Source organism: Erigeron canadensis, chromosome 8 (genome assembly GCF_010389155.1).
Source record: "Erigeron canadensis isolate Cc75 chromosome 8, C_canadensis_v1, whole genome shotgun sequence".
Classification (NCBI taxonomy): Eukaryota; Viridiplantae; Streptophyta; class Magnoliopsida; order Asterales; family Asteraceae; genus Erigeron; species Erigeron canadensis.
In genome coordinates this window covers 32,676,000-32,746,549 of record NC_057768.1, presented here as the reverse complement: position 1 = coordinate 32,746,549, position 70,550 = coordinate 32,676,000, and the positions used below count along the sequence as shown (strand labels likewise).

Below are 70,550 nucleotides of genomic sequence, written 5' to 3'. Positions count from 1 at the left end.
TTTTTTTGTCTTTTTTGCCAACAATTATTGCATAAGATATATATTAAATGAATGAGAAATTAAAAAATAAAAGATGAAGATAGATGAAGTGATAAGCATCCAATCCTAGGTGGGAGGGAGTGGTCATCCTTCTTTCTCCAACACTAACCAATCAAATTTTGACACCTCACTTTTCCCCAATCTTCCTCCATTTTCCTCAAATCATTGGCGCCACTTTCCTCCATCTCCACCTCATCATTTCTTTCATTTCTTTTTTATTTATTTTTAATACTACATTACATAAAGAGTTAATTTCAAAAATCGTCCTTGTGGTTTTACCAAAAAATCATGTTTCATTCTTTAAACTTCAAAATGACATTGGTAGTCCTTTATAATCGGATAATGGTCATGTTTCGTCCTTTAGTCGACCGTATAAAGGACGAAACGTGCCATCATCCGATAGATTAAAGGACGAAACTTGATCATAATACATTAGATTAAAGGACGAAACGTGACCATTATCCGCGTATAAAGGACTACTAGTGTCATTTTGAAGTTTAAAGGATGAAACGTGATTTTTTGGTAAAACCACAAGGACGATTTGTGAAATTAACTCTTATATAAACTAAAACAATTTTATTTCTAAATACAATCAAGAAAAAAAGTTCAAAACATACATATTTGATTACAGGGGGACTGAAATGCAACTAAAAATATACTACAGAGACTAAAACGCAAGTAAAACATTTTTATATATAAACGACAGGGACTGAAATGCAATTAACAAAAAATAAAAATATAAACTAAAAAGATCAGATCTGTGTGTATGCTTCTTCTTCTTCATAGTTCACATATATACATATATAGGTTTTAGGTAAAATAAAACAAGTATTAAAGTAAAACAAATAAAACAATAGGTTTCCCTTTAATGAAAATCACTGTGCATCATGAAAATCATCGCACATCAATTGCTTCGTGAATCTTCGTGCATCAAATTAACCATGATCTAAGGGTCAAGATCTTGTCTTATTTGTTTTACTTTAATACATGTTTTACAATACCCAACCCCTACATATATATATTTATCTAATTATTAAAACAGTAGAAATCTTAGCCTTCTAAATCCCTCATCAATTTAAAGTTATTCTTAAAATTTGCCACATAGGTTTTATCCTATGTGGCATCTCTATATTTTTTAACAATATTTTTATCTTTTTTATATATATCTCTTTTACAAAATTCAAAAACAAAAATTAAAAAATCATAAACCGTATAACCTTACAATCTATTTTTAAAATTGAAAAATATCTACTTTTCAAAATATTTATATTATATCCTACGTATACTATAAACTCTAACTAATAACAATATATCACATTGATCATTGAACATGTAAAAACAATTTTCTTTAGTTTTTATTAAAAAGGGTTTTTTCTTCTTAATCATTTATTTCTTCCTTGACATGACTATATTTTATAAACATGGAGGACTTTTGTCTTTAGTTGTTATATTTGTTTTTATTATTATGATTAGGGTTGAAGAAAATGTTCATTAACTTAGTTGGTAAAAGCCTCTATAATGCCCAATGATATTGATACAATAAACTTGAATATTTTTAAGATAATAAATGAATAAATGATGTTGTTTAAAAAAAGCAAAAATTAAAAATTTAAAAAAATTGATATTAAAATACTTATAAACATTGAAGAAGTTTTTAGCTTTTATCCTATATATACATGTTTAAATGACAAAGTATTTATAATTGTTAAAAGTTATTATTAATACTCATATAACTAAGCAACATAAACAACATTTTTAGACAGCCGCACATGGTGCGGGTAAAAGACCTAGTATATATATATAAAACTTCCATGAATTTTTTTTTATAAAAAATTGCAACAACCGTTAGTGGGCCCTCCTCTCTTTCTTCTCCACCAATCACCACTCTCCTCTCTCTTGCCCTTTTTTCTCTCTTCTCTTCCCCCCATCGGGGTACTTCACCGCAAATTCCTTTCTCTCTCCTGCGGGTAACCGCCGGCGGCGGTGTGCCCGCGCGGCCCCACATGCCCGCATCGCCTTCCCTGCGACCACTCCCTCCCCCTTTAGATTTAAAAGGTCATTGGTTTAAATCTTAACACCACCTACGTTATTTTTTTTCCTTCTTACTTTCTAAAATTACATAAAGCCCTCTGTTTTTTTGGAGAATGTTAGCAACAACCCCCCCTTTTTTTTTTAGACTCTTAAAGTTAATATCTCATGGAATAATATGTATTTTGTAACTTAATTCAATATTTGTACCACAAGTTTTATACTTTATAAAAATGACATTAAATTGTAACTTATGTTTTCTTTCACATTTATTTTATTCATTTAGTTTTTTTATATAACTTTTGTTTAATTTTTTGGTTTTTTGGCTTGTATTTTATAGTTTTTATTTTTTATACTTTGTAACATTATAGTTTTTGTAGCATTTTTTTTATAATATTATGTTTAATTTAATATTTCATTTGTATATTTACAGTTTAAAATTTTTTGTTTTCTATAATTTTTTTAATAAAGTTTTAGCTATTTTTTGTAAAATTTTGTTTTACATATATGTTATTCAATTTTCTTTTTGTTGTTATTTCTTTATTCTCTTTTGACTTTTGAGTTTTTCTTAAAGTTATTTTACAAATGAATAATATTTGATATGTGACAACTTTATTTCTTTTACCTATTGTTTTCAATATTGAATTAAATGAACATTATATGATCTTTTGAAAAAGTTTGTGTTTCTATTTTTTACCCATAAACATAAACGAGTCTAAAACTGATGCTGCCCAACGGCTCGGGCTACCTAGTTACCATTAAACAAAAACGTTTTCATTTTCTTAGGCAAAAGACATTTCAAAAACCTCCATCCAAACGTCAACCAAGTTTATCTAGTAAGTTTTGTATAGTCCCAAAAATATCAACTTGTTTGTGTAGATAATAACGAGTGTGGAATATGCGACATGTTCATTGTATCTTATTAGTTATAAATTTCTCTGAGTTAGCAACTTGTTTTTCTACTTAACTATATAAGGGGGGAGAGAGCCAGAGAGCTCAACCCTCTCAACCCTCAATTTTATCCAATCAAATTACTCCACCTCATTTCAATCCTCCAACCTTTTTTTAACCTTTTTTTAGTGGCATCCGAAACTCCCAACCTTTTCTTCACATTTTAATAATTTATCCTTAACTTTATAAACTTTACATAACTAACCCTTTTTAATTTATAACTTTTATTAATAGCAAAATATTACATAACACTTAAAAACATTACATTTTAAAAGTAAAAACACACACGTACGTAATAAAAACACACAATGTATAACTTAAAAAAAAACATAACTACTCTTGATTCTCATCATCGTTGATTGACATATTTCCTAATCCACGGTACGCGTGTTCGTTGAGCCACCACTTGTCGTGTTCCGGGCATTTGACTTCATCCGTTGTTTTGTCTTCCCCGCAATTGTCGTGGTACGATTCGACCCAAGTGCATTGGTCACCCAACGTGTGACCCGCCTGAAAAACATCATTGACCACCCCCTTCACCCTCTTGATCTCATCCTGCAGAAACAAAGAATATGTCTCTTCGTGCTTTGAAACTTTGCGGCCTGGTGCTTCTATAATAGCAACATGTTGCTCGCATTGTCGTCTTTTCTTGCGTAGGTAACCTAGGACCCTGGAGAGATCAGTTTGAAGGAGGGTGTCCTCTTTGATATCGGCCATGATGCGTGTTTTCATCTCATCTTCGGTCAGATGAGGTCGGTGACCATTGTGTTTTGATGATGAGGACGCCATTTGGTTAGAATGAGTGAGTGACTTTGTAAAAGAATGAAATTTAGAGTTGATGATGAATCTAAATTGTGCTGTAAGTTTCCATTTATAGAGTGACAATCCAGGTAGCCGTTCAGGGACTATAAGTGTAAATGTTTTTGAATTTTTGGTCGTTTAAGGGGCTAAAAGTGTAAATATTATGAATTCAAACGTTAGAGGGACTGAAAGTGTAAATATTTTGAATTTTGAACGTTGGAGGAGCGTCTTTGAAATCTACCTATAAATACTGGGACCTTATAAAAGATTTCAGATCAAAACTCAAACTTCTATATATCTGAAATGGCTTCTTCATCAAATGCCCCTAACCGAAAACCACCAATGACTGTCGATCAAGTGAATGACAGTATCATGGCTGATATCCTCGACCATCGAATGTTCAAAGAGAAACTTGTTGCCGTTGGTCGAAAACTAAAGGCGAAGAGGCAATGTTGTAAAAACCTAATCGATTATATACAAACCGGACATTGTACTAATCTTGAGTGTCAATATTTTACTTATTTGCAAGGTAAGATCGACAAGATTGAAAAAACTATGGAATAACTTGCTGATGCGGTCATCAACTTGAACCATTTGATCATAAATGCTGAAACAGTTTACGAACAAAAAAAATAAGTGTTCAATATGTTGTAATGTTAAGTACTTTTAATTATGTTGTAATGTACTCTTTTAAATAATAAAATGTCATTTTAAGAATTTATATGAAATGTGTGTTGTGTTTTTGGAAGTTTAAATTGGTAAAATATATAAGAATATAAAAAAAATAAAGAACTTTCATATACTTGCCACTTCTGGCCCCTGGCTTCCTCTTTCTTCCCCTCCTAGTCCTCCAACGGTCAAAAGAAGTTTCACCAACTTGTCACTTCTGGCCCCTTTCTTCTCCAACTCTCGGCGAGCTCCCATCTCGCCCGACCCAGCTCGCGCTCAACTCGTCGGACTTGCAGCTGAAGCTCTTCAGCTCTCTCGCAACTTGCCCCCATCTCCCTCAACCCTCTCCTTCGGCTCCCTCTCCCCTAAGACGTGACTGGATAAATAGTACTTTTATTTTATTTTTCATTTTCTCTAACGAGCTTAATACCCGTGCGTTGTAGCGAAATTTCGTTTTAGGAGTGACAACTTGTTATAAGAGTAGATATGGTAATTTAATGTTGTAGTGTGTGGAGGGGCATTGTAAAAACCATATAAATGCTGAAAAAGATTTTTTGGACTAAAATAATATGTTTAATTTCTTAAAACATATCATAAATAAAATTCAAAATGATTTAAAAGATAGTAAAGATTAGCAACTTGTTTTTGTACTTGGTTATATATATAAGCGGTGTTGATTGCGGTGGTCTTCGTCGTTTTAGTAGAGGCCCAATGCAAACTTATTGATATTTATTTATTATGATCAATTGATGCTCATCGTAGGTCCTTCGTTTTCTTTCATATTTAAGATGATGAAAACGATATCTATTTCAAACGTTTCAACATTTTGGCAATTATTACAAGATTAGATGTACGGTTCTAATTTTATTAATTTACTTATAGAACTAGGAATACATATCCACCCAATTGTAACAAAACAATATTTAAAGTGTTGGGTGTTAGAATTTTTTAAAATCGCATTCAACTTGGTGATTTTCGGTTTTTTACTTATCAAATGTCCTGAAGAAGCATGATTAATACAACCTAATTTACACTGAATGACATTCACCTTGTATGGTGAGCTAGAGTTGTGATTTAAAACATGTTTTTTAATAAAAATAATATATCATAACAAAATTTCAGCCAATTATTATATATTCAATTGCTATAGTAATATAATAAAATATATACATCACTTAATTCTAATATGAAATTTTCTATAAAAAAAAAAGGAATGACATGCACCAAGTGGTATAATTAGACTTAAAATGTATGAGAGGAACCACTTTTAAAGTGTAAACAATGTGTATATCGTGTCAACAACATTTGAATTTTTATTATTTTTTATTTTTAAATGGAATTTTGTAGCGCTCGTTTTGCAACGTGCTGGGTCATCTCGATAGTTTAGACTAAAAGCTCTTCGATCAATCGATATTGTTGTTGTAACTACAATATTGTTTTTTTTATTTTTACAGGTGCATATCAAATATCACAACGGGAGATCTAGACTATGTTGTCTTAACGAATCCATGCTAGACAAACCTCTTACTCAATACCTGGTAGGAGGAAAAATCCCCTAATATTTCGCCTGAATACACTACTATTAATCAAGATATACCTTGCCCCCTTAGGTTGCCGGTCTCCCGGAATCCCAAGCTTCATTGTAAAAAATTCTCTTTGCCACTGGGCTTTTAACCAAATGACTATTGTAACTTGTATATAGTAATTGTTATTTACAGAACAAAAGAAAGTTCGTTAATTATAGATTTATAGCCTTCAATTCATCCTTTTATCTTTTGGTTCGCTTAGCTGCCAGTTGAAGTCAAAAACATGAATAGCTTCGTGGGGTTGTTTTTTGGATTGAGTAACATCATCAAACCGGGGATCTGAATAAAGAACCCATCACCAACCCAATATATGGGCCTACCTTTGATATATTTTAAAATTCTTCTTAAATTCGGCCCGAATATGTTTATATCATATTTCTGCTTTTGATTCAGTACGTGCTTATAAACATTGCTCCCTACACTTGATGTTTTACAATACAGTCAATAAGTAGAGCATATATATGTGTAATATGGTAAATTAATGATCATAATTTAATTGATAAAACACGAAAACCTGGTTCTAGCCGCCTAAACGAGCCAATGTGGAGAAATGTATTTCACTTCATACTTCCGAAGGCGACTGTTGGGTTATATAACTATTATCAAATCAAATCACAAAGCACGCAGCGAAATAAAAATTCTATGTAGTTAATTAATTAACCAAGATGAGAAACGTGTACCTTAAATAGGAGAGAATAAAGCAAGAAACCTTTATAAGAAGGTTTGAATTAAACCTCTCTACGATTGCACACACAACGTTGGAATGTATGTATGTTAGTACTTGATCACGAACCGAACAACCCTTTGCTTAAAACCCGAAAACCTAGCTTAAACCGAAAACCCTTTTCCTAGCTAAGAACCGAAAATTAAAAACCCTTTGGGGTTTGAGTTTCGGCCGAGAGAGAGCAAGAGAGGAGGGAAAAAAAACCTTTTCTTTTTAATTGTATATTAAACAACTAAGAATAGGTTTGTATTTATAGGATTAGGAAACTTAATGACCAAGCAAAGGGTTTGTGAAACCCTTCACACGACCGGCCCCCTCCAGAACAATCTAGAGGGTTTCCTAATTGTTTCCTAATTACAACTCTCCTTTGTTAAATCCGTTAGTTAAGTACCGTTAACTATTAACCCTTTTAACGGACCATCGTTAGTTTTTTGTGATCAAATTAATTAATAAATTACATTTAATATATTAATTAATTATAATAACATTCATGTTGAGGTGTGACCCCGTAGGCTTAAATACTTTTCGGACATACGTTCATTTTACGTGATCATATTTTAACAGCTCCCACTTGAGCTCGTAATGAATGAAGGTAATAACATTGGTTAGCGTCTAGCAACACGCCAATGCTCCCGAAAAAATTTAAGTATAGTTTCTTGTAACATCCCAAACTTTTCAAGATTGACTTATTGACTTGGCCGTTAGTCAACATTAAGTTTCGTCAAGTTTATATGCCTTAATTGGTTTATGTGTGATGAAGGTTTTATAGGTGTAAGGCTTTAATGCCTTAATGGTTGATGTGAATAAGTGTTAAAGGTATAGTTTAATGCCTTTAGAGGTGTTTAAAGTGTTTAATGAGTTGTAAGTATTCCCAAAGGGAGTTTTGAGCTAAATATGAGCTCTATAGAAGTTCAGGGACGAGTTTTGACATAGGGTGAAACTTAAAAACGGGATTAGGGGTTAAGTAGACCCTAATTAGCATCACAAGTCAGTCTCTTCTCCTTCTTATTCAAACCCTAGCCGCTCCCTTGTTCTCTTGAGCAATCCTAGTGCGTTTATTGCGATTTCGGGTGGATTTATGATCAATCGATGCACGTATTCGATCCGTTAATCATCCTCCAAGGTATAGATGGTAATCCTTGCTTATTATCACTCATTTTCATTCATACAATTCGTTCATAGCTGGATCTATTGAGTAATGGTTGATTTCAATCGTTTTGTGGTTAGATTTGACAATTTCGGGTGAATTGGTGATTGTTATTGCAATCATTTAGTATCTAGAGATTTCCTAAAGGTATGAAATCATTGTTAATGTTATTTGAATGTTCAAATATGACCAACATAGGGTTCATACCTGGTCTAGAGGCTTGATTTGGATTTGATTATGTTTGTGAGTCAATTTAGGTCAAAAACGGGTGTCAAATCAATTGTCGGATGTGTTTAATGAATCCATATATGATTTCATAGTGTCAAACGATTCATATTTTGGTATATATGAACTGTAGAGGTCGTGGGTATCAGCCAGGTATGTTTGATGATCGAAATTGCTTTCAAAACGATAAGGATTTTAAGGCCTGATTCTGTTGTCATATTGCAAAAATCATATCTTTTTGATATGAATGAGATAAGAGATGAATCTTTTATTTTTGAAAAGGTCTATGTGTCCCCTAAATTCGTTATGAACAAAGTTTCCTGTGATTTTTCCCAGAGATATGCGAAAAAATGTCAATTTCTAGAAGTGGTCAGGTTTTGGACGAATTCTGCAGACCTGTCTTGCAAACGTCATAAATCATTCATTCGAAAACTTCAAGAGTCAAACTTTATATACCTGGAAAGGTCTTTGAATTTCCTGCATTTCATAAGAACTAAGTTTTCTACCATTTGGTCGTCTTGTATGCCAAAAGTAGTCTACAAAACTGAATACAGTCAAAAGACGAAAGTAGTCTACAGTATACGAAAGTAGTCTACAGAATACGAAAGTAGTCTACATAATACGAAAGTAGTCTACAGAATATGAAAGTAGTCTACAAAAAGAGTCAAGTAGTCTACAAGTGTGTCAGGTAGTCTACAGATGGCGAAAGTAGTCTACAAAAGAGTATAGTAGTCTACAAAGGATTTAAGAAGTCAGAAATAGACTAGTAGTCTACAAATAGAGGAAGTAGTCAACGATGACTATTATTTGACATGTATATATATATATAGATGTAGGTCGTATAGCCTCGTTTACACTCGTTGATTTGTCCTATGTTTGTTATAGGTAGTCGGGAATACTTGATTGCCCGATAACTTTAGTTATCGTTTGCGTACGCTTCTACGAGGTAAGATGCACTACTTTGACACGCTGAGGGTTAAAAAAAACATAGTTTTCATATAATAACTTCCTCTAATGATATCTTGGTTGCTTATGGGTATTCGGGATTATACGGGAGGTGATATGGGCTATGTATATGCATATTGAAGCCTGAAATGCTACCTCAAAAATATGTGACATTATGATATGATATGAAATGCTTTGAGTTATTATGAAATACGTTATGTGATGAACTATGTTATGAAATGAAAGATGATATGAAATGATGTACGATCTAAGATGATTAATGATATTCCATGTTGTAATGATATACGATAAGCAATGATATATGATGATGTACGTGATGTAACAATGTATGCGATGTAATGATATGCTATGAAATGCTATGTAATGTCTTGAGATGAATTGAGATGTGATATATGTTGATGATATGTAAAATGTGCATGACTACATGGCTTGTTCATCTAGTTCACTAGACTTATTAAGTTGCCATGACACGTGCACGTTTAAGGGCCCAAACGCTAAGATGTATATGTGATAATGTTTAGGTAATATAAACACCTAAACTATATGAGATGTGACATCGAGCTCGTAATTTAGATGTGAAAGTGTTATGCTTAACCCGTACTTGCCCTTACCCGACGAAGTGCGTAGATGTGGTTGCTCGGGTGGCTCCTTGCAACATGGTCAAAGATGTGAAAAGTAATACGGGAGGTCTGACCCGCCCCACTTGTCTTGAACATACGGATTACTACGGGATTGGTTTGCCATTCCTTAACGACAATGATGTACATCCGTAAGGTTTGTCCATCCAGTCGGGTGTGACTTATGTCACACTTATAAAGATGTATATGTTATACGAGATGCGTGACTTATGTCACAATTATAAAGATGTTCAGATGTGATATTTGATGATGCAAAAGATGAATAGGCACATTAGGATGACCCATCCTAATATGAATGATGTTGATGCTATGATATGTATATGAGATGATATGTTCGATGATATGTGCCTTAACGACTTAATATGACTTTTATATAATATTTTAAATGGACAAACGTTTTAAAACTATGTGTTATCTTACTTAGCTAATTCGTTAGCTAACACTTGCTCTTTTAAAATGTGTTGTGCCCTCAGGTCCAACAATAGTGAGCAGGTAGATGTGAGAAGATGTGAGGCATGGGTAGATGATCTTGAAGCTGACTATAGTTTACCCATAGTGGCTGCTCGCTTTAAACATTTGCTTTATGTTTAGATCATAATGACTTGTATTGATGATGTGCTCGGTTGTTTAATGTTGGGCAACCGATGGATTTCCATTTAGACATATTTTGATGATATGGCTAGTAACACCATTTAATGAATAAACCAAACAGATTTTGCTGGTTTGGACTTTTAAAGTTAACTCCGCATTCTTTTAACGCCGTTAGGCAAAAGTTTTTGGAAATCCTTATTTTTAAACGACGGGTGTTACATTTCTTAAAGTATATTTAAACGGTTAAGGCATTTATTATCCCTTTGTTCAGATACCTTGTTAAATATGAATATGGATCAATGTCATTTCATAATTTAACGATTATGTTTCTCATTTTATGACTGATTAAAGATTACCAAATATAATCGAGAACAATCTAGATCTATTTGGGCACGGCCATGCAAACATCTTAATTAGTCAAATGAGGGCGCCAATGGTATCATGCTTCAACTTTTAAATTGAAAGAACAAATCCTATATTGACTACACGTGTCAGTCATCATACTTCACGACGCTTTCTGAAAATAACCCTTTATGTACTCCCTTATTCAGGAGAGTTAGAACTATATCTAGTAAGTGCGATTCATACATGCTGACCTGCTTGTATCTCAAGTCAAAGGATTAATAAAAGTAACCATTTACGAATTTCACTTAATGACGTCGATCCATAAAGTGATAATTCGTTAGTGGGGTAGTCCGATATGCATCAACTATGGATATCATGTGAGTTTGGTGGGACCATCCATTATATATTCCAAGAATATAACCAATCACTCAAATTTGTCTTAATTTAATTATATTCCTATATAATTAATCGACAATGGACAATTTAGAATATTTAATATTTAATAAAATATTCAAGGATTAAACATACAAATATAGGACACAATTTAATATTAAATGAAATCAAACATATCAAGTACTTTATTTCATTATAGAAAATATAAATTGTTTAACATCCCTTATCCAAATACCGAACAACAGATTTTACATGAAATAACTAGATAATTTAAGTCCTATGCCCTCGGCATGCCTTTCAAGGTTGGGCCTAGACAAAGCTTTTGTGAAAGGATCAGCTAAGTTTTAATCCGTGTGAACTTTGAGTAAATTGATCTCCCCTAGTTCGATCTACTCACGAACATAGTGATATCGTCTAGCATAATGTCTGGCACCTTTCTGAACTCAGGGTTCGTTGGCAATGATTAATGCACCAGTATTATCACAGTACATATCATTGGGTAAGTCATTCGAGGGGATCACGTCAAGCCCGCTAATGAATTTCCTTATCCAGACTGCTTCCATCGCGGCTTCTGAGGCGGCAATGTACTCAGACTCTGTTGCAGACATGACAACTGTGGTTTATAGCTCATAGCATTCCACTGTGCCTTCATTTAAATAATGAAGACGTATCCCGACTGATATTTTGAATCATATTTATCAGTCTGAAATCCAACATCACAAATTCTATTACCATTTGAATTTTTGATCGGGATTTCAACCATACACCAAGAATAATTCTTTAGTAGCACACATGTACTTAAGAATATTCTTTACAGCAATTCAATGATCCTCTACAGGATTTTGCTGATAGTGACTAACTATATTTTGCGCGAACGCAATATCAGGTCTAGTGCATCTTACCACATACATAATAGATTCCACAGCCGTAGCATATGGGATTTTTCGCATACGCTCCACCTCATTAGGTGTAGAAGCACTGTTCTTACTAGATAAGTTAAGTCTTTCTTGCATGAGAATGAAACCACGCTTAGAATTCCCAATCTTGAAACGCTTCAAGATCTTATCAATATAAGCACTTTGACTTAAACTAAACAACCGCTTTAATCTATCTCGGTAGATCTTGATTCCAAGAATAAATGCTGCTTCACCTAAATCTTTCATGGCAAAACACTTTCCAAGATGGGATTTAACATCTTGCAACATTGGAATGTGTTTTCCTATGATCAATATGTCATCGACATATAAGACAAGGAAAGTAACATTACTCCCACTAGCTTTGCGATATACACATGGCTCATCGGGATTTTGAACAAAACCAAACTTTTTGATTTTTTCATCAAACCGCTTATTCCAACTTCTTGATGCTTGCTTTAGTCCATAAATGGACCTTTGAAGCTTGCATACTTTGTTGGGATGTTTCGGATCAATAAAACCTTCCGGTTGATCCATATAGACTTCTTCATCCAAGTAACCATTTAAGAAGACAGTCTTAACATCCATTTGCCATATCTCAAAGTCATAGTACGTTGCTATGGCTAAGAGAATCCTAATAGCTCTAATGTCCACAACCGGAGAAAATGTTTCATCATAATCAACACCGAAACGTTGAGTATAACCTGTCGCCACGAGACGAGCTTTATAGGTGTGTACATTTCCATCCATGTCCGTCTTCTTTTTGAAGATCCACTTACACCCAACAGTTTAAGCATTTTGTGGAAGATCAACCAAGCTCCAGACTTGATTGTCTTTCATGGATTTCATTTCCACCTTCGTAGCTTCAAGCCATTTGTCAGATTCCGGATCTGATAATGCAACTTTGAAATTCGGAGGCTCATCGAGATCTCCAACAACTCTTCTTCTACCATCAGACATAGTCTTTCGGTAGGATGTTTTGTCCTTTCGGACCTACGAAGTGGAATCGCTTCATTATCATCGACTTGAGGTTCATCACTTTGAACATTTTCCTCCCCAAGTTGATGATTGCTAGGAGTTTCAGAAGGTGACACATCTTCCTCTTGAGTCTCATCAAGTTCTACAACCCTCCCACTGTTCTCTTGAACTAATTTCTTTTCAAAGAATTCAGCATATCGAGTAACACGAACAGTGTTTTTGACGGGATCATAGAAGTCGTAACCCATCGTTTCCTTAGGGTATCCGACAAAGATGCACTTAGTAAGTTCTGGGTTCAAGTTTGTCAGGCGTATCGCGCTTCACAAGTGCCTCACATCCCCAGACTCTTAAGTAAGACAAATTAGGGACATCTCCATGCCATAACTCATACGGCGTCTTGTCAACCTTCTTGGTTGGAACCATATTGAGAATGCGTACAACAGTCTCTAGAACATAATCCCAAAATGAAAATGGGAGAGTTGTACGAGTCATCATTGATCTTACCAAGTCTAGCAAGGTTCGATTTCTCCTTTCAGACACTCCATTATGCTGAGGAGTATATGGAGGAGTAAGCTGTTGGACAATTCCACATGCTTTAAGATAATCCTTAAACTCTTGGCTTAAGTATTCACCACCTCGATCCGAACGAAGAATCTTGATGGTTTTACCGAGTTGATTTTCTACTTCATTTTTAAACTCTTAGAATAACAAAGTAGCTAGCATTTTTCCTTGACATATGTCTAAAAGGGATACATACATCGATATGTATTAGTCCAAGTAGTTCCTTAGCCCTCTCCGGTTTTATGCGGAAAGGGTATTCTTATCATCTTGCCGAAAACACAAGACATGCATTTGTCAAATGATTCATCATTTGATTGTAAGATCCCTTCACGTTGAAGTTTTCAATGCTTTTCTTGCTAACGACAATTTCAAAGATACGCATTTATCAAATGATTCATCATTTGATTTGTAAGATCTCTTCACATTGAAGACTTTTAATGCGTTTCTTGCTAATGATAATGCCGAAGACACACATTTATCAAATAATTCATCATTTGATTTGTAAGATATCTTCACATGGAAGTCTTTAAATGCGTTTCTTGACAAAAATTAAACAAGATGACCATGTCAAAGATAGAGTCCAAGTTAACTTGACTCTTTTGCTATTGAATTATCATTTGAATCTCATCAACACTTATAATTCAGTTAAGAAGATACTTGAAGAACTGGTTAAACCAACTTGCTTCTTCTTCTTGTTCAACTCAGCTAGATACTTAGGACAATTCCTCTTCCAGTGTTTCACTATAGCATAGTGATGACAAGCCTGGTCTTTAGCCGTATGCTCCTTTTTCCAAAGGGTCTTTTAAGGTTTTGAGACTAAACACTTTGTTTTCTCTTACCTAAGTTCTTGCCTTTAGCTTTACGGTTGTTTTGCTTTCTAAACCATTTCCCCCTTGATCATAAGAACTTGGGGTATCTCAGATTTCTTGGAAGGTTTTCTTCATACTCAATCAACTTGATATGAAGTCCAACTATGCAAATATGCAATTATCTCTTATACCAATAAGAATCGACAGAAGATACGCATAGTTTAATCCTTTCCATAATGCTCAAAGTGACTCTTCATCTTGAGTACATGAGCATTTACCGGTTTCCCATACTCGTGTTCAAGTTATGGAGTGACTCAATTAGCTAAAGTAATTCACCTCCAACTTGTGTTCCGTACATAGACTTGAGTTATTTGATCATATCCACGGATTTTGCAATCCGAATTGCCTTTTGAAGCTTAGGAGACATGTTTCTAGAATCAAATAAGCAACCTCAATATGTCTATTGTACCGAGTAATTTATGCTTCCAACTGCAAAGCAGTGGCATTCGCATCAGGAATAGCGGTATATGAGTTTCAAATGACATCGGTTTTCTTTTCAACTCTTAGAACAATTCTCTATTGACAAAACAGTCATTGAAATTGGTTTCAGAAAGTTTTCTCTTTCTAGCATCGGCCTGAAAGCCGATTGGTGTATGTTTTGTGAAGGATTTGTTGCCTTTTACAAAACAGATTCAAGTTCAATTATCGGTATTTTCGATAATAAATCCTTAAGAAATTAATTACCCAATGTTTATAAAATAAACAATTAATTTCATTAAGGCTAGGATCCAATTGACATGCAACCATTTATCAGTTGACCTGCTAGAAATGATTACACTCAAAAGGTAAGTGACGATCAGTAATTGCATTACAAGTGCAATTCCTAGAATGTATGGGACCTACGTAAGACACTCGATTCATCAAGTGATGTTTTGTAGTCATGTTTTGTCACATCTTTTGCCACGGGTCAAGGTCTCACCGCTTAACTCGCTTTAAGTCGTCTAACTAAGAACGTGCAAAATTGACCACCACTGTGTACCAGTGAATGGGTTTCGCCATGCAATCGCCATTTCACCACTGTGTACCAGTGAGTAAAACAACGACCCCATGTGTCCTTGACAAATTGGATGACAAATGACTTAAGTTTATTGGGTCATTCAATTTGATATGTGATCAAAAAGTTATGTTTCGAAGATTCATGCATATCTTCTAAACATAATATTTAATAAAATCATGTGTATAGTCTTAGCAACACACGAGAGCTCGGTAGCTCCATTTGAACGCACAAAGAAGCGCAAGGGCAAAGGTTTGCGATGAACGCAATTAAAAACCCGCCCTTTTAGAAGGCTAGCGCACTCCGACTTATACCTCTCTTAGAGTTTGTTCAAATGGATGAGCCGGTGTATCTCAAGGTTGTAAGACTCTAATTTTATTAAAAAATCTCTATTTCGATATTGCTTAGTCAAGTTTATATTTTCTCAAAACAATTTTACATCACAATTTCTATCACAATAAATATGTAAAATCATAAACTATAACTATTAAGCATGCAACGAGTTATGGTAGGCCACCTAAACATGTCACTATGGTTTATTTATGTCTAAATCGGCTCCCCCTTCAAAGAAGAGGACCACATACATCAAGTTGCCTTGATTGCGTAAGCCTTAAACACATACAAAACAAACAATTATCACATAAGCACATAGTTGCTCACTGGAAATTCCAGTAGCTTTACGACCTGTTTAGACCTGTTTCTGGTCCGATTCAAACTTCGACCAAAACTACAAAGTTTTAGCCCTATTTGTTGAGCATCTACAGTTCAAAGCACGACCTCTAACTCATTATGGATTAAAAGATATGAATTTTTTTAGTGAACTGTCGCAAAGCAGAAAAATCACTCAAAAATTCACATAGTCACACAATTAATTATCCAATTATCTACATAATTAACCCTAATGATCAAGATTTCATATCAATATATCTAAGTAATAATCATGAATGATTTTCATGAAAAATTTATGATTTTTACTTCTTTTTAACAATTTAAAATAAAGGTACACCATATAAACATGCAATTTATCACATAAACATGTAATTAATCAAAACTTGGATTAGGAACCCTAAAAAAAACTTTTTTTTTTATTTTCTGGAAAATTCAAACCACATATATATATATATTAAATAAAACCTTTTTCTTATTTAAATAATGTAATTAAATTACAAAATCAATTTAAATATATATAGCCGAAAATTTTGAAGATCAAGAACCCTAATCCCCCTTAAAGTTTTGATTTATTGGTAATTAAAAACATACATAGTAGGCTCGTGATAGCACTGTTGGGTTATATAACTATTATCAAATCAAATCACAAAGCACGCAGTGGAATATAAATTCTATGTAGTTAATTAATTAACCAAGATGAGAAATGTGTACCTTAAATAGGAGAGAATAAAGCAAGAAACCTTTATAAGAAGGTTTGAATTAAACCTTTTTACGATTGCACACACAACGTTGGAATGTATGTATGCTAGTACTTGATCACGAACCGAACAACCCTTTGCTTAAAACCCGAAAACCTAGCTTAAACCGAAAACCCTTTTCCTAGCTAAGAACCGAAAATCAAAAACCCTTTGGGGTTTGAGTTTCGGCCGAGAGAGAGCAAGAGAGGAGAGAAAAAACCTTTTCTTTTTAATTGTATATTAAACAACTGAGAATAGGTTTGTATTTATAGGATTAGGAAACTTAATGACCAAGCAAAGGGCTTGTGAAACCCTTCACACGACCGACCCCCTCTAGAACAATCTAGAGGGTTTCCTAATTGTTTCCTAATTACAACTCTCCTTCGTTAAATCCGTTAGTTAAGTACCGTTAACTATTAACCCTTTTAACGGACCATCGTTAGTTTTTCGTGATCAAATTAATTAATAAATTACATTTAATATATTAATTAATTATAATAACATTCATGTTGAGGTGTGACCCTGTAGGCTTAAATACTTTTCGAACATACGTTCATTTTACATAATCATATTTAACAGCAACTAGGCAGACCAAAGGGTGAAGGTGAACGAGTCAGGATTGCAAAAAGAAGTACTCCAAATCAAATATCCAAATAAAGTTTGTTGAAACTTTAGGGCTTGGTGGTTTGACTTGGCTTAAAAGGGCTTTGTAGCTTACTCAGAGCATATATAATAGTTTTTAATAGGTGTTTATAAGGTACTAGTTCGAAAAATCTTTTTAATATTTAATTTTACTAATAAAGTTGAAATTAACTTTAAAGATATCAATTCTTTTAAACTTTTACTGCTAGTAAGCATCGATGAAAATTTTTTGAATTAAAATGGTTTGACTATAACTTGTGATTTTGGGTATGGTCAATCAAAAAACAGAGTTATCAAATGCTAAAAATAAACATTTGCTGAATTTTATTGGCTTTCCTACAATTAGGAATGTTTGTAAATTATGTTACTATGTAGTATTGAAGTGTCCCCTTTTACATTTTAAAGAGAAGATATATACATCTTAGAATTTTATGAAGCGAAGTTGAAATTCATATTCGGGGTCATATGGTTACACATTAACTTATAGTGACTAGAGTGGAATAGTGGATATATCCAATTGTGTACATTGACATTGTCATAACACTTTACATTTCACACTTCATTTTAACTTTATTTTTATCTTGTGAATTTAGCATTCTAAAGCCATCTCTTTCTACCTCTCACCTCACCCCATACTATACCACAAGGCCGGCGGCGATATCCCAATGTGATATGGGATTTATCTCTTACCATCGCCAACCCCATTAGTGTTCAATATTATGATGGTCGGATTCATAGATGTGTCCCTCTCAAATAAATTTGTCTATAGTATCTTGTTCGTGACATCGGCGGCTTAAAGCTAATTAAGTCTTCACCATCAATAACATTATTCATATTTTGTATAGTGAAGTCTTCACTATCAATAACATTCATGTTCTATATTAATTTTACCTAGCTTTTTATTTACTTTTGTCAATAAAATGCGAGTTTTCAAAGGTTAGAAGGCCTACCGTTATGTCTGTGATCTTTTTAAACCCTTTTCTTGACTAATTTAGATATCTATGTAGACATTAATATTATGAGATATCTAAATACCAGTATTGGTACTTCTAAATTTTATCAATTAAGTGATCTGGTTTAGCTCAATTAGCATCGATCTAGAAGAATGATAGGAACCATATATATATGTCTTTTAAAGAACAAGATTTGATTAATGAGACAAGCTAGCGAGTTTTATCAATAACTTTGTTGTAGCATCAATATATGGGTTACATATTATATTGTAGGGTTTTCTTTGGATCTAAAGTAAATCGGGGTGTCTAAGGGCTCTCAACGGCTGGATTGACCAGCTAAACGGTGACTTTTCGTCAATGGGTTACTTAACTAATACCTGGATGATTTTTTTTAGTTGACTGTTAGTATAAAAAAAATCCCTTTTAATTAATTACTCGAATGAAATTCGGATAAAAATTGATCATTTATTTATATCCATTAGTTATGGTGTTCACATATAGTGTTTTCAGATTTTGAGCTTGAAACTATCGAATTAATTAACTAGTCTTTAAATAATTCATTCACTCTTTCGAGTATATGACCACCTCTCACTAAATCGTCATAACAGTCAAATGCCACTGAAAGCAAATTAAACACATAATTTGACTAAAATTTCCAAATGGTACCTCACTTCAAAATTCAACTCATGATGTAAACATTCAATCCAATAACATTAATACGAATACATACATCAACTGATCTTACGACAAAACATCTAAAACTGCAAACGTACGTCTATACATCATTAGCGGTTTGGTTAATTTCCAAAAACCAAAAATTCCATTCTTCGACGACCAACGCGATTGCTCTTGGAAGGGACAAGTGTTCATGTGACGTAATTAAACCACCTCTTTTACACCTGACTTTCAAAAAATGCGTTCATAAACAGTCTTGAGTGTCAAACTCAAACACCAAATAAAGTAAAAAAAAATGTGGATATATATACATATAAGATGTGTTTGCGTGCCCTGCTCGATCGATCTAGTATCTTCTTATTACGTTTTTTGTAGATGTGATCATCGACTATTGTCCACAGTCAAAATGATGATGGCGTAATAAGGCTTAGTATAGGAGACGACAATGAGCCACACGATGGATGACTACGTATGATAATCTTATTACATTAATATTAACGTCTGTAAATAAACTTCGATGCATTGACCAGAAAGACTACGGATTCATACTCACTACTATATATATATGCCGTCCCAAATAGGTCATTTTGCATCATCATTTGGTATTCAATAATGTGTGCAATTGATCGATCGATATGGATATCATTATGATCGAGCCTATAATATAAAGTTAAAAGTATACGTTTATATATATATTTAACTACTTATAATTGATAACAAGTTGAGGTGTTTGTTTTTTAATCATTAAGTGATTGAATTGGTAAATTGACCAAAGAAATAAATAATATTTGTATGAATTAAATCAATACAGTTATTTTTTGTTTATTTAGTCAATAAAACAAATATTTTTGATGATTTAATAGATTAAGTAATTTAGATTAAGTCACGATTTTTTTTATTAAGACAGTAAATAAACACTACCATACTCTCTTATACGAGTATATAAATATAGTCAAGATCTTTAATCTTTCGTTTGAAAGTTGAGGTTATCTAGCTATAGGTCTCAAGCATTATTGTTAAATAGATATTAAAGAACTCGATCGTATACATATATACACCCTACAAGAATGGGAAAATATAAGCCCTTAATTTTAAAATGCCAGTATATGTAGTCTTGATTAATAACATTTCAACAACTATCATGGAAAACGATGTGTTTATAATTAAGTTGTTCACTTAGAGTCTACTTTTCCCTTATTAATATGCTATAAATTGTACGTACTAATTAGATAGAAACGTCATGTATAAAAAGTATGAAAAGTATATGTCAAAGAAAATGAATTATTGCCGTTCGAAATAAAACAAAAAGAAATGAAAAATGAATTATTAGCAAAGGATGACTATTAGTATATGACCATTTGAATGTAATCAATCGATCAGGACATGCATTTTGTACATAAGTACATTTAAATTTATACTCATTGTACGTGTTATGGGGAATTATCAACTTAAGATATAACTAGTAACATTTGCCGTTAAAAATTTTTTTGAACCCGATCAATTTAGTTAAAAAATGAATTTGTAATAGGCGGAAAGAGAATAATGTGGTTTAATTACGTAAGCCACGTCATTTCTTAGCTGACACAAACCTTTGGTAAGATTATATTACGAGTATTTCTCACTTGATGCCGTGGTTCAAACACCTTTATGGGTAATTTGGATGAACTCCAAAACCACTTATTTTCAACAGAATTGAAAGAGAACAAGTAGGAACCAATATATCATGATATTGTGCTATTATATATCTTGTAATAATTGATGGGTTTATGCCGTTTAGCCATAAAAGTAAAACTTTATGGGGAAAGCTTGCATACTATTTACTGTATTTAATTAGATACAGTAAAGGTGAAAATCAGGGGGGGCTGGGTATTTAATTACGTTCTAAAAATTGAAGAAGATGAATGTGAGAGCAGTATATATACTGCTAACAACATTTAGTATTTTCCCAAACTTTATAGGTTAATTGATTTTAGAAACTTGATCTTCAATTTTGTTAGTAAGAGCATTCACAGTGGGAGGCACTCATTCTCTAAGGACTAGCCCCTGTCAGCGCCACATTAGCCCAAGGATTAACCAAGGACTAATTCCCCAAAACACCCACAATGCCAGGACTAGTTTAGGACCTACCCCATTTATTTATTTTTAAACAACTAAAAATACAATATACATATAAATATATATATAAAAACTTAAAAAAAACATTCAATTAATTAAAAAAAACATACTTCATTCATAAAATTTAAAAAATATATATAAAAAAACTTAGAAAAAAAAAATTACAACACACATTAAACTAGAAAATTAAAACGAAATTGTTCGGTACATAATAATAATTAAAACCACATATTAAACCAACTAAAAAACCAACTAAACACCGTGGGGACCTCGGACTAATGGTGTATACTCTGCCATCAACCTCTTCTTAGGGTCCTTGATGAACATCTTCTCCTCGTCGTCCAACTCGGTCGTTCCCATGAAAGAAAGTGCCGAATACATCGTCCTTTTTGTTTCTTCCTCGCGTATCCAAGCTAGTGACTCCTTCTGGGACTCCATAATCTCCTGTCGGGTGCTACAATGCCTCTCTAGTCGTGGTGCAATGTCTGATGCTGATGAGCGAGCTGAATCTGCATCAGAAAAGGCGGAAGTGCGGGGAGTCATTGATTTAGCTGGATGCTCATACGGGTCGGGCCCGAAGAGTTCGTTTTCGGTTCCAAGATCAATGGGTGCATAGGCAGGAGCATCCTCATCACTGTCAACATCCACAACTCCCGGTCTTCGGTTATTCATGTTACAACCCAAAACATCCACGGCGGAAAGGCGCGAGAATCAACGGCTTATCCTTCAAAAGTAACCAACAATCATACATGTTAAACGTGGCCCCAACTTCTTCTTTGTAGGCGGCTCGCGCCTCTTCCATCACTTGGGCGTCGTTTTCTCCGCTAATTCGGTTATCATCGTACTTGGAATAAATGACATGGAACTTGACAACATGGGCTCGAATCTTCCTTTATTTCGACGTCATTTGATTCTTGTTTCTTTGATATTCCACTTGTGCATTGTAGTTCTCAATCACTGTGTCCCAGAAAATATCACCCTTTCGATCAGTCCCAAAATCTGGATCCTCAGACGCATCGAGCCAACACTCGGTCAGAATCTTCATCTCCAACTCGGTCCAAGCTTTCTTCGACTCTTTTGGGTCGACTGCATCTCCTTTTTTACGACTGGCCATGCATTTTACTTTCCTTTTTTGGTTGGATGACTCTGGTATATCGACTGGTGGTAGTTGGACCGCGACTTGCGGTGGCAGTTGGGTTGAGGGTGGTGGTTGTTGAGATAACCATTGTTGATAGTGTAGCCATTGTTGGTATTGATAATCGTTTGGTGATGGTATGTAGGGTGGATATTATGGTGTGGATGGTGAGGTGTGAGATACTTGAGATGGAGCGGAGGAGTTGATGGGCGAGTAGTTAAGCGCCGCGTTAAAGAAGTCGTCACCCCGTTGGTTGCTAAAGTTTCTAGACATTTTGTATGGTAAAATGGGTGTTGTTTTGGAGAAATTTAGTATAGTTAATATATATGGCCGGAATGTATATACTATATGTATATATATAACATTTTGGAGAAGATGACTTTTGCATGGGTGGTAAGTCGACCGTTATAGCCTCCAACGTTCAAAAATTTTGAATTTAGCTTCGAAATTAAAAAAAAATAAAATATGCAAAACTGTTCGTCTCTGTGGGAACGAACTCGCAAGAACGAAGCAAGGGACGAGCCACACCTAACCGTGTGCGTTCGTCCCTGAACAAAGAACGAGTGAGGAACGAGCTAGAACAGGACAACTAGGAATGCTCTTATATAATTGTACCTTGTAATCTTCTTGCATCTAGCTTGTTACAATTTTCAATAAATAAGTATTGTTGGTCAAAAAAGAAAATAGTCCGACACGCAATACATATCGAAACATGTGACATTTTGTTTTTTCCAGGTATTACAAGAGAATGACCTGAAAGTAAAAGTCAATATATATGCCTCATATACCAAAGCAAAAGAAGTGAATACCATATATATACCAAAGCAAAAGAAGTGAATACCATGTTTCCGATTGTTTCGAAAAAGAAAAAAAAAACATATTATATAAATCTATCCATAATATAACTAAAATAAGAAATTAAAGGTACACTTGTTATTCCTAATCTTACTTCTTTAATCTAATACTCTCTCCTTATAAATCCTCTATTCTTTTAATATTATAACTCACCTTTAATTAAAAAATCTTATAAAAAATACCATGGCACTCTATTTTTTGTTTCATTCTTAAAATACTTCGTATTGTATTAGCCTTTTTCAAAGCATTGCAGTTATTAAATCTTAAAAAACTCATCATCATCATCATCATCATCATCATTATTATTATTATTATTACTTAGAAAAACCCTCACATATTCTAAAGAAAAAAACCTACGGAAAAAAAATATCTTATGATCGACTACCAAAAATGTTTTTTATTTATATACTTTATTCATATTTAATCATTATTATTGTTATTTAACATTGAATACTTGTGTTATTGTTATTATTATCTCTTTTAATTTAGTTTGTTATCCATTATAGGTTCATTATAGCTTCCTATTCAGCAACAAAAAATAAGACTACATTAGTTCATTTTGAAGATATTAAGCCAACACATGTTAACCATCATCTACGACTCCGCGTTATGCATCTATGGACTGTTTCGAAATGAAACAACCCGAAGAAAATAAAAAAGTTCGTGATAGTCTTTGTTAATGAATTGACATGTATTTTTTCAAATTATATACTGTACATTTTTTGTTGAACTTAACTCTAAATCTCTTAGTCAAAAATTGTTGTTTGTGTTTATAGTAAGTTTAGATATAACAAACTGCAAATTTTTTATTTAATTAAAGTTGGAAAAAATGAGTAAACTGGAATTAATACTTATATGAATTTAATTTTCATATGTTTCTTCTTTAGCTTTCGTATTGATTAAGTTGTGATATTTGATTAATATATTTTGAGACTAACAATACAAGTAGCCTTAGCTACAATACAAGCAAGCTGGTAGACTGCTGACTCAAAAGTCTGTTTGTCTACTTTTTTTAGTGTTAGCTACGGTACAAGGAAGCTGGTATGCTACTGATTCAACAATCTGTTTGCTTTTTTTTTCTTTAGTTAATCTTTTAATTATTGTGATGGACAGGTTACTACATATATACGTCTAAGCATACTTTATTTTTTATCTTTCATTTTCTTATTTGTCATATTTTTACCTTACGTTTATATCTCATTTAGTTTTCTCACTAATATTAGCAAACTTGTTCTGATTTGACTTTAAATCCCTTTTCTATTCCTTCTAAATAAAGACCTTCTCTACTTGACCTTCTACCCAAACATATACATATTACAATTACAATATATTTATATAAAAGATAATATTGTTACAGAGGAGTACAAATGTACAATACAATTAGTCACAGATTTATATGGATCACCTTAACACAGAGTTGGACCACATATATTGAATACATTTAATGAGATGTAAAAACCAACTGGGTTGAATCAGTGGTTGGAGCTCATGCCTCTGGAAACAGAGGTCATGGGTTCGATCCTCATGCCCAGCAAGGTTGGAGGTCCTTTTCTACCTATGATAGAACCTGAAAGCAGCCTCTCTACCTTTGGTAGGGGTAAGGTTGTCTACATATCAACCTCCTCCATACACCGTCGAAGACGGCATTGGGAGTTATTTTTATTTAATGAGATGTACCTTTTTACAAACATTTAGTGGTGAAAGTAAAACTGAAGATATAAATACCATTACTCAATTACCTTGAAATTTTACTTGTAATAAACTAATAATTACCTTAAAGAAATGTTACCTCTTAAGTACGATCACACATCCTTAGATATAAGTTGCGTAACATTAATAAGTTAACTAGACATTTAAACTAAATGATATGTAGATTATATAGTTTGAGTTTTTTAAGTTGTATGTAATTACAATAAAACAGTCATTTTATTCTTATATGATAGATAAAGGTAAGACTGTCTAAATCACACTATTCTTATATGATAGATAAAGGTAAGACTGTCTAAATCACACTAGCTTCTACATGCTCGCTTATCATCGTCGTTGTTGTTGACGTGTATCTTTGGCTATGCATTCATTTATTGATTTCATTGTTTACAATTTCTGAAAAATATATATTCACATATAATTACAAATTGATGTAAAGTTAATGCATTAATAGATAAGTTGCCACCTGGCCAAGAGCTAGAGCTTCATCTTCTTCATTTTTACTTACCCATCTATGATCTCCTTCTCTCTTCCTTATAAAAAGTTCATATGTATATGAAGCTTGACTTTTTTTGCAAACCAAAAGAGTAAATGCTTGTTTGCCGTCTTCTTTTGACTTTTGCATATTGTTTATGAGGTGAGATGGAGACAAATTAGAGAGAGTATACTCACATACACTAGCTTCCTTTAATTTTAATTTTACCTTTTTTTTTTTTTCAACCTCAATCTTGAATTGGTCAGCGTTTGAAATGAACACTACTACAAGTCCACCACTGTCTATATATTTCTCCTAGCTACCCAAAAGACCCTTGTCTCTTGCTATTTTATCCTACCTAGCTACATACCTTCATTTATATATAAAGACACACCTCATTTGTCACTTACAAACACACACACACACACACCAAGTGTTGTGAAGATAGAGAGAAGCATATATATATATATAGAGACATCTTGAACAACAATTTGAAGAAACAAAGATTAATTAATATAATATTTGTAATGGGAAGGCCACCATGTTGTGACAAAGTTGGAGTGAAGAAAGGACCATGGACTCCAGAAGAAGATATAATCCTTGTATCTTATATTCAAGAACATGGTCCTGGTAATTGGAGATCTGTTCCTACTAATACTGGTATATTTATATATATCTTAATCTCTTCACTAATGCTTTTAAATTTTTATTTCTTGTTTTTTGCTATAATAAAGATTCTTATTTAGATGTGTTTGTTAGTTAGAGATATTAATTAGGGTATTTATTGTATCCTGCAGCTAGCTAGCACAACTTTCTTTCTCAAAAAGTGTTATTTTCATAATATATATCCTTTGTTTGTTTGTTTTATTTATTTATTTAGTTACATATATATCTTGTTTTTGTGTTCATCATCAGGTTTGCTAAGATGTAGTAAGAGTTGCAGACTCCGGTGGACTAATTATCTTAGACCCGGTATTAAACGCGGTAGCTTCACTGATCAAGAAGAGAAGATGATTATCCATTTGCAAGCCCTTCTTGGCAATAGGTATATACATATAGAAAACAATTGATTATTACATTTTATGATGTTGTTATTGATGTTGTTGTTTTTAATTATTATTGTAGATGGGCAGCAATAGCTTCATATCTTCCACAAAGAACGGATAACGATATCAAGAATTACTGGAATACACATCTGAAAAAGAAGCTAAACAAGGCCCAAGGAAACACTAATTCAGATCAAGAAAATAACCATCATCATCATCATTCAAGGGGCTCCAACTCATCATCATCATCAGAAACAACTAATTCCATGTCTAAAGGGAAATGGGAAAGACGGCTTCAAACCGATATCAACATGGCTAAACAAGCACTTTGTGATGCTTTATCTCTTGATAATAAATCCATAAACCTTCCTGAATTATCCAATAATTTTGTTCCAAAAAAGCCCCCCTCACCAAACCCTAGTAGTCCACAAATAAGCCACAAACAATCATCTATTGTGCTACCATCACCAAAAAATAATATTAATCAAAATAATCCAACCAGTAGTATTTATGCATCAAGTGCTGAAAATATTGCAAGGTTGCTCCCAAACTGGATGAACAAGCCACAAAAATGTTCACAAACAAGCTCCGAAAGCATCGGCACTACTCATACGACACAAAACTCGTTTTCTACAAGTGATCAAGGGCTTGATAATAATTCTTCACTTCAGTTTGGGTTTAACCACAACAATAATAATAATTACTCAAACTACAGCAATATTTCAGATGTGTCACAATCGGTTTCACCTGAAACGACAAGTTTGATCCAAGATCATCATGAAAGCAAACCGAATTTGGAAAATATTCAACTGCCACCTCTAAGTTTTCTAGAGAAATGGCTTCTTGATGATGCTACTGCTCTTGAACATGAAGATAGCCTTATGAATCTTTCTTTAGAAGAGACCAATGGTTTGTTTTAATTAATTAAAAGCTTATTTTCAAGTTATTTCTTTTGGCTAAAGGAAGAGGGGTTTTAAAGATATATAGCCGGAAAATCAACTTTTTTTCTGGCAATTCGATATATATATCACTAGGTAATACACAACAACAACAACAACTGTGAATCATATCAAATCTAGCTAGCTAGTTTTTTCCATGTAATTTTGAACAAGTTTCTCGACCGCTACAACAAACGTATAGGCCGGTGTTTTAATTTATTTTCCTTTTGTTTCTTAGAAAGTGTTAATTATAATGATATGTAAATGATGGTACTAATTAAGTGGTAGGGTTTTTTTTTTTTTTTATCTCTGATTAAAGTGTATGTACTAGTCCTAACTCACTCTCATCATACTTCATAGAACAAATCTTTGTACTATGCATTTCTTTATTTTGGGCATATACTCAGATCGATCTAAGATAATGATGATTGAGAATTAGGTACTTCAAACATCTATATATCTTTATATATTTAGAATCTTTTTATCTTATATCATATCGTAACGTGTCTATAGCTACAAGTTTTTATTGAGTGTGTACAAGTAAAAAGTCTTGATCATATGAATTGGTACACATTTGAACATAATTTAGGGATCTTTCAATTCTTGATTTTACAATAATGGAGCTTATATATATACTGTTGATGATTTAATCTAATCTTTTGAATGATTCAACAACAAAAAAGGTTATTTACTCATTTACCCGAATGATACATTCATATATTCAATGCGTTTTTGGTTTAGTACCGACAACTAATTGATCAATCAAGATGTCGATTGGGCGTTAAATAGGACGTTGATAGTCACGGCAAGCCCTTCTGATCTAGTATTAATTCGTTTTAAAATTATGGTCCATCCATAGATCGATCTTTCAATTCAATTCGATTAAAGTATCAAAACTAGTTAACAAGGTTTGCTATAAAATTAAAAAAGTTATGCTGATTAATTGGAAGCTTTGAGGGTTTTCCTAGAAAGTTTTCATAAACGTGCATAAATCAGTTGTACATATTATTATTATAAAATTTAGGAATTAAGTTTTTGATATGTAATTAACGTTAAAAAACCTTAATTCAATGTTTATTTTCCGAAAATATATATTTGATTTTTTATATTATATAATTTTCAAAATAGACTTATTTAATTTCAAAGAAATAAATGACGATGAATGCAAGACTATCAAGTAGGCATGTTAAATTTAATCAAAATAAATGCGTCAATAATTTGATGATAAATTGAAGTATAGAGTAGACTTTAATTCTTGTAGACAAGATGTACGTACGTTTAAAGACAAAACTTGAGACTACTGAGATATAATAATACTTATTATAATTATAAGCCTATTTATAGAGTTGTGATATGGATGTAATCGACGATTTTGGGCTATAAATTGTTTAAAGACTGTTTAAAAAAATTTGTTGATTTTATTTTCATTTTATAGAGACTCAATATGATGTATACTTTGTTTGTATGATCGGTTTATTTGGTAATTATTTTCTACATAAAAAATATATATGTTTTTTAGATAGAATATGAAATCGGATTCATTTTTAGTTAGTCAAAAGTTATGGAAATTATAACTATAAATTACCATAACCCAAAACCTCAAAGAAAACTATTATACGAGTATATATATTTTATTGAAATGGATGACAAAGTAATTAAACATTCAATAGTACACTTCACCACTCGATACTCATTATAACCCTATTTTTCATTGGAGGATATAAATTATTACCTTTAAAAAAGAAAAATAAAATAAAATTGTTGGAAACGATCAAATTCCATTTTTACATTGGGAAAATGCAAAACTTGTATCTTAAATGCACAAAAATGAATGTAGACACAGTGGTACGTTGACTTTGCTATTTTTTTCTTTTCGTAATAAAAACTTGACTTTAGGCGCTTTGACAAAGACTCATGTCATGGTTTTGCTATATGTAAATGTGTAATTTCAAAAAGAAAATGATACAATGTTTTTAAGAAAATCAGTTTAATAATTCAATTATAAAATTAAGTAAACTGAAAGAATAAAACTATAAGAAGATTAAAAATTAATTATACTTGTCATGTAATTAAATTGGTTAAAAACTATTTAGGCTGATGTAAAAAAATAAAAAAAAAAATCAATTTTCATATTTATTTCCAACACCCATAAGCCCCTCTCGTTTGTTTAATTGTTCATAGATAAATTGTAATCTAATTACTTGTATGATTCATAAAAATGTTATAGATTTACAAATAATAATAATTTTCAAACAAATTTTATTGACACTTTTGTTATTAATTAATTGACTCTATTTTCTCTGTTTTAATTGCATGATCACATTGTCACATACTATTAAATTTTTTTAACAAAAGCATTTTTTCGAATTTACCGAAGCTTACTTGGTGAATGGTGACATAATGTGTCATTTTTTTCTTACTACTAAACCTTTTTTTTAACAACTAAAAGGAAACTACTTTGAAAATTATAAAAATGTGATATATAATATATAAGTAAACCTCTTGCATTAAAAGTATTTAATTTTTTTATTTAAAACATTTCATAAATCTATTAGTAAATTAATAGGCGAAATGTACATGCTATGTATATAGAAATAATATTGTACATGCTAGATGTAGCAACTTCATGTTTGAAAAAAAACTACATACATAAATATGTATATCTTGTTATTGGTAACTCCTGATTTTAAACAAAATGTTTTAAACGACAAAATTAAAATATTTAGATAAAATGAATAGTCTCACATACTTTTAACTGTAATTTTAGGCTCAACGACATTTCCTTTTAATATACAACTTTCAATTCTAGACGAAACATAATTGTTTAATATACAATTATGACTAGTCCAATTGGTCAGAGACATCCTAGGTACCTAAGGTCTTAAATTCGATCATTAAGATGACAAGTCTTTGGGTTTTCCTCCGAATACTTGTAACGACTCATAGTCAACATCTTGTTGTCTAGGGTACGTACAAGACTTCACCATTATACGGTGAGATAATTCCCTGATATCGCATACTGACTGAATGTTCGGAAAAAAAATTGTTTACAGGAAAACCATTGTCTCCAACTCAATCGGAAAATATATTATTCACATCTACACATAAACTTCAGAAATCAAAGTCTCAAATATGAGTTAAAGTATAAATTTGAATTTGTCAAAGTAGGGAGATGGCAAGAACATTAATGGTACAAACTTCTATTCTTCTCATAAAAGATGATCCTTTATAAACAAACAAAGTGGTAATCCCATAGAGGATGAATGGTTTCTCTCAAGAGAAGGAAGATTCCTGGGCATAAATAAATACAGGAGTAAATGCATGGCTTTATTTTTGATATTGAAGCTGGCATGCACAATCTAATCAAACCTTCCCATGTTACTCTTCACGTCAACATTAGATTTTTCTAAATATTTATTAATGATACAAATAATGGAATACGACAATATATTTTAATTGTGCTTGATACAAGATAAAAAATAAATAAACCAAAAGATAAACGATGATTAGTCGAAAAATACTAGGAGCGATTCATGATACATATAAATAGGGTAATGATCAATCTTTCTAATTGTTTAGCCTAAAAATGTTCCTAATTAATAGGATCATGACATGTGCAAAATCAAGAGGTGAGATTAGGAAAAAGAATTTTAGTAGATTACATGTGTTAACAAGTAGATATATTGAAAGGATTTTTAGGAGAATTGGTTAAGAGAATTTATCATTTTCTATATAAATTATTCTACAAGATTAGAACAATAAACTCATGAGGTTTTATAAAAGTTTATTTTATTACCGGCCATTAAGACTTCAAATTTCTTTAAATGCTTGTAAACATCGCAGTGCTGACTGCTGAGAGAATTCTTTCGCAAATTCTTATTTAATTAAATCAAGCTTAATTTATTAGCTTACACAATTACACTACTTGACCATTAATAATACGCGTATAAATATTAATTGTCATGAAAATATAAAAAGTAAGAAAGCTTTTTAGCACGGTCATGTGGAGACGAGACATGGCCTCATGCTTCGGTGCTTTAATTCAAATAAATCATGGGGTAAAATATCGCAATATTAATGCAATAGACAGAAGGGCATGATTTGTTTGGACCATTCCGTTTACCATTATACGTATCACAAACATTTTTTTATTTTTATTTATTTTCTTTAAAAGGTGTGAATCATTTGCTCTCAACAGGAGATCTACCATACTTTATTTTAATCGGGAGCTCAAATCTGTTTTACTGAAGGATTTTTTATGAAATTCCTTTTAAATGTCTTTCCCATGTCTCGAACTCGAAACCTTCAGCATGTAAAACTAGTGCTCAACCATTAAGCTATAATGTGTAGTGGTGGATGCCTGATGATATATCAAATAATAGTTAAATTATAGTGTAACCAACTCCACTAAGATGAGTTGGCCAGAAATATCTTCTAAATCTACTATGTGGTTCATAATATAAAACAAATGCCTTGTAATATAATATAAATATAAAACTTTTTTTATATATACACAAATAAGACTAATTAATTAGTTTTAAAATTAGGTTCAAGATGGTTTAGGGGTTACGAAAAGTGTAATTTAAAATTTTAGACTATTTAATTAGTTTTTAAATTAGGTTGAATAAAAATGTGATTGTCCATATAATATAAATATAAAACTTTTTTTTTTTAGGAAAAGGTTTTTTTTTTATCTTCTAAATCCATTATGGTAATATTTAAAATTCAAAATTTAAACCTTAAGTCAAATGCTTTGTAACATAATATAAATATAAAACTTATTTTTATATATACACATTACACAAATAAGACTAATTAATTAGTTTTTAAATTAGGTTCAAGAAATATGGTTTAGAGGTTACGAAAAGTGTAAATTTCACTTAAAAAAAAAAGAGACAAATATAAGATATTACGTAACCTAGCTTGAATAAAAATGTGATTGTCCATATCCAACGCCCCATACGACTTATACATGATTAACACCATATAGATCTATGTTGAGTTACATGCTTTTTTTTTTCCTATTGATTGATAGAATTTATTTCAAAACTTTCAATTGAAAGAAATATGTACTAATTTCTAGTTAATTTAATAATATTATTATGTACCGTACTTACAACTTTTTACCCTTCAACTTATATAAAAATCTCTAAATTTTAGATAATCCATATAAAGATTAAAATTGCACTTTTAATTAGAATAAAAACTAATAAAAGGGATTCACAGGTTAAAAAAAATAATAAGGAAATTAATTAGTAGAGTATAAGGCTCAAAAACGTTATCATACTTTGTGAAGCTTGAAGTTATAGATCATAACAAGATTTTAAGCTGTTAAAAGCAACATTTGGGCTTGACTGGTATTTGTATTGTCACAAAAGGGTTGTTTTTGTAACCCATGAAACAACTAGATCAAGGGCCCATTTGGATAGAGGGTACTGGTATTAGATTTTGCCATTTTGGCCATGGGACTAAAGGCCAAATAGGAGTTCCCATTTTCCGATTTTGGACCTGACCCGAACCAGTTTGGGATCCGTTGACCCAGACCAGTTTTGACCGAAAAACCGATTCGGTATGAAACCGGTTTTGGGCTTGGAATACCCGACCTATTCCAAACCGATTATCAATAGTACATCTCATCCCGGCCAGTTTGGGTCAGTAGATTGTAGATGTTTTATCACCTTATCAGTTAATTTAAGGTGAATATAGGAGTATACATTAACATTATTATTTGAGAATACACAACGTTTGTATATTTTACACCATCGTGAATTGTGAAGTACGTTTCTTGCACATGATGTGGTTCGTTAACTATTATTGTGTGTATGCCCGTTTCAAATAAAAGTAATTAACTGTAACACCAAAATATTTCGTGTAGAAGATTGCCGGCAGATCCCTAAGTCGTCTGCCTCCAATGTTTGGGTATCACCCAATAATATATTTTTGGTGACAATAACAATGCACATATTTATACAAGTTGGCATATTGATTGTGCAGCCACAAATATACTATTGGGGTGAGAATATCCAGCCTAGCCGGTTGCCTGTCTCCTGGATCTATAAATATGAAAATGAGCATGAAGATGCACAAGAACATAGTTAACTACATCAGTTGGAAATGGGAAAGGATGAAGTGAAGGTTTTGAGCATGTGGGCTAGCCCATTTTGCACAAGGGTGAAAATTGCATTGGCAGAAAAAGGTGTTGCTTATGAGGAAATTTTAGAGAATGACTTGTTTGGTGACAAGAGCAAGTTGTTACTCGAGTCTAACCCTGTCCACAAACAAGTCCCGGTTCTCTTGCATAATGACAAACCTATTGTCGAGTCGACTAACATCATCACCTACATTGACCAAGTTTGGCCATCACCACCCTTGATGCCTGCTTGTGCATATGAAAGATCAAGAACCAGATTCTGGGCTGACTTCATTGACCGCAAGGTTTTCTCAGCTGGCCGTGGTATATGGATGGGAAAAGAAGAAGAACAGGTGGAGGAAAGTAAGAAGGAGTTCCTCGATGCGTTGATGTACTTGGACGGGACTCTAGGTGACAAAGACTATTTCTCTGGAGACAGTTTTGGGATGGTGGACATACTGCTCATAGGACTAACCTCATGGTTTTCTGCATTTGAAAAGTATGGTAACTTCAAGGTTGAGGATCACTACCCTAAACTGTCGGCATGGATCAAGCGCTGCTATGCTAGACAAACTGTTTCCGAATCCATAATTGATTCGGACAAGGTCTGTGACTTGGTTGCCATGGTAAGGCAAATGAATGGCTTAGAGTAAAAGAAGAAGCTTATTTGGTCAAGAATACATATATGCAAGTGATGGTTGTTTCCTTTTCTTTTCTTTTTGTTGTTTTTTATGGTGTTTGGTGGTTGTACAGTCTCTATGATGGGAGAGACTAAAAAAATAACAAAAGAAAGCGGTATCAACAGACAGAAGATAATAAAAGTTTTACTTCTTAAAAAATAAGATTACGTTTTGTATGTGTTTCCAGGATATTTGAGGTGCGTAAAAGAATGACAAGCTTGAAAACAGAGAACTACTAAAGATTTTTACTTTTTGAATTTGCACAGAAATAATGGTAGGACAAAACTTTGCAAGAAATGAAGATAAATACAGAACTTAAAAAAGATAAGCCATTCTACACTCTGCATATCTAGATATAGTATTAGAATGAACAAGAGAGGAAAAAAAAAAAGTTAAACTTATAATGACCCAAAACCATAGAAATAAAACAAACCTATGAAACAACTTGTGAACTATCACTTTGGCTTTGAGCCAATGAGGAGTCTTTCATCTTGTATTATGAATAGGGTCTGAACCTCTTCGAATTCGTCTCTTGTTTGATTGATTCGGGTCAAACATCATTGCGGGTGTTGGTGCTATATTCAACTTAGTGTCAAGATCTTCAACTGTAACGTCTTTTAGAAGACGCGAATTCCTTGAAAACAATCTTTCTTCTCCCCATTTTAAAGCAAGATCAATGCTTCTAAGTGCAGAAACTTTTTCTGATCGCATAGAGAGAAACACGATACAAACAAGCATCACGATCACCCTGTAATTAGCAATCCCCATAGTCTAACAGAGAGAAAAAGAGAGAGAGGATTTGAGATGATGGTGTTCTTGTTGTTGGAATATGACTGTTACATATAAGGCAGAGTTTGATCTTTTATGAGATTTGGATGAAAGTAAAGGTAGAAAAAGCAAAGAAGAAGTAGATTCACTTCAATCATAAGCATTGATGTGCAATAGAAGCTACAAAAGAGATGCATATAGTAAGGGGATGTTCTTTAAAGACTCTGACAGGTTTGAATGAAAAGTAAGTTGGAACACCACTCTTGGAATCTTTATAGAATTTGTTCCCTATTTTTATGTCATTTTCACTCTTCATCTCAACTTCTATGCAAAGTAAGTGAAGGCATAAGTAAACACATTGTGTTTTTGTATGTATATAACAAAATTTTGAACGCCGAAACAGTTAAGGTTGGCGGTTTTCATGTTATTTCTATGCATACAGGTTTCTCATGATAGCAAATTACATACAAGTTCTAAGGGATGTAAATAAACTATTGGTGAACGGTAGATACAACAGTTACGTTTTCTTGGATACATGCCTTTTGACTCTTGCCAAGAATAACAGTTTTCATGAGTTGTCCTCGATATAAAGTTAGCAATTATGCGCCTTAAAGTTACGAATTATATGAGATGCAAGCAAATTGTTGAACCATGTAAATAGGGCAATCATTTGAATTTTTGAGGGAAAATGAAATCTAATGGAGGGATGGCTTGGGTGCTAAAGCTATTAGAGATTGCTACAGATGCAAGAAAGCCAGATAAAGAAAAAGCTGAAAGAATAGAAACATCTAACAAAAAAACATACCAAGAGTTTGCTTTATGCTCTCTTAAACTTAACTTTAGAATTCCAAGCTCTCATATCCATGCGTTCATAAACCAGTCTTTGTTTCTAGCGCCTAATATTGCTTTATGCTTTTCTTTCTTTCTTTCCCTATAACTATTTGTTTTGTTTTATGGGTCCTATTTATTTTGTGGAGTAACAACCACCACCGCCAAGGGCGGCAAGTCTTAATCGTCCTAATATCCTCACAAGATGTTTCAGGTTCGAACATTTACAAGTAAACATCTTGAAACCAGGAAAAAGGTTAAGATAGTCGCAACATTACCCCGGTAAACAACATAAGTAAAAAATTTATCCTTCCCGGGTAACCTAAATAGGAAAAACTTCACCAATTTATCCTTCTATTTATTATGTGAAATCTCATGTAGCTAATACACGAATACATGAATATGAAAAATAATCATATATAGTCACCATGGCCTATGTACATATTCAAAGAGTCGATGTACAGACTCGATACAAGAAAAGAATTCACTTGGTAAAGGTTTTAAGACACAATGGAGCCTGGATACATAACTCAAACGCAGGCCATAACCCCTCAAATTTCAAGTTCATACAGATAACATTATGTTTATGTATATACTATTGTAATGGCTCATGGGATGGAATTTGGGCAGGTACCGGTATGACTGTAGGCGGTGGTGCCATGGTGGGTCCTGGTGCAATGGTGACCTGCAAGCCTCTATGTTGCCCTGCCTGAATCATGAATGCAACATCTGATGCTGCCAGAGTTTCCACTTCCTGCTTATTTCAAGGGGATACAATGATGTGAAAAATTCAATTTTTTACCAAATGGTGAATTTCCATTCAGATTATAGACACTAGTCCACATGTTCAAACTGAAATTTATTCCAATCAGCAAGATGTGGAACCAAAAACGGATGCTTAAATGGAGCAGATTGACATGTGCTATATAGAGTGAAACTGAACACTGTGTATACATAGCTAAATAATTAGTACTATAAAACACGTCACGGAAAGCAGCTATTATGTGCTTCTGTAGTTTGGATTACTGCAGTTAGAAACGGGTGTTTAGCACATTATTCGGATTTCAGATTGTTTTACCGCCTAAATCACATGTGATAACGTTTTAAATCACATGTGACTAAATTTGCGGATTTCAGATTGTTTTACCACCTAAATCACATGTGATAACGTTTTAAATCACATGTGACTAAATTTGTGAAACTTCGTTCACATGTAGTTTTCTGTAATTTTCCAATGACATATTATTTGAATCAATCTGAACATCTATTTTTTTAATCTAAGCAGGAACGAGGCCCATTAAAAAGTCAACAGAAAAGGAGGCCTGTGAAATGATAGTATAGTGACTACATACTCTCTGATTAGGTTAAAAGGATTAGACATAAAAATTAGTTATTTAAATTATTTATTCAAGTTTATGTAGCAGGTATGAAACTAATTATCTAGAATTGATTATTTGACCCTAATCATATAATTGAAAGCAGAATCTACTATCCAAAGACTATATATCGATCACTTCAACGAACAATCAAGATAATCAGTTCCAAAAGCAAATTCTGAGACTGGCCTAAGAATAAAAATAGTTGTCTTACCTGTGCTTGCCTACGTCGCTGCAACAGACTGATTCCCCATATCATTATGTAGCAAGGAAGGAGAAACCCAGCTGCCCGAAGCAGGAAAAGCTGTCAATCATATTAAAAAGTCATCAAAATATGTAACAATAGAGGAAGGTCTGTGGTGTGCTGGTGCTTGAGACTAGTATTTCAGGATCATTCATCATGTAGAATGCCTCAAATACTGTGTTCTCGGGAGTATATAAATGGCCAAATGAAATTTCACTTACAGCAAAAAAGGTGGTAGGATCGTCATCATCATCACTATCACCATCTCCAATAGTCAGAGCATGCCTCAACAGCAGAAGAGCCATCAACTGCCCAAGGAAAATCCAAAAAAATTATATAGCTGTTTTGCAAAATCGACTGCATAGCATATTACTCGTAACCCAGGAAACTGAGTAACACGAGATAACCAACGCTGAAAGGTCAGATTAGGTCATCCGACCTGCAAATATGATCCATAGACGACCTTATTTCCACTGAAGTGATAAAAACTTGAATTTGTATATGGCGGTGTTTGAAGCTTTTCCCTTCGGCTTATTGACTTATCGAAATTTCAAAAGGCCAATTAACTAGTATTTTTTTTCCTGGCTTATGAACTTATTAAGTTGGACTAAGACCTTGGTTTTAAAAGGCGATAGGCGCACAAAAGCGATAGGGTCCATTTCCGAAGCGCAAAGCGGCGAGCTTTTCGTATGCAAGGCGCACACTTATGAAAAAAAATTATAAATTATTTATGTAATTTATAATAGATAAAATACCAAAACACCATCAGTAAGAGCCTTGTTTTCATCCAGATTTGATCAAATTTGGTGTTTGAAAAGAAATCCCAAAGGATTGTTGTTCTAGATGAGGAAGAAGAAAGAAGAGATCAATCTTGTTGAGAAAGAAAAGGTAAGGAAAAAATATTACTTATTATAAGAAAAATCCTGTTGTGTACGAAAAACTCACACTTTTTAGCGCCTGGGCTCACAAAAAGCCCAAAAAGCGAGCGCTTTTGTAAACCCTGCGCCTTGGGTACCAAAAAGCTCTAAGGCTTGCGCCTAGGTGCGTTGCGCTTTTTAAAACCAAGGCTAATACGTTAAAATAAGAAATACGCTCAGCTTAGGGGGTGTTTGGCATGGCTTATTTAAAATAACCTTGTCGTGTACACAAAAAGCTACACTTTTTACTCTTTAGAAAGCTAATAAGCACTTCCATATAAGTGTTTGGTTAAGCTTATCGCAATTTGATAATGAAATAAGATAACACAAACACCCCGTAATAAGCTCATAACTGGTAAAAATTATTGGCTTATGTAGTTTCGAGCAGTCAAGGCAAAAAAATATAAGCTAAAACAACCATTCTGTAAAACTCCAATCATTATCTAAATTGTCATTACAGAGATACAAGTGTCTTACTATGATAGCAATAGAGCGACATAATGCAGCCCCACTGGCACTGCTTTCTTCATATTCATCATAATCAGTCTCAAGCAGACGGCGCTCAGCAGCCGCCATAGCCAAGACTCGAGGATCATTCAAGTCTAAAGGTGTACCAGCAAGAGTCCAACCGCCACTATAAAAATTAAAAACAAATAATGAGATCAATTACAGCAAGTATTATAGAGGAAAACCACTCTTTTTTAGGTAAAAGGGTTATCAGATAAGTGGGAAAAGGCTAACTTACCTGATATCAATTACAGTATCGTCGGACTGAGGTGGAGGGGCGGTATAACCAGATTTGTAAGGCTGTGTAACACAATTTCTTCCAACAAGTCAGCAACTTATATAACATGTTACATCAACAATATCTTAGGGAATGCTGTTAAAACATATAGTTAGCATATTCAGAATTATGCACGAACTACTGATTCCAGTCACTCACTAATAAATTAGAACATGAAGTATGAGATAAATCAAATTACAAACGCACATATTCACACACTTATATATTGAATTTGCAGCAAAAACAAAATTGAAGTAGGCATTGAGGTTACCTGATGACAGATTTCACAAATTATATCCTTTTTCTCGTTGCACCATCTTTGTACACATTTCCTATGAGCAAACTGCAAAATGCAAGTATTAAGGATTAGCATGCTTAACTACAATTCTGCAAATCGAAAGCTTATTATTTTTCTTTATGATATGAGTGACCAAAAGTTAGTTCCTTTATGCATTTCCAGTTGCTAATTATGTTATAAAAGCACAAATATATCTACCATATATAAGACTAAATATTAACAAAACCCCCTTAATTAAAAAAAAAAAATTTACCTTGAGGCTGCCATTGCAAGCACATGGAACTTCAAGATTTTTAATGTTATCTTCCTCTTGGCAAATTCGGCATTCAATCGACTGAATCAATGGCTCTTCTTCACTAGACGAGTCATATTCTTTGCCTTCCTTCGTCTCAGCAGGCAAATCAGCATGACTACTCGAAGCCTTTGTAATCGCCCCTAATGTCTCAACCTCCTTTGGTGCCTCGTCCTTATCAACACGTACAATTAGGTGATCTTCCATCTGCAAAAACATAGGTTGATCAGCAACAACTTCAACTGCATTGCACCACATAATGCGAATGAAGTACACAGATATAAACTCGGTCACTTTCTACTTCATTTATACTATTACACAATATCACAATCTACGGAAAAAAAGTACTAAACTTTCATAAAATTTCCACTGGAATCTAAACGAAATACATTCCCTTCAAAATCCAAGGTATTGAAGTTTATTTTGTAACCAAAATAAGGACTATAAAACTTCCACAAAATAAGTTGAGAAAAACCCGCATTTTGGTCGAAAAACACTTTGATACCTTAAATTTTAATGGGCAAAAAAAATTAGTACCCCAGATGAAATTTTTTAAAAAAGCTCACAACTTTATATACAATTTGCCCAATAAATTAAAAATCCAATCATCCGAAAAACAGATTTTCAATTTTTCACCACTAAAACTATAATAATCATATGCAAGAATCCCAGGTCAACTTTCTTGAAATTTTGGGCAAACTTTAAACTAGTTGTCAATAATCACATAAATATATATAAATTACATATAGTAAAATATCACAAATTTACATATATATACACAAACATTATATAGACTAATCATCATCACAGTTATCTATGACAGAATTAAATTTATAAAAAAAAAAAGGGAAAAATTAGTCAAACGAAATGAAATTAAAAAATAAAATAATAATAATAAGAAGAAGACCTGATAAAATATATACGAAAGCAAATACCTTTAGCGAAGTGGGTGTTGTTAAATTTGTTGGAATTAGAATGAGTGTGTTAAAGAGAGATGATGATGAAGTTTTTGTTTGATATATTGTTGTGGTTGGTTCGGTGATGATATTTTGCTTTTTAATTAAATTAAATTAAATTAAATTGGGGAAATAGACATTTGGATAGAATACAAGAAAGTGGATCAATTTGGGATTGCTTTCTTACAAAAAGAAATTCATATATTTGACTAAGTCAGACATGAGGGTGTCTCAATTTGGACAAACAATGTTTTCCCAAAAAAGTACATGGAAAAAGTCTACAGCATACTAGAATGAATCGGTGAATGGATTTTCTTTTTGAACAGCAATCGATGAATAGATGGTTTCAAAACATATAGTTTATAACTTTCGTTTCGTCATATGATTTTGTTATTACATATTATATAACAAATAATGAAGGTTAAGTATTTGAGATGTATATAATTTGTATATTTTTATATGGTTCATGTATATAGTTAATATGTAAAATTAAACGAATCGTGTAAGTAATAGACTAAATATTAACGAGAAGGTCAGTCATTGTGTCACGTCTCAGGTGTCAGATGGTATCACGTTAGTATCCGACCGATTTCTTACACGATTCGTTCAACTTTGCAAGTTAATCACATACAATGAACCGGATAAAAGTTCTTTTCCCGTAATAAGAAAAGTGTACAAGTTACATACATTTCCAAATACTTAACTCTATAACGAATACAACAATTAAACCGATGAAATTTTGTAAAGATGTTTTGATTGAATTAGAGATATACAAAAGATGATAAGATATAAAATACAACAAAGGGTAACTTTTTAACGATAAAAGTACGTAGATCATTAGGAATGGAATTGAAAAGGAGACGGAAGCAAAAAAAGCTAATAGCGTTGATGCATGGCTCTAGAGATTTTTCAAACTCCTATTTTACTACCCGTGCAATACACCACAATAAGAGCAACTGCTGGTTGCAAAATGTAGTTAACATAAAAGTAGTACTGATGATATTTTAAATGATAAAAAACTGATTATGTAATTAATACTTTAAGTATAAGTCATTAATACTATCTCATATCTTTTTTCTTCTAACTTTCCAACAAGGTATAAAATTAAGTACTACAAACTAATACTCAACTAATTTTAAAAAGATTTTATCTTGAGATAAACGATCTCTAAAATAAACTATCGAAAAAAAAAACTGATTTATTTATAAGTTTCATATTTAAATCTCACTAGCTAAGTACTATAATATTTTAGAATGGTCATGAATATGTTATCCGTCTCAAAATATCTATCATTATATATATAACAATCCAAATTATCGGTGCTACAATGACTTTTTCTTCTTTTTTGTTAGAAATATCAACTTAATTATTTGTTTAACTTAAAATGTTTATTCTGCATGACCTCTTGTGTCTCTTCTGGAAAGCTAAGGACTTAAAGTGCTAAGTGAACAAAGACCAAGTTGGAAGGACTAATTGAAGAAACTGCTTGAAGTTCAAGGAGCTTATTGATTCTTTTGTGTCTTTATATACGCAGACATCCATGCCTTGGGATCTCAACATTCCCTGCTACATTATAATTTCCGAACGTTGTTATAGTTGTCCTCTTCTTCTTTTGATTCAATGTAACCGTTGTAGTTTGAGGGTTTGTTCAAAATTATTAAAACTATTTTCCTGTAAAGTGAATCTTAATTTTAAGTTTAATCTTATGGCTATTTCAATATTTTGTGTTCTTGTTTTCAAATAATCGTTTGTTTCTTGAATATTATTTTTTGTTTAAACTCCCGAGTACTCAATTTGGCTGACATGAAAAGCTTAAAATAGTAATCACACCGTGCTATCGTTGCCGCTACCGCCACCAGTGTCACTTGTCTTCGCCCCATCAACATCTCGCGCATTTGGATAGTATTATTATGGTACGCCTCTTGTTTATATTTGCGAATATGGAACATGACAAATGTCGTCAATGGTTATACCCGTAATACGTAAATGAATAATACATATGTGATATATATATATATATATATATATATATATAGGAGGGGTTATTTGAGAACTCCTAAAAAAAAGAACCCAAGAACTCCTCCACACCTTTGGATCAAAGAAAATTGATGGACAAGATTAAAAATAAAAAACCCCTCTCAACACTAGAGGGGTATTTTCGTCAGCTTTTTTTTTTCTCTCTTTTACTTTAATAGAATTCTATCTAATTTACTAAAAAACTTTTATCTCACAAACCGTAAATCACTAGACGAAAAGAAAAGCGTGGGTAGTCTTAGAATTTCGTTCTCTTTCATTAGAGATGCGATTCGAAATACTTTTGACGACTTTTTAAATTTTTTTTTATCACGTTCATCTTACACATGTGTAAGTTGTACTTACCCATGGGCAAGTTGTACTTATCCCTAATACATCCCGCTCTAGGGTTTAAAGGTCGAGGGTTAGCCGATAGGCTAACCCTCGCGCTTCAAACCTTAAACCCTGGAGCGGGAACCCTCATCCTTTATAGGTTTTTAGGGCTTAGCATTAAGGGTTTAGATTTTTCAGGGTTTTTAGAATGTAGCTTCCCTCTCGGATTAGCAATTAAGTTTTAGGGTTTAGGGTTTGAAGTTGTAGGGTTAGCCGGCTAACCCTACAACTTCAAACCCTAAACCCTAAAGCGTACCGTGTACCTGCTCTAGGGTTTAGGGTTTGAAGCCCGAGTGTTAGCCTAGGCTAACACTCGGGCTTAAAACCCTAAACCCTAGAGTGGGAACCCTCATCCGTTTTAGGTTTTTAGGGTTTAGATTTTCTTGGGTTTTTAGAAAGTAGCCTCCCCCTCAGATTAGAAATTAAGCTTTAGGGTTTAGTATTTAGGGTTTTACAATGCGTCCTCATCATTTTAGAACTTTATAAGTAACTTACCCATGTGTAGTTTGTATTTACCCATGGGCAGGTTATATAACTCACTAGTTCCAGGTCTTTCCTACACATGTGTAAGTTGTACTTACACATGTGTAGGATGAACGTGATGGAAAAAAAAACGAAATTTAAAAAGTCGTCAAAAGTATATCGAATCGCATCTCTAATGAAAGAGGACGAAATTTCAAGACTACCCATGTTTTTTTTTCCGTCTAACGATGTACGATTTGTGAGATAAAAGTTTTTTAATGATTTAGATATCTTTTGATTTAATAAGAGGAGAGAGAAAGAGAGTGTTGGACAATTTTTTTAATAATGACAAACATGCCCTTCCTGATCTTGATGAATGGAGGGCTGAGATTGTTTCTCGCGTTCTTTTTTTTAGTGGTTCTCAAAATAACTCACCTATATATATATATAGGGGTGAGTATGAGTCGGTTTTGATCGGTTTTTGGCTAAAACCGATCTCTGAACCGATCAATTCGGTTTTTAGCAAATCAAAACCGTTGGATTCGGTTTTTGTTCGGTTCGGTTTTTTCGGTTTGGTTTGGATCGGTTTCGGTTTTTGTTCGGTTTTTTTTATAAAAGATTTTTTTTTACTTTTTTGTTTATGATGTTATATATTTAATTCTTAATTGTTAACAAAAAAAACTATGATATAGAAACTAAAATATAGATATGCTTTTTATTAATTAATTATACTTTGTAGGTGTTAAAATTGATATAACTTTTATAAAACGAATTGATTTTATTGTACGTTTTCATCTAAAACATATAATTTATATAGATTTGTACACTAAAAAGAAATTTTTTTTTAAATATATTAACATATTTACGAATTATAAGTAATAAATATAATTGTAATATGATATAAGTATAAACTAAATTAAAATATAATGGGTTCGGTTCGGTTCGGTTTTTGATCGGTTTTTTGGCATATGAAACCGAAACCCAAACCGATCCTATCGGTTTTTGAAAAACAAAAACCAAACCAATGGATTTTATTCGGTTTTCGGTTTTTTCGGTTCGGTTTTGTCGATTTTTTTCGGTTTTTGGTTTTCCGGTTCGGTTTTTGCTCACCCCTATATATATATATATATATACATATTAATCAAGCTTCTACTCGATCCGTATATTACCTTATAACCTACCAAAATCATTATTTATGTTAATCGTCAGTTTTACGTTTGATATTTTATATTAGAAATAAATTTTAATTAATACCTCAAATTATATATAGATTCACATATTAATTGGTTGTTAAGTGTCTTGGTTTGACTTTTGAAATCTTTTTCTTTGAACTTTGACCGTAAATATTTTTTGTTTGTGTCATATAACACTTGATATAACATATATGAATTGATTGAGTTTTAAATGTAGTATTCATTGATATAACTTTCATCAACTAATACATAACACAAACAAAGATATTTATGGTAAAAATCAAAAGAAAAAGACTTGACAAATCAAAATAAAATAAGACAATTAAAATGGGACGGAGATAGCATATAACTTTACAAATAATTCATATCAAGACGACAAATAATTCATATCAAGACGAGTAACAGTTATATATAAGTGCATAAAGACGTACAAATAAGTTAGTTGATACGCAAGATGACCGAAGAATATATTGCATGGCAAAAAGATCTATATACAGACTTTGGCTAGATTTCTAGATAGTGAACAAAATATATATGGAAAGCTCCAAATGAAAGGCAAATATAAATAGCTAGCTAGATAATCTAATTTAGAACATCAAGCAGTTGCTTGCAGCTGATGGAAAGCAAAACCCTGCAGTTAATAGCAAATTAGACTGATCCAATTCTTCTTGTTCTTGATCGTTCCCATAATCGTCTCCCATGGCTTCTATGCGGCCTCTATGATCATCAACACATGTGCTAGAACACGAAGACGACGACTGATGTCCATAATTGTTAGCCATTAACGTACATGAACTCGGCTTCCCCATTAAAATTGTCTTCCTCTTCTTGTAATTTGCTTTAAAGCATGCTTGTCTCAACCTTTTTGTGGTGTCACCTAGTTGTATATCGGGAACCTCTTCCAACTTTTTTCTTTCTTTCTCCAATGCATCAATTGCCGCTACTATCTTCTCTTTGGCTTCATTCTCGGACGGATTCTCTAAATCACGCTTTACTAATCCATTCTGAAAGATTCATTACCAATTAATTAGCTAGAATGAGTAATTAACTCACACACAATCAATTAATTGAACATGCTAGATGATAGAAATGTAATTAAATCTTTAAATAAATTACCTGCATATTGTTGATTAGTGTTGTAAGGCTCATAAGTTTGCGACGAGGCCAACGACGAATTCCCAATTCTCTACACCTTTTCTTCAAGAGTGTCAACCCAACATTAAGCTCTTTTGCAGCTTGTGTTATTGGCATGTAAAAGTACTGCGAAATCGTCTCCTTACTTAGCATCAATCGCGAGGAATTATTATTCATATAATCACCATTATTATTGCCTTTGTGTTGAGTGTCTTCCTTTTTTTCTTGACACCCGTTGGTCTCTTCTTTACCATCATTATCGATGTTTTTCGTTCTTGGTTGGTTTTCATAAGAAAACCTTAATGGGTGATTGATCATGTGCATTTCTTGATTTGGAAACTGATCAAATGTGGGTATTTCTTGATCAGTTGGATACAACTCTTTTACCGAGCGGTTGATCATGGGCATTTCTTGATCACGGGTTAAGCCTAATTCGCCATTAACCAAGAAACCATCCTCATAATAAGGGGGATTATCTAAACATGGAATGAAACACATAATTATATATAGTTAAGATCAGATCACCAAATTCTTAACATCTACCAAAAAAATTTTTGAAGAAAGCATTCGAGTTAGTTGAGCATACATGCATGATCATATAATAATTAATCATACTCTATTAATTAGTTAAAAATATGTATAACCTGATAAAATGTTCATGGAAGAATAGATTGTATTCATTGAGATGATATCCAGAAAATAGGAAGCATCAAGAAGATCTTGTTGTAGAGGCACAAAATCATCATAACAATTATTGCTACATGCATTCAAGAACAATTAACTTAAGTTAAAGTTATATCGATTTCATGATGAAATGTGCATGAAACAATATATAATAGTGCACTTAGTTAAGAAGAATTTGATGAAAAAATAAATAAATTAAATGTAAGACTAGATTGTTACCTAAAATCAAGAGGAAGCAATTGGTGTTGAAAAGAGAAAATTTCATCTTCTTTGGGTATGATTTCATGGTAATTTGACCATTCTATTTCCAAAGTATTTTGATTTTCGATTGTCAAGTTTGACATTTTAGTGATATGATATACTAAAACTTAACACACGCTAATTAGCGACTAAAGAATCTTGGGTTCGTGTCGTTGATGTAATCTATTTTTGGAGTGATATATAGGAAGTGGAGAAGCCTAGAGTAATTACTATAATTAAGTAATTAATGGTTGGTTTAATTCGTTAATGTTAATTATAAGTATGTCTTAATTGCCTTTTTAGATGTTAATGTGAAATTAAGTAATTAGTTAATCAATAATGTATTGCCTTTTTAGATGTTAATGTGAAATTAAGTAATTAGTTAATCAATAATGTACAAAAAAAAAATTAGTTAATCAATATTGATGAAGATCATGCGCCGTACGCCCTCTAATGAAAGTTTGGATAGGAGTTTCCATGCTCAAAAAAATAATAATAATTTTGCTTTTATAGATTTTCCAAAGATTAGGTTAATAAACGTAATACTCGTAGATGTATTGTTTCTACTGTTACAAGTTCATATATAGTGACTTGCTATATTTTTTGAAATAACAAATGCGCGCCGTTCAAAACAAAAAATAATATTATCTACTTATCTTTTTTTTTTTTTTTTCTTTTCATTTGTATCTCAGTAACACATGATATTAGTGATCAAAAGAATGTTTTAAAGTGATCAAAAAGAATGTTTGAAGTCATGCATGGTCACAAGAACTTTATAACTTTAGTATATTTTCATATTTTGTTTTCAATGACATTTAAATTGATCGAGACGACATGCACTAACCTCTTTATACTTATTTTGTCTGCTAGATATTATATTACCGCTTCTGTTCAACAGAAATTAAAAAGATATTTTCTTAGAGCTAGGAAATTTGATAGATAACGTACGACTAATTAAGATACCATCATCATGGTGTGAAAAATGAAGTATTAATATTTGAGGGAGTTACATAAAATGTAGTGTGAACCTATCTATTACTAATTGCGACTTCATGGTAGTGGTGGGAATTTATTCCATCATTATATTATATTATATTATATATTATACGAGTATCAAAATGATCAACAATTTAATTTTATGAGCGGTTACATATATATTACCCGTGTTTTAACATATTTTTTTTTTAAATGATTAATCCTCCTAACCAAATAGTCTAATAATTCTTTTAACTATGAGATAATGACAAGTGAAAAAATCAGGGGGCAAGATTAGGAAAGAGAATTAGTGGATACCACATGTCACCTTCTTAACGTATTAGAAGGATTATTAGGTTATTTGATTGGAAAATGATTTATCCTCCTAAAAAACTAGCCTAAAAATCATCCTAATAACTTTAGCTTGTGACATGTGGATACCACTAATTCTCTTTCCTAATCTCACCCCCTGATTTTTCCACATGTCCTCATCTAAAAATTAGGATGATCTTTAGGCTAATCTATTAGGAGGATTAATCATTTCCCTATTTGATTAGGAGGATTTATCATTTTCCTTATTTTTAACGATATCTCTCGAATAGCAAATCTCTCATCATGCACAATGATGGTTCCCGAAGGGAAATTCCAACATCGAAATTAAAGTAGGCATCTCCTTGCCAAGAGTTGAAAACACCCTAGTTATCTATAATACCTTATAAAAGAAAATGGTCTATTTTTATATTAGGTAATTCTACCTTTGAATTACTAAATTTGCTCTTGGACTTTTTTATTTTTTTATTTCTTTACGTAACCACCCAAAATCTCTAATAAAATAGATCGTCTTTCCCACTGCTGCCTCCGCATTGCGCGGGTACCATACTTGACGCATTGATATTTGAAGTTTTGTACAAAAGTAAAAAAGCCAAAAAAATCAATGAAAACAAAAAACAAAATAAAAATGAAAACCGCAAAAAGCCAATAGTTCTTACTCTCATTATAGATATGGGGTACTTATATATGAGTTCATGTGTGAATTATTTGATGTCACACGCATTTACATTGGGAAGTGATATTTATACCATATTATGTGATAAATCTATCACACTGTATACATCTCATAACATTCTGTATAAGTATTTAATGCAGTGTTATGGTAGATTTATCAAATTGTGTGGTACAAATATTACTTCTTATTTTTTGGGTCATTCTTATTTTTTTTATAAAATTGCACAAAATTCATAAAATACTATATGCTATCGTTTACTCTTGGGGTATTCTCACTTTTTTTTATATCTGCTAGAGTTTTTTATATAAATTAAGTAATTAACTAAACAAAAATAGATATATTAATTAGAAGTATCTCATTGGCATGTCACTCGTACAGTCTTACTACGACTAAAAATGGTTACAGGCTATAGCCGATAAAATAAAGCTATAATTACAAAAACTGTCTAAAAAAAAATTAGTTACAAAAAGAAAAAGAAAAAAAACCACATGATGTAAATAATATCGACTATCGAGTATCAACGCTGACAACGCATTACAAAAGCCCATTGCCTGAGCCTACTCATTGCAAAAACGAGGTCTGGTCCAGTGACCCATACTTCACATTGGGCCAAAATCAGTAACAAATTCTTTTTATGTCAATTTGTTAGGGACCCTAAAGGCCTAAAGCGGTTTGTCAGGGATCTTAATCCCCATCTCCATACCCAATTTTCAGTTGTAATTCCCATCTCCGTCGGGCAATTAAATTACATCCCCATACCCGTCCCCATCAGGTATCGGGGATAGCTTTTTTTAATGAACATGAATTTATCTTAATAAAGGATACGTAGGAGAATGTGTATTTTGACATTTTCTTTTTATGTATAAACAAATATATATGTTAAGTAATGATTAATAAAGTATAACACATAAAAATTATTAAACAAAAGCATTAAACTTAAAATTGATTGTAGAATATAAATAAGAACTTAAAGTGATTCAAATAAATATATATAGTATTTTCGGGTTCGGGTATGGGGACGAGGATTTAAGGTTCCTCGTCCCCGTCCCCATTTCCATCGAGGATTAGATTTACATCCTCGTACCCATCCCCATCCTCGATCAACTCGGGAATTCCCCGGTCGGGTTCCCCATCGAGTATGGGTATTTTTGCCATCCCTAGCCTAAACTACTCTGGGATCAAATTTTACTGTGAATGTACTGAAGTGTCAAGTAATCATAATCTTCTAACACTATGATTAACAAACTCCAAAATATGTCATTGAGCTTTAGCTCAATGGTTGAATGACTATCCCCACTTGCATGAGGTCTTGAGTTCATGCCTTGGGGAGGACATGAGAACTAAGTCCCTTTATGAAGGCTTGTCTTGGGTATACTCAGGTTCAAATCTGAGGGGGCAGGGTTTACCCTATTAATCGTCGTGCCTTCGAGCGGATTAGTAGGGGGTTTTCCCCCCATCAGGTATTTGAAATAGGCATTTCTACTTTAAAGGAGCTCTCTAGCGCGGACCCGGTTAAGACAACGTATGCTAAACCTCTTGCTGTCGAATTGCGACGCGAAGTTTTCAGCGAAATTCACCTTTAAAAAAAGAACAAACTCCAAATATTAATTAACAAACTACAATAATAGTTTTTATGAAGTTATTTCTTAAAGGGCAGCAAACTAACTTTGATAACTAATGATCATCTCTAATTCTACTATAAATATAAGAATAAAAATAGTGATTTTTTCCCAACTCAAATTAGCCCTTAAAAAAAAGAATTGTTCAATTAATTTATATAAAAATGTATATATAAAGTAAAGTGAGTATAAGTTTGTTAGACACTCAATTTGGATGAAAAATCATTCACGTACATGAAACTTTTTATATATTGTTTGACAAGTAAGATACATTATTAATTTTGAGAAAAATATTGGTTGAATAGTAGATATTTGAGTGAGGGAATGAAAGAGAAGGTCATTTTGATAGTTATTGAAACTAAGGTTCATTATTTTTTGAAAAAAATTAAAGGGTTACAATTAAGTTTGGATAAAGATTTATTTAGGAATATGATATGATATGATTATTTAGTTCAATTGGTTAAAAATGAAAGCATTAATTAAACTGGTTAAGAAAATGAACTAAGTTGATTTTATAACCAAGACTCTTAGGGTGGACGGAGTGGAACCGACACCAAGTAGGTACCGGTCCGGTACCGGGGGAACACCACCCCGTGTTACCGGTACCGGTTGGGCGGTGAAAATCTTTGTTACCGTTTTTCGACCGTTGCTTGTGTTTTTCTTTTTTTTCTTTTTTTCTTTTGTGTTACCTGCCATGAAAATCTATATACATACATACATATATATGTGTGTGTGTGTGCAGGTGTTGTTAGGAAGAAGTCAGCATCGAGATATATGTTATATAATATTAAATTCAATTTTATATTTTATACCATATATTTTAAGCTATTTATCATATTGACTCAAAGTCTTTTTCTTATATTCTTGTTTTCTATACATAATTATTATTAATAGTATTTTAAATTGATATTTAGTGTTTATAAAATGTTTAATTTTATAGTTTTAAATACTATTTTACTGAAATATTTAAGAATTGTTTAATTTTTTTTTATTTGAACTAATTTTTAAATTAAGTAATTAAAAAAATAAAAAAATATGGAGGGGTGGCGAGGTGCTCCTATCATTAGGGGAGGGGGGAAAAGAAAAATCGGGGAGGGGAGGGGAGGGGAGGAGTGGGGAAGCTCTCCCCCCACCCTTATAGTTCAAGTGTTTAAAGAAAAAAAAAGACTATTATAGTTCAATCAGATCGAAATCAATATCTAATAATACCTTTTCTTATCTACAAGAGTAAGTACTCGTGCGTTGTGACGGTGATATGGTGGGATGATAGATCATAAAGTGTGATAGCCAAAGGCCTTAACCTTACGGGTTCCGCCCTCGTATTTAAAAATTCGTCGAAAGCATATTGAATGACATCTCTAATGAAAAAGCATGAAAATTTTAATAACACCCATATAATTTTTATAATTTATCGATATACAGTTTGTAAGATAAAAGATTTTGAATGAATTGGAGGAGTAAGTGATTTATGGAGGAGAGAAAAAAAAGATGATTGATTGAGATTTAAGGAAAGAGAAAGGGTGTTTGGTAATATAAAATTAATAGAAGGGGCATTTTGGGGGAGTAAATGTTGAAACTTAAAATTTTAGACAGGGAGAATCTGCTTTATAATATAGTATAGATAAGGCCACAGCCAACCCACGACACCATCCTTCCTCTTCCTCACTGCCACATCAGTTTTTCTCTCTCCTAAAACACCTCTTCCTCACTCACTACCAACCTCACTTCTTCCTTAACTTTTATTTTATTCTTATTTTATATTTAACAAAATTATATAATTTAAAAAATAAATCAACTTTTATATTATTATCGGTTTGTGGGGCCCGTTTTACTGATTTTGAATTTTGAAAAAAACGGCTAGTATTTTTTCCCCCCTATTTATACTCAACTTAACACACTCATTTCAACTCGCAACAACTTCTTTCAAATCATTTTTTATCCTCCTCAAAACCATTCTATTTCAAAATGGCCTGACAAATATAAAATGAATCCGAACATCTTTTGTTATGCATGTGTTGGATACAAGAATGTGAAATGGTTAACTCCCCAAGCCAGGCCACTTTTTGGACCAACATATCTGGGCGCTTCAACACGAATACCACCAAACGTCCAAGAAGCAAATCTCAACTACTAGGTTAGTTCCAAAAAATTCACAATGAATGTAAGCAGTTTGCGACAATCTATACGAGATTGAATGCATAAAGACAATCTGATCAAAGAGGATACCCTCCTTCAAACTGAAGTCTTTAACCAAATGGGTTACCTACGGGAGAAAAGGTGACAATGTGAGCATCAGCTTGAGGCAATACAAGCACCAGACCGCAAGGTCTCAAAGCACGAAGAGACATATTCTATGTTTCTGCAGGATGAGATCAAGAAGATAAAGAGGGTGGTCGATGACGTTTTTAAAGTTGGTCACACGTTGAGTGACCAGTGCACTTGGGCAGAATCATATCACGACAATTGCGGGGAAGACAGAATTACTTGGGAAATCAAATGCCCGCAACACGACAAGTGGTGGGCAAACGAAAGCGTTTATGTAAAATAAAGAACTCTTATGAGTAGTTACAATTTATCTGGTTCGATTTGGTGTTATCTGGATAATTAAGTATGGATTTGGTGTTATCTGGTTCGATTTTTATGTAAAATAAAGAACTCTTAGAAACCGGATACCTTGGCGAGTTTGTTTCGACCATATTTTGACTCGTTACCCAATTTATCTATATGGTCTATAACATAAGAATGCTGTCTCGGCCCCCTTTATCTCATTGTTTAAGTTTATATTTAGATTATCACTAATGAGTAGTTACAATGAATTCGTTCGGCTTTCTGAAGTTTTCAGGGAGCAATTTGCCAATTTGTATCCTATTTCTTAGTTTATGGTTTGGTTTCAGTTGATACAATTATATAAAATACGGCGGTAGTTCGCCAAAGTTCAGTCCAAATAGATGATAGAAAAATTAGGCAAGGAAGAACCAATCTACATATAGTAGTTTTGATGGTAAATGTATTAGCCATGGCACTTGGGTCCTACTGTCTTAGGAATTTATTTTAGCCATGTAAATTTGGGTCCTAGTCTCTTGTACTTGTCCTTCGTTTGTCTATTTTCACTACCTTTTTATGTCAATTGAACCTCTCATTTATCAATGGTTTAAAAATCGGAGCTGGCCGAGCCACAAAACACTGTGCACAAATCCAACCAACCGGTTTAAAAACATTGCATTTTATAACCTTCTAGCATTCAGTTGATCTAAACACTTGGTGGAATTCTAAAAATAAGAGTACTTCCTTGATTTCTTCATGTATGATATGAAAACCATTAGAATAAAATGGGCATACACTACAGTGTTTCCACTCTGTGTAAATTGTAATGTTGGCAATTAGCCACACAAGTGATAAAGTTTTATGAAGTTAAAACAAAACACAAGAACACGAACAACATTAACAACAATTAAAGTATCTTGAATATTACATAACACAACAAATACATTATATCATATTAGATCTTTGCCATCTCATTCCTAAGGGCGTTAGCCCTAACCAAGCTTCCAATGGTGTTAAAAGCAAGCTTCAAGTCATCCAATGGGTTTCCGGGTACGACCCTCTTGTACAAATAGCTATCGAAAGTCATCTTCTGCACGTACTCATCCGCGCACATCTCCACAAACGCCTCCCTAGCTGGATTCGACCGGTAAAACACCTTTTGCAATATATCCAACACCTTATAAGTTGGCCAATAGGTTTTGTCCCATTTCTCCAAATACACCCTCAAATCCGACTCATCGATCATCCTAGTCCCATTTGCCGATCCCTCAACAATCGCCTCTGCGCACATCCTCCCACTCTTTGCCGCAAAATAAATCCCTTCACCCGAGCACTTAGTGACGTAGCCAGCTGCGTCACCAACCAGAGCCACCCTTTCCGCTAGTCTTCGCGGCCTAGGGTGTTCTGGAATCGGGTGGGCCTCCACCCGAATAATCTTTCCACCTAGAATCTTGTCACGTGCTCTCAAGCGCGTGGCGGTCTGGAATTTCTTAATGTCAGGTTTATGGGTCACTGTGCCGGTTCCAACCGCCACGTGGTCACATTTAGGAAACACCCACCCATAAAAATCAGGTGACACGTCATCACCAACATACATCTCGGCGAGATTCTCATAATAATGCATTTTGTCATCGGGGATCTTAATCCGTTCTTGAAACGCGATTGCGTACTCATAATCTCCCGCATCGATAGATTTAGCGACGCGGGAGTTGGCTCCATCGGCACCAATCACAGCATCAACTTCGATTGTGACCTTTTTGCCGGTGGAGCCAACTTTGCCATCGTACGCGTTGTAATGAATTACATACGGCGCGTACTTATCGGTCGGTTTGTCCATTTTGACAAACAGACCATTCACGACCGTGGCGCCTGCAGCGGCGGCACGTTCGCGAAGGTACGCGTCGAGAATCTCTCGACGCACCATCCCGATATATTCATGGGGTTTCAAAGTTCTCCCAATATCCACCGCCACATTCGACGGCGATATCATTTTCATCTTAGTTACCCTCCGGTCAATGATATCCAACGGCAGGTCAAACTCACCCACCATGCAAAGAGGGATAGCTCCGCCGCAAGGCTTAGCATTATCCATTTTCCGTTCAATAAGGATAGTTTCCACGCCGCCTTTAGCTAAAGTTTCGGCGGCGGCACCACCGGCTGGACCCCCACCAACGATGGCCACACGGAGATTCCGGCCGGTGATTTTGGGGCTGGATTTTCCGGCCACCACATTCAATCGGCGGTATTGGATTTGGTTGGATGGAAGTGGTTTTGAGAGAAGGCTGTTTTCCGGCGAGGATTGGCGACGGAGTCCGACGAAAGATTTAAGTGCGACGGACGCCATGTTGTGTGTTTGTGGTGGTGGTTTTTTGTGGATACTAAAGTGAAGTGGAGTGTTTGTTTTTGTAAACATTTTTTAAGGATATGGTTTGGGATATGGTGCTGGTTGTGGCCGTTGGATGTTAATAATCAATGGTTGGGATTTTGTGTGGATAATACAAGGAATTTTTGTGATTGTTTTTGTTTTGAAATGACCTTTGTGTACATGGTACTAAAAATAACAGTAACAATTGAGTACAATAATGTGGTAGTAGTAGTAGATGTAAATATTTATTGTAGATGTAAATATTTGCCGTTCAAAAAAAATATATATAGATGTAAATATTTATTGTAGGTGTATAAGTTTATTTGATGAATTTATCAAGAACTAAGAAGTAAAATAGGTAGGTTAGTTAGTGATGTACAACAGACATATAATAAAGAAAGTAACATGGAACATTTTTTTTCCGAAAAAGTAACTAACATGGAACATGATGAGCTTATAAAATGATAACAGGTGATATAAATTCACTTCATAAACTCTATATAATAATGTTCAACAATGCAAGAAATCAAATTAGTTATATTGTGTTAAGTCTATAAACTAAATTATCTCAATGTTATATTTATATATTATGAATTTGTTGACCTTTCTAATATTTGAGTTATGTAATATCTACAAAACTAAATGTTAAACTTTTTTGAAATACACTAAAAAGAATATCAGATGGGCCTAAAAGTCATGAGATATATAAATAATATCAAAAAAAAATATTTTTTAAACGAATTACAAATAAAACTATATTAGTAAGACACCTGGCCGATTTAAAAGTTATGTTTCTTTTAATAGGTTTAAATCAAATATCACAACGAATGGTTTAGTTTATGCTTTCTATTTTAACCTTAGCATAATTCATCAAAATTTTAATAAAGGGGTAAAAATTTACAATGCGAATCATTCTCCCCTTACATGTGTATCTCCATACGATGAAAATGGAGAAACAACTTAACAAATTGATAAACAAGCAGTACATATATCATATACATAGTTAGCAGTGCATATGATATCCTTTTAATAAAATAGTTGAAAGGTTACATAAATGAAAGGTTCACTAAGTTTTGTTATACTCTGAAATAGAATTATGTTTTTTTATGATGAAATAGAATTATGTTAATAAGATTTAATTTGTTTTGTAATGTAAACTTTATGTGCATAAAAACAGCATAAACCATTCTTTGAATTATTTTACAGAAGTTATTTGTCACGGGGCGCGTCAAGGGTCAGAGCGGCTACAAAAATTCCACGTACTTCAAATCATTTTGGTTGTTGTCATTTTCTTCTTCCCATGAATGTATGTAGACAAATCTCAAAAACCATATATTATTTTATATTATACAAATAATAACATTAAATTGAAATATTTAGCTCGTAGCTTCAATTTTTAATTTGAAAGTATGTTACGTGTCAACGAATAGAAGTAAGTTTTTGGGTTTTATTCATTCATACAAAAACCATTACAAGATATCTCTATTTATACAAGTAATTGAAAACTAATTATGGAAACATAGGTCACAACGACCGACTCTAATTCTGGACCATGGACCCGATCCTATCTCTTGTGGGCTTGAGCTTTGTTCTTTTATTTTAGTAAGTGATGAACCCGTTTCTGATCCTGCTTTATCTAACATTACGGATATTGAAATAAAATTTAAATAACATTAAAGAAAAACTAAAAATAATATATCGGTATTTTGAAGTTCCATTTACACTTGTAAAGCAAAAGGTATATAAGCTATCAATAACTTAAAAAAACCTTTTGCGAATAGCTTTTTCTTATATTTTAGTTGATGGATTAGTTAGTTGGCAAAATAAAAAACTTTTTAAAACATTTTTCCATTGATGATGTCGTAACTAAAAATATAAGTCCCCTTTATTAATATAAAAATTGTGCATTTTAACGTCATCAGACAAAGGAGATAAAAGGTAGGAAAAATATTGGTGTCAGCAATGCGGAGCTATGTGGTGGTCAATGGTGGTCATGACAACCCCATAATTTTCACAAAACTCTATTTTTCTAGTACTATTTTCATGTAGTTTCTAGTTTAAAGGTAATTGGCAACACCAGACTGATATAATTTAAATTTATAGTTTAATTTTACACTTGTTAGTATTATGAAAACATGTTGTATAAGGTAGGTTTTAAGGATTGTGATTTTTTAAAGTTGATCCAACTTTATAAGTAAAATTGGATCAACTTTAATCATTGGACTAAATCCACTGGTCACCATTCAAAAAACACATTTTAATCTTGATCATTAAATTTAATCCAACTACTAAAGTTGATCCAAATTCACCTATAAAATTGGATTAACTCTAGAGAATATTAATTCGGTTTTACAACTAAACATGTATGTAAGATGTACATCTGTATACTTACAATAGAATTCAGTGATAAGTTTTTATACAGAAAATATAATTTTTTAACATACATACAATCATACATTAAATATAGCCCTAAAGGTGGACGGAGTACGCCAACCGGTACCGGTTGGTCACCGGACATAATACCGTTCTGCCCCACTAGTACCTAATAGGCGGGGAGGAGGCGGGAAGCGCGGTTATTAGCTTGGCCTCCACCTTTTTTTTTTCTTTTTTTTTTTGTCTTTTCTTGTTGTTTTCCCTTTTTTGAGTGAGGAGAGGCGGGGAGGAATGAGAGGTATTCCGTGCAAGTTGGAAAAAACGGGGAGAATAAGGAAAGGTAAGGAGGAGTGGGGAGGTATCCCCCACCCTAAGAACAACATTAACATTCCACATCTCTAACATCATTACATTCTCAATTTTTTACATTCAATAATAATAAGAAAATGATAAGTCTTTTAAAAAATGTTCCTAACCATGCGATCTTAAAATTTGATAAAGTCAAAAGATGAGATTAAAAAAGAGTATAAGTAAATTACACTTGTCATGTTTTAAGTGTTTTTAAAAAAGTATTAAGCTAAATATTAAGAGTATATATTATCTATACTACTTTATAAAGATTATATACGCATATTAAAAAGTTAAAAATGGAGAGATACGGAATGACCATTATATCCTTAATGAATTAATACATAACATTAGTTATTTATCTTTTAAAAATTTTTACTACCCTTTAGATCAATTACCTCTACATCAATTACATATACATCATCCTACACCACTCGACACCACCACCACCACCACCACCTATAGTCGTGCCATCATCAGGTGTCCCTGACACCACCAAACCGCCATTCAACCATCACCATCGCATTAAATAGGTGCGATGCTCGGAATCTTTGTCGATTCGGGGAAAGTTTCACACAATAATTACACGAATTAGAGGGGAAACACCTACTTGTAAATAGGATAGGACAATTAGTCAATGAGTTGTGTTGCTTCAAGGACCTGATCTTAATTAGCAATTTGTAACTCATAAATTTTTACTAATTGGCTAGTAAACATATTGGAGGTTAGGCCCCAATTAGCACCCAGTGATATGATATTTGACCACGACTCCATGAAATTTAAAGTGATAAAGATTGAGAATACAAAAGCTGCTTCACAAATAACATGGAACACAAGGTAGGATATCTTGAAGATAACCTGGTTTTAGTTTTTCTTTGCCCGTTTTAACCAAAGTTTATTGTACACGTACATTTTGGTTAGGCTATTTTTTATAACAGTAAATCTTAAATTCAGTGACAATTTAGAGAAGTGTCGGTATGGACATTATATGCTATTTTAAATAGATGTTCTAAAAACATAGATGGTAAGAACTATAATCATTTATCCATTGCGGTTGTAGTGTTATACTTAACAATAATTGTTTTTGCTCCTAGATTGTTTATTTTAGCTCTTTTATGTTTGAATTACAATATGTTTTTTCTTAAAGTTTGATATAAGAAAAAGTTGCCAGTTAAAAGTTCAGTTATCTGAACATGATTTGCTAAGCTAGTAAGCTGCTTTATAAATATTTAAGCAAACTTCTACATGTTTCGGTATTTAAATAGTCTTACCTTTTATCTAAAGCAAAAAAACTGCTTACAGGTTCAACTTAGATTAGAAAAGGACATCCGCCTTATAAGAAGTGTAGATCAAACATTTGATTTCTGTTTATAGAGATAAAAATGTTAATCAATTTATATATATACTAACTTATTACTTGTTGGTTTCTTTGCTAAGCTACTTATTATTCCATAGATAATAGTCATTAGACTATATTACGTTTGTACTTGGTAGTATAGTAAATAAGTATATTAGTATTGCATTTTTCGTATAAATAATTTTTGTAAAAGACTCGGAGGATATCAAGGCCCAGAATTCAAGTCCTAGCAGTACTTAGGTGTAAAGTATGGTTTGCCAACTAGGAAATTATTTGGGCTAAGGATACGAGTCCAAGCCCGATATCATCCAAACCCACATCAAACAAAGTGTAACGATTAATGAGCTATATCTATGATCTAACTATGCTGTTACGCAATCATGAGATAACAACTTAAATCATACGAGTATCAATCAAGCAATTCATGAGTCTTGACTATACATTGAACCAACCCATGGTTATATGGGGGTTTGTTTTGTTATCAATTACTCGTACGTACTATCAACTAGGGAAGTAGGAGAGAATGAGAGATGGTTCCAAGTTCCAACAAACCGACTAGTAAATAAAACATATAAAGTAAGCGTAAGGCAAGCTAGATTAATTCCATGATCACAGATGAAGCTCGTTGGATCTTGAATTCTTGATTATGTTAGTTGTTCAATTCAAAGGAGTGATGGTTCCAACATAACTCTTAAACTGAACGAATTCCACGGATTCAGAACAAAGAAACTGATGATCACCAAACAATAAGTTTAATGATTCAAACCTTGCATTTTTCAAGTCATAAATACGTAGACTGATGGCATTCTTCTCCTTTGTAGACGAAAACACAAACTTGTCATCCTCGCTAAAAAACCCCAGCAATTTGACCCAAGATTTGTTGGAGGACAAAGTAATGGTTTTTCTGACCCAGCCACGATTTTCATAGTCTTGTAATATCCAGATATCAATTTGGTTGAGCGTTTCCACCAACGGATCACGATAAACAACTTCTAATAAGCCACCATTGATCTGAATGAGGAAAGGGGCCTTGAAATTTATCAACTGGTGTGTAGTATTGAGGTAAGTTAATTACCGAAAAACATTCACTAGTCAAGTCGAACGTCAAGATTTTATGAAACCTAAATGGAAGCAGCATATGTATGACACTATTGACACAGACGCCACGTTTCAAAGAAAATATAACATCATCCACATTAGGATCATCAAAAGGAAGCGCGGCGTTATCAAGCTTCCTCCAAGAATAATCTGACAAAGAAAATACATAAAACTCTAGTATAACAGGTTTGGAAGTAAAATCATGCATCCTCATGTGCAAAATCTTATGTTGGTTTTGGGACTGGTCGAATCCAAAGACGTTATACCTATAAACTGTCGAATAATCATAAACATTAATTATTAGAAGTCGGATAAGGGAGATACAAGAATTGTCGAGTTGTAGGATTAACAACGTAAGCAAAAGGATTGCACGATAATAATACTAAACCATTAATATGTTCCGTTTTTGTGGGAAACAACACATGATCAGTATCAGTTGCGTAATTGAAAGTGTGGGATGGGTAAGAGTTCCGCCATCAGGAGGGGCTGTTAGTATATATTGTTTGTTTCTCCGGTAGTGGGTAGCATATACGAGTATGCCGGATGAGGTTGTGGTGTTCTTATAATTGATATATGATTTTATGAATAATGGATGGGAGATTAGAGAGAGCCATTGTTTACATGTGGTTTTGAATTGGGTCAGAGGTTTGGGAGGGACTCGTGACAAGATTTCTGATATTATTTCTTCGGCGATATTATCTCTTCTTCCTATCTTCAATTCTTCTTTAATTTTCTTGTTTTTCAACATCATCTTTTTTGTTGATTCTTCGTCTTTTCGAATATACAAATAAATAGGGTTAGTTTACGCAGGGCAGCGTCCAGGGGAAAGTAAGTTTTGCTTATAGATGATACATATCAATAATCACTCCTCGTATTACTTTTGAGATTTATAATATCTCTCTCTAGTCCAGAGGATATCAAGCCCAGATCCTATAAGTCCTAATCAGTACTTGGGCTTGGGTTGGGTCCACTGTATTGTCTTGCCAAATAAAAAAACCACATTTGGGCTTTCGATCTGAGTCCATGTCCTATATCTACCAAAGTTCCAAACCCATATCAAACCAAGTGTAACGATATTCTAAGCAGCTACGCAATCATAAGATATTCATCACATTGCTAAATTAAGTAATTCATGAGTTTTTTGAACTACCCAAAGTTATATGTATTCAATGTTAGATAATTGCATTCAACAATGTCGAATATTGGGAATTTTATTAGGGGCAAAAGTTTCTCGGGGCCGACTTAATATATATAGGTAAAAGATTCATATGAGAAAAATTTTAATTGGAAGAATCATGAGAATTTCTAAATTATAATTTGATGTTCATATGCGAATGATATATGTAAACATATTCGTTCGCATATAAACTATCAACTCATATTTGAAATTACTTATGTTCATATATGAATAATTTTCACATGCATCTTACCTTCTATATATATATAGGGGTGGATTATTTTAGGATCTTCTATTATTTTAGGATCAATTAGGACATGTGTTTTTTTGTAACATACACACCACCATCATCATCTACTACAATATACAAGACTTTTTTTTAAAAAACACTAAGACTTTCTGGCGACACGGTGGCTGGAAAATCATGGTGGTGGTCGGAGATAATCATGGTGGTGTGTAAGTTACAAAAACAAATGTCCTAAAATTGGTTCTAAAAGAAGTGGTCCTAAAATAACTTGTACCTATAGATGGGGAACCCCTCACATTTGGTTTTTAGGGGGTGTTTGGTAGAAGGAAATCATAGAGAATGAAAATATAATAGAGAATGGAAATAGTGAGAAAGAGAATGAGTATTTGGAAAGAGAATGGATTCCGTTGTTTGGTACCCACAGAGAATGAATATATATAAAAAATAAAATTTTAAATAATAATACATTTATTACATATAACATCTTCAAAGAAAAAAAATATTTTTTTTCCATTCTCATCCATTCTCTACAATTTGTAGAGAATGGACAGAATGGAATTGATTCATCTTTCTCCTTTCTCATTTCCTTTCTTCGTCGCAAACAAACAAGGGAAGTCTTTCCCATTCCCTTTCTTCCATTTCCATTCCATTTATATCATACCAAACACCCCCTTATAATCATAAACATGGAGGCCATGTATTTATTTAAAATTCAAACAAATATTAAAATATTTGTATGTGAGGGGTTTCCCATCTATGGGGGTGTTTGGTACAATGGAATGGAAAGGGTGGAAATGGAATGAGAAACACTTCTCATGTTTGGTTGTAATGGAGAATGGGAAAGAGAATCGAGAATAGGGAATCGATTCCATTCCCTCAATTCTCTATGAAATGTAGAGAATTGATGGGAATGAAAATTTTTAAATTTTTTTTTGTTTTAGTGATGTTATATGTATTAAATTTGATTATTATTTAAAATTTAGTATTTTTTATATATTCATTCTCTGTTTGTACCAAACGACGGAATCGATTCTCTTTTCAAATACTCATTCACTTTCCCACTATATTCATTATCTATTATATTTTCATTCTCTTTGATTCATTCATACCAAACACCCCCTAAACTTAGATGGGGAACAACCCCATATTCATTTTCCCATATATAAAATTTTCAAACAAATTTATTATGGATAAAACTAAACTAATAAATTAAAGGGGGGATTCCAGGCCTAAGCTTAACCCTTGGCATTGAAGTCTTTAAAAGAAATTAATTGTGAAGTATTCACTACCTAATAATCAATCAATCTATGCGCTATATATTTTTTAAAACCGCATTACTCAATTTTTATGGTTTTTAATTCTAAAACTATTTCAAGAAAATTTTCATTAAAATTGGATTCGAACACACACCTCACAAAAAGGAAACCCATTGAGAAAATCCATGGTCCCTATTATTATCTTTCTACTTGAGGACCAGTAAAATGCAAATACCAACTATATAAAGGGAAAAATAATGCTATAGAAATTCTAAATCCAGTAAGTAGTGTGATAATGAGCAAACTAAACAATATATATAGAACATAATTATAATTAAGCGTGAATGCAACAGTAATACTATACTCTATGTGTAAATGGTACAAGGTTCAAATAAGCTCCACCTAATCATAAGGTAGGTGAGCACCCAAAATAATAAGTTGACAAGCAACATTGCCTCAAACCTTGGGAATTAATTGCCTGCTTAAGTGGTTGTAGTAGTTACAGTTAGCTTATCAAACTCAATACCTCTTCAACCCCGGCCATACAATACCTATGCCTTCTTTTTATGTTTACATTTACATAATTACATTTAATTAAGTGATCATTTTAAATTTAAAGATATTTGAACCGTAAACGGATAAATGGATGCTTTTTTCCATTACAAGTTATATGTAGAAAACGAGTTAATTTTTTATTCTAAATTTATATATATCTATGTATATAACTCTAAAAGTTGACCACTCATAAGATATTTATTAGATAAGATATGAAAATTAAATGATTAACACATCAAATTCGATCCCATTATGTATATTTGCTCTAAGGTAACAAATATATAACTGACCTTACGGTTACTTTTTTTTTCCAAGGATTTTGTATTTGATATAAAAATGACCTTAGGCTATATATAAAAATTGCTTGGTCACTTTTATTTTTTTTGTTATTTTGTAATCTTCAGGGTATGTAATTACCATTTTTCGTGGTTGAAAACATTAGTAATGATATTGACTAAATATGTCAAGTTGATGCAACAAAAAATAATTCTTTAGGAAAAAGTGGTACAACCTCCCTTGTCAATTACTTGCATGACTCACCTTTGTAAATAACTTTCATGTTTAAATTCCAACTTCAAACCCTCCTTTTCACCAACAAAAACAAGACCCCAAAATTCTAATTGTGAAACAGAAAATGAAGCTCACGGTGTCAATATTGTTGGTGGTTTTCACCATCTGTTTTTCGAGTTTGATAGACGGGTACGATTGCAAGATTGTGCAATTTATATTTGGGGACTCGTTATCTGATAATGGTAACAACAATCGGCTTTCCAAGAGCTTTGCTCAGGCAGCACTGCCTTGGTATGGTATCGACTATGGCAACGGGATGCCCAATGGTAGATTTACCAATGGACGTACCGTTGCTGATATTATAGGTAATGTTTTTAACTTTAAAAATTATTGCCTGTAATGTTTCATTTGTAGCATAATGACTTGGTATAATATATGTTTAAGCATCTGAAAAATACATGTAAAGATGATGAAGGGATCGAACATAAAAAAAAATGTGTCAAATTTGACTGTAGGTGATAAGATAGGGCTTCCACGACCACCAGCTTTCCTCGATCCCTCGTTATCTGAAGATGTTATACTTGCTAACGGAGTGAATTTTGCTTCTGGAGGTGGCGGTATCTTGAACGAAACTGGAGGTTTATTTGTAAGTTTGAGCTCAAGCTAGCTTCAATTCCTTAATTAATTTGTCCACTTTGTTTCATTTTGCCAAACTTTTTTTTCGTTATATATAAAAAAAAAGGTACCATCAAGGTGGCCTAGTGAAATGTTACAGGTTCGAAACCTCCCTAGGTAATTTTTAAACAGAGAAGTCCTTATCCGTTTTATCTTTTAAACAGTGCTAATTTTAACTACAGTACATAATAATTAGCCGGGTTATTATAATTTTACAGATTCAAAGATTCTCCTTGTACAAGCAAATTGAGTTATTCAGTGGTGTTCAAACATTAATCCGAGGATCAATCGGCGATGAAGCAGCTACGAAATTCTTCCAGGATGCAAGGTACGTGGTAGCACTAGGTAGCAACGACTTCATCAACAACTACCTAATGCCCGTATACTCTGATTCCTGGACGTACAATGATGACACCTTCATCGACTATCTCATGGAAACTCTTGGTGCTCAACTCACGGTATGAACAAAACCAAACCATAAATTAAAAATATATATAGCCCGAAAATAGTGTCCGCCAAAACTAGCTAGTTGTAACTAAGTTGTTAATATTAATCAAATGACTGATTTTGTAGGTATTACATGGGATGGGAGCAAGACAGTTGATGGTTTTCGGGTTAGGGCCCATGGGTTGTATCCCTCTTCAAAGGGTGCTGAGTACTTCGGGTGAGTGTCAAGAGAAAACAAACACACTGGCTCTTAACTTCAACAAAGCTACTGCTAAACTCATGGACGACTTATCCGCAAAGCTTCCAAATGCAAGTTACAAATTTGGAGATGCCTATGATGTGGTTAACAATGTCATCACCAATCCTAGTAAATATGGTACACTTCTCATTATTTTTTTGTTATTACTTAATTGATCTTATATATGCATTTTGAGTCACTAATTAACCTTTATTTTGTTGGTTTTTAAATGGGATTTCACAGGCTTTGACAATGCTGATTCGCCATGTTGCTCGTTTGGAAGGATTAGGCCGGCTTTGACATGTATTCCTGCTTCAAGATTATGTAAAGACAGAAGTAAATATTTGTTTTGGGATGAATACCATCCGTCGGATCGTGCTAATGAGTTGATTGCTGATGAGTTAATTAGAAAATTAGGATTTAAGCCTATAAATCAAACGGATGGTTCGTCTCCGTCTCCAACCTCTGCTCCTGCTCCCAGTGATGATTGATTAAAATTCTCGCGACGACTTTCATCTTTTTCCTCTGTATGAAATCTGTTTTTAATATTTTGTAGTCTTCCTTCATTTGTTCATGACTTGTAATCGGTCTGTTTGAAGTTTTGAAATATATATACCTATACTTGTCAAATTTGTCATATGATATTGGATCAAAAGTGCCTAATCTTGTCCTCCTTACATTTAGGGACATCATTTTGTGTACTTTTGGCAACATTCTGCCATCATAATAGTGCAATTGTATCAAATAACAAAATAATTAACTTCTTTCTGTATTTCTTTCTTCGCTAATTATATATATACTAAAAAGCTATATGTTTTTACAAGTTATCTATGCATACAAAGTACAAGTATGTATTGCATTGATAAAACAAACCCAATAAATAACGTTAACGGTCATTAAGGATAGTCACAAAATCTGTTGCAAAACAAGTCCTTTTCTTTAACGGTTATTGACAGACGTTACATTACTTGACAGAACTTTAACTATAGCTAATAGTATAGATTTTTTTGCTTCATGTTCAACTATGTATTACATAGGTAAAACAAAAACAATAAATAACTTTAACGAGCATTAAGTGTAGACTCTACTACAAGGTTTTTTTCTCTAACGGTCGTCGACGGCCGTTACTTTACTTGACATAACTTTAACTGTAGTTAATAGTATATCTTGAGGTACAACCATGTATCATGTAGATTAAAAAAAACAATAAAAAACTTTAAAGTGTAGTCAAAGTATCTGTTGCAAAACAGGTCTTTTTCTCATATAGCCATCAACAACCATTACGTGACTTTAATTTAACGAAGTTTACTTATAATATGTTACGCCCACAACCAAGTACGGGTTAATTTACTAGTTATATACTACAATAGAATCAAAAGTACCAGGCTTTGTGCCATCTCACATTTACGGATTTTTTAATAGTTTCTATGGTTTACGAAGTTCTTACGCCGTTCATTTAGATGCCTCAAATTTGGGCCAAAAAGCCCACCATTTTTGTTTGTTTCTCATTTATCTAACTATCATTCTTTGTTAAATTACACATACTAATTTAGTACATACGAGAGGGATACTCGCGCAATGCAGCGACGATTACAACGATGGGTGGTGGTGGTGGCGATGGTGGCGGTAATAGTGTGGTTATTAATGTGAAAGTAAGTGATGTAAAACGGTGTAGTGTATTTATTTTAAAAGTTAAAAGATGTATTTTGTAAATAATCTAATTAATAGTATTATAATTAAATAAATATATTAGGTGAAAATTATTAAATTAGTGAAAAAAGAAGACAAATAGTTTGGATTGATAAGGTTGAAAAATATTTTAGGGATATTTTGGGTAGATGTGGTGTATATGTTAAAAATGCGTTGAAAGTTAAAGGTATTTTAGATATTTTAAAAGTAGAAAGTTAAAAATGAAAAAGAGATAGTTTGTTTTATAAAGGAGTATAGATATAGATTACTATATTAGTACTTTATTATGTATTTCTATATTAGTTTAGTTTTAATCGTAAATGTTTTCTTATCAATTGAATTGATTGTGTTTCAGTTACTTTTCATTATTATTTCATTTTTATTTTTATTTCACTTTGTAATAATAATAATTTGTAAATATCATAATTTTTGTAAGAATGTTATCATCGGTATAACACTTTTTGTAGCAAAGCTCTGGACAACTCCGACTATATTACTATTTAGCTTTACACTTTCCATATTTACTATCATACTTTTAATCAGATATCTTGTACAGTATTATTTTGTATACTAGCTAATCAGCCCGCATAATATACGGGCGGCTGAATTTGATGTTAAGATTATAACTTGTTTAAAAGTCATAATATATAAATTACATTAGCTATGGTAAAGTTTTAATGATAATTCAGATGTTAATATTTTTTTCCCTGAAGGTTTACATAACAGTTAGAATCAAATATCTTGTATTATTTTGTATACTAGCTAATTAGCCCGCATATTATGCGAGCGGCTGAATCGATTTGATGTTAAGATTATAACTTGTTTAAAAGTCATAATATATAAATTACATTAGCTATGTTAAAATTTTAATGATAATTCAAATGTCATACCTCTAACTTCAAAATAATATTACAATAATCGATATCGTGATTGGTAATTTTAACGACCTCAAGGAAAGTGGAAATGATACATTTAACTCCGTTACTTCCTTGGCATTCCTTTGGATTGGTAATCGATGTCGTGATTTTCATGCTTCGTGGGAAGATTGGATTGTTTTTTCGAGGCCTGCTAGATGTTTGTAAAGAGGTTCTAAGCGTTACTTGGTTATTTTATCGATTTGTATTTTCTTCTAGTTGTATATTTGTACTAATAAACTTCTAGGTCTTGCTAGTAGTTCATTAATAAAGATATTATGTGGTTCCAAAAAAAATATTACAATAATCAAATTTAATCTACAAACTATATACGGGTTTTGATTTTTAGATATTTTTTTCCTTACAAGATGAAGTAAAATAGGAAGCTTCCATGATTATCTACTTAAATTATTTTAAAATCATAATATTTTAAAATAAGTTTTCATTTATCTTTATTTTGCTCATTTTTTTAGGATGTCATAAAAAATATTAAGATTTTATATGAATATGTCATTGAAGTCTCTTTCAAAAAAAAAAACGACATCATCACAATTTTCTTATATTAATATAAGAGATAAGAGATGTTATTATTTTGACTATATGTTATGTTAGTATAGTTTTTTTTTTTTTACTATATGTTATGTTAGCATAATACTTATAAGTTATTACATTTTTATTTATTCGAAGATTTTTTATTTACATTAATATAGTTATCGTTGGATAAAACACTTTATAATTTTACATATTATCATTAATAATAGACGTAATGTTTTCCGGGGTTCCGGGGTAACGTTACGGAGACCAAACTAGTTTGATAAAATAATCAACATTGATTCACTTTATGAGTATTGGGATTTGCACTGTTGAACTTTGTGCAAGATAACGAAAATGTTAGCAGAATGTTGGGCCGTTTACATACTTTGTTAGATTGGGCTATACTTAGCCCAATCGAACACATAAACTTTCTGTTGCACGCGTTAATTTACTTACTCTGTAGGATGACCATAGTCAACATTGACCCTCCATTTGACTCAAATTTCGTTTGATACTTCCAACCAAACTCAAGTTGGATCATTTCGATGTGAGAAACCCCAACCTAAGTATATGCCTCAAGATTTTATCCATGTTGAAATAACTTTTCTCATACTACCACCGCCTACTAATCGCATGTACGTACTTAAGGGTGTTGCCCGATCTTGTTCGCGTTTATTGTTCTATGTCTCAATAGCTTGTATAAATTATTAGTAATAGCTAACAGTACCGCTTTACATTTATTATGCCAAATAAGGATACATAGTCTAACAGTATAGGAATAGGCATGAAACCAGTCTCGTCCCGTACCAATACCGATATTATCCCAAAAATCATGAAAATTTAGTATTGGTCCCGGTCCCATATAAGGCAGGACCGTGAAATACTGTAAATTGCAGGATTTTTCTGGTCCCATCCTGGTCATCATAAAAAACGAACACCGGTCCTTATTCTACTTGAGACTTGATACGGTACTATTTCTCGATACCAAAATAAAGACGGGACTCGGAATTTCCTATAGATGTGTTGGCTTATAATATATATCCAAGTCTCCAAATAAATATGAGAATAACTATATGGGACATTGATATTTTGCTTATATATAAAAGTAAAAGTTATATAATAAAATTGACTATTCCTTCCTGTATAAATGGATCAGAAATATTTGGACATCCTGTAACCTATGATTACTTTAGGAAATCAAGAATGGGTACCACCTCAATATTCCACTAGCTTTGCCACTAATTAAAATCCCCGGATTGTACGTTTCAAGTGCTTTCTACCTAACATTGATATATACGGAGTAGTTTAAAATTAGCCGAAGTTTCTAAATGTACACATACGTGTTCTTCGTTAAACATGTCTCATACGTTTATTCGTTGATAGGGAACACACAACGACATTAAAAAAACAGCACAAAAACCCAATGTGTGCTGTTATGTTAGAAAGTTATAAATGGAAATGAAATAAAAAATGATCAACCAAGATCACAATCTAATACTACGACACTTTCATACTCCAACCATTCAACAACTTGATTAGATACACATATTAATTTGATAGTTTCTAACGCTTTAAACCATCATACTAATAATTACTAATACGTAGCTAAACTTATTTATTTGTATTAGCAATAGTACAATCGATAAATTTGTCACGAATTTCACTAATTAATCAACTAAAACGTACACTAGCTAGTGTATATAGCACTATGTTATTGCTTTCGGTTTCCTATGTCAAACAGCAACGTGTGTAGTATCCGATCTCTTATTATGGTCTTGGAGTGTGGCGGTTGTTTGCCCCTGATCCTGGATAATCGTTCACTTCTAGCAGATTCATCCTTACCGACGTCACACTCTCCATCTGCT

General features: G+C 32.8%; 6 protein-coding genes across 6 annotated transcripts; 3 read left to right on the top strand and 3 right to left on the bottom strand.

Annotated features, from left to right (window-relative positions):
- The first annotated feature begins 25,727 nt into the window (after window positions 1-25,727).
- On the top strand, window positions 25,728-27,672 carry LOC122578858 (myb-related protein 306-like). The gene is made up of 3 exons (XM_043750907.1): window positions 25,728-26,042; window positions 26,298-26,427; window positions 26,508-27,672. Exons 1-3 carry the CDS (start codon window positions 25,910-25,912, stop codon window positions 27,346-27,348), a joined length of 1,104 nt encoding a protein of 367 aa, XP_043606842.1. The 5' UTR covers window positions 25,728-25,909; the 3' UTR covers window positions 27,349-27,672.
- Window positions 27,673-33,480: 5,808 nt separating this feature from the next.
- LOC122578859 (probable glutathione S-transferase) lies at window positions 33,481-34,188 on the top strand. The gene has a single exon (XM_043750908.1). The coding sequence runs from the start codon at window positions 33,481-33,483 to the stop codon at window positions 34,147-34,149; it is 669 nt and encodes a 222-aa protein (XP_043606843.1). The 3' UTR covers window positions 34,150-34,188.
- A 1,981-nt stretch (window positions 34,189-36,169) lies between these two features.
- On the bottom strand, window positions 36,170-40,743 carry LOC122578223. Its single transcript, XM_043750133.1, has 8 exons — window positions 40,619-40,743; window positions 39,645-39,890; window positions 39,365-39,436; window positions 39,055-39,116; window positions 38,787-38,943; window positions 37,614-37,700; window positions 37,363-37,452; window positions 36,170-36,526 (listed from the first exon to the last, which is right to left on the bottom strand). Exons 2-8 carry the CDS (start codon window positions 39,888-39,890, stop codon window positions 36,368-36,370), a joined length of 873 nt encoding a protein of 290 aa, XP_043606068.1. The 5' UTR covers window positions 40,619-40,743; the 3' UTR covers window positions 36,170-36,367.
- A 4,544-nt stretch (window positions 40,744-45,287) lies between these two features.
- LOC122610656 (protein RKD5-like) lies at window positions 45,288-46,862 on the bottom strand. Its single transcript, XM_043783625.1, has 4 exons — window positions 46,738-46,862; window positions 46,479-46,591; window positions 45,817-46,310; window positions 45,288-45,704 (listed from the first exon to the last, which is right to left on the bottom strand). Exons 1-4 carry the CDS (start codon window positions 46,860-46,862, stop codon window positions 45,288-45,290), a joined length of 1,149 nt encoding a protein of 382 aa, XP_043639560.1.
- Window positions 46,863-53,799: 6,937 nt separating this feature from the next.
- On the bottom strand, window positions 53,800-55,290 carry LOC122609866 (geranylgeranyl diphosphate reductase, chloroplastic). Its single transcript, XM_043782808.1, has one exon. It carries the CDS (start codon window positions 55,244-55,246, stop codon window positions 53,858-53,860), a length of 1,389 nt encoding a protein of 462 aa, XP_043638743.1. The 5' UTR covers window positions 55,247-55,290; the 3' UTR covers window positions 53,800-53,857.
- A 9,016-nt stretch (window positions 55,291-64,306) lies between these two features.
- Window positions 64,307-66,178, top strand: LOC122580506 (GDSL esterase/lipase At1g74460). The gene is made up of 5 exons (XM_043752782.1): window positions 64,307-64,553; window positions 64,704-64,834; window positions 65,082-65,321; window positions 65,437-65,686; window positions 65,792-66,178. Exons 1-5 carry the CDS (start codon window positions 64,313-64,315, stop codon window positions 66,037-66,039), a joined length of 1,110 nt encoding a protein of 369 aa, XP_043608717.1. The 5' UTR covers window positions 64,307-64,312; the 3' UTR covers window positions 66,040-66,178.
- The last annotated feature ends 4,372 nt before the right edge of the window (window positions 66,179-70,550 follow it).

Excerpts from the sequence above, each read along its gene's own strand:
- LOC122610656 (XM_043783625.1), bottom strand. The coding sequence starts at position 46,862 with ATGTCAAACTTGACAATCGAAAATCAAAATACTTTGGAAATAGAATGG. Across the intron at positions 46,592-46,737 it reads TTGCTTCCTCTTGATTTTAG|CAATAATTGTTATGATGATT; the intron begins GTAACAATCTAG and ends GAATGCATGTAG. Across the intron at positions 45,705-45,816 it reads CACTAATCAACAATATGCAG|AATGGATTAGTAAAGCGTGA; the intron begins GTAATTTATTTA and ends TGAATCTTTCAG.
- LOC122580506 (XM_043752782.1), top strand. The coding sequence starts at position 64,313 with ATGAAGCTCACGGTGTCAATATTGTTGGTGGTTTTCACCATCTGTTTT. Across the intron at positions 64,835-65,081 it reads ACGAAACTGGAGGTTTATTT|ATTCAAAGATTCTCCTTGTA; the intron begins GTAAGTTTGAGC and ends ATAATTTTACAG. Across the intron at positions 65,322-65,436 it reads CTCTTGGTGCTCAACTCACG|GTATTACATGGGATGGGAGC; the intron begins GTATGAACAAAA and ends CTGATTTTGTAG.
- LOC122609866 (XM_043782808.1), bottom strand. The coding sequence starts at position 55,246 with ATGGCGTCCGTCGCACTTAAATCTTTCGTCGGACTCCGTCGCCAATCC.
- LOC122578858 (XM_043750907.1), top strand. The coding sequence starts at position 25,910 with ATGGGAAGGCCACCATGTTGTGACAAAGTTGGAGTGAAGAAAGGACCA. Across the intron at positions 26,043-26,297 it reads ATCTGTTCCTACTAATACTG|GTTTGCTAAGATGTAGTAAG; the intron begins GTATATTTATAT and ends GTTCATCATCAG. Across the intron at positions 26,428-26,507 it reads CAAGCCCTTCTTGGCAATAG|ATGGGCAGCAATAGCTTCAT; the intron begins GTATATACATAT and ends TTATTATTGTAG.
- LOC122578859 (XM_043750908.1), top strand. The coding sequence starts at position 33,481 with ATGGGAAAGGATGAAGTGAAGGTTTTGAGCATGTGGGCTAGCCCATTT.
- LOC122578223 (XM_043750133.1), bottom strand. The coding sequence starts at position 39,890 with ATGGAAGATCACCTAATTGTACGTGTTGATAAGGACGAGGCACCAAAG. Across the intron at positions 39,437-39,644 it reads CTTGCAATGGCAGCCTCAAG|TTTGCTCATAGGAAATGTGT; the intron begins GTAAATTTTTTT and ends TGCATTTTGCAG. Across the intron at positions 37,453-37,613 it reads ATCCTACCACCTTTTTTGCT|CTTTTCCTGCTTCGGGCAGC; the intron begins GTAAGTGAAATT and ends TATGATTGACAG.